This window comes from Lepidochelys kempii, chromosome 10 (assembly GCF_965140265.1).
Source record: "Lepidochelys kempii isolate rLepKem1 chromosome 10, rLepKem1.hap2, whole genome shotgun sequence".
Classification (NCBI taxonomy): Eukaryota; Metazoa; Chordata; order Testudines; family Cheloniidae; genus Lepidochelys; species Lepidochelys kempii.
Genome location: NC_133265.1, coordinates 84,340,644 through 84,400,626, shown reverse-complemented (window position 1 = coordinate 84,400,626; position 59,983 = coordinate 84,340,644). Strand labels below are relative to the sequence as shown.

The 59,983-nt window shown below is 60.3% G+C and overlaps 1 protein-coding gene across 2 annotated transcripts; it reads left to right on the top strand.

The window, feature by feature from the left end:
* Positions 1-732: 732 nt before the first annotated feature.
* On the top strand, positions 733-43,323 carry ANPEP (alanyl aminopeptidase, membrane). Of its 2 annotated transcripts, none has more exons than XM_073304570.1 (21): positions 733-814; positions 7,112-7,728; positions 8,755-8,897; positions 9,685-9,821; positions 9,906-10,032; positions 22,412-22,566; positions 23,527-23,640; positions 24,169-24,312; positions 24,446-24,511; positions 32,906-32,971; positions 33,751-33,923; positions 34,385-34,464; positions 34,824-34,960; positions 35,155-35,210; positions 36,239-36,386; positions 36,727-36,818; positions 37,447-37,557; positions 37,977-38,144; positions 38,311-38,451; positions 41,868-41,949; positions 42,695-43,323. In XM_073304570.1, exons 2-21 carry the CDS (start codon positions 7,121-7,123, stop codon positions 42,845-42,847), a joined length of 2,901 nt encoding a protein of 966 aa, XP_073160671.1. In that variant the 5' UTR covers positions 733-814; positions 7,112-7,120; the 3' UTR covers positions 42,848-43,323. The 2 variants fall into 2 exon arrangements, with proteins under 2 accessions (XP_073160671.1, XP_073160672.1); XM_073304571.1 differs by having other exon boundaries at positions 736-814; positions 7,115-7,728.
* Positions 43,324-59,983: the final 16,660 nt, after the last annotated feature.

Sequence of the window (59,983 nt, the reverse complement as noted above, 5' to 3'; positions counted from 1 at the left end):
GCCGGGGGCTTGTTGCTCCAAGGGGTTTCTCCGGCACAGGGCCGTACGTTTCCAGAAAGCACCCGGCACTGCCAGGAATGGGGTGAGGGCCGGCTGGGTCAGCAGGGACTGGGAACTCGCTGAGGCTGGATCGGTGACTGGCGCCGGGGCGGGGCCCATGGCCTGGGATGTAGCAACAGTGTGGGGAGCTGTGCCCTCTTCTCTGATGTGTCCAGCATGGCTGGCTGCTGCGGAGCCGGGGCAGGGGCTCCCTGGGCAAGGCCTAGCAGGCTGCGGCCTGGTCCCTGGCACTGTGTGTGGGGCCGGGGAGCAGCTCCTCGCTCGGCTCCGGGGGCTCCGGGGAGCAGCAGGGGGGAGGCACCGTCCGCGGGCAGGGGGACTCCAGCACCACAATGTCTGTGGGCCGAATCTGATGTCCAGCCTCCAGCTCGGGCCCCAGCTCAGCAACGTGGGCACTCCTCAGGCCCTGGAGCCGGCGCATGGCACGTCCCTCGCTGCAGGGCCTGCCAGCCGCGCCAGGCCTGCTCACGCTGTGAGGTTCCCCAGGGCAGTGCCCTGTTGGCAGCCGTGCCTGGTGGTGGCTGGCCAGCAGTGCAAGGGTTAAGGTGGTGAGTGTGGTTCAGGTCCGGTTACTTCCCCTGGAGCATCGGAAGGAAACTTTCTTTTGCTGCTGGTTTGGGGCCAGCCGAGGGGAGGCGGAGGCGGAGGCAGATTCCGCAGCCCTGTGGCTCCACATCCCTGCTCAGGGGCTGGGACTGGCGGCAGCAGCCCCTGCGGAGTCTGGAGCTCGCACCCTGGGGATGAAGCCACAAAGGTGAGTGGGAGCCTCCTGCTCTGGCTGGGTTTGCTGCATCCCCAGCACCCCACCGACACCCTGCACACCCCTGTGCACACCCCACCTACACCCTGCACCCCCCAAAATCCATCTCCCCTGCACACCCCTGTGCACACCCCACCTGCACCCCCCAAAATCCATCTCCCCTGCACACCCCCTGTGCACACCCCACCTACACCCTGCACGCCCCTATGCACACGCCACCGACACCCTGCACGCCCCCCACAATCCATCTCCCCTGCACACCCCCTGTGCACACCCCACCTACACCCTGCATGCCCCTATGCACACCCCACCGACACCCTGCACCCCCCAAAATCCATCTCCCTGCACACCCCTGTGCACACCCCACCGACACCCTGCACCCCCAAAATCCATCTCCCCTGCACACCCCTGTGCACACCCCACCGACACCCTGCACGCCCCCCACAATCCATCTCCCCTGCACACCCCACCTACACCCTGCATGCCCCTATGCACACCCCACCGACACCCTGCACCCCCCAAAATCCATCTCCCTGCACACCCCTGTGCACACCCCCCCGACACCCTGCACACCCCCCACAATCCATCTCCCCTGCACACCCCTGTGCACACCCCACCGACACCCTGCACACCCCCCACAATCCATCTCCCCTGTGCACACCCCTCTGCACACCCCACCGACACCCTGCACACCCCCCACAATCCATCTCCCCTGCACACCCCTGTGCACACCCCACCGACACCCTGCACCCCCCAAAATCCATCTCCCCTGTGCACACCCCTCTGCACACCCCACCGACACCCTGCACACTCCCCACAATCCATCTCCCTGCACACCCCACCGACACCCTGCACACCCCACAATCCATCTCCCTGCACACCCCACCGACACCCTGCACCCCCCACAATCCATCTCCCTGCACACCCTCCTACACACACACCATGCACCCTGCGCAGCCTGTAAATTCCCTACACTCTCCATACACCCTCTTACACACACATCATATCCCCTGCACAGCCCGTACACCCTCTACACACACCGTACACCCCCTTACCTGCATCTCCCATACACCCTTACACGCACCATATACCCTGTGCACACACCCTGTACATCCCCATGCACACCCCTACACACCCATAGGCTCCTTACACACACGCACACGCACACACCCGGCATATCCCCTACAGACATACATCCTGCATACCCTGTACAGACCTCCTTCACACACCATACACTTTGCACACCCCATATGCCCCCTTACATCCCTACACACATGCCCCCCACCACACATACATTCTGTTACACACAGCCACACACCATATACCCCACATATTCCATACCTTCCTCTATACCCTACCTACCCACCCCATGCCCTGCGCACCCCCCACACCATAACCCCCCACAGTCCTACACACATGCACCTTGTACAGCCCCTACAGCCTGGACACATGCTTACACCCCATCCACCCTACCCACCTCCCCCACATACGCTCTCCCTACCCAGCTCAGACTCTTCCCCTTCTAACCCCTGCACACACTTGTTTGCACCTAGCATGACCAAGTACCTTCTCGCTTTGAAAGGCTGGAGTAAATTAGGGTCAAGTGTTTGGGGCTGATGGGGGGTGGGTGTCACGGCGTCCCCGGGCGATGCTCTGGAACGGCTCCCCAGGAAGCCAGGCAGGACTCTGGGGGAGTCTCCTCTCTGGGAGCAGCCTGTCTGCAGGACACAGCTCACCCGGCTTCCACCTTCCTGGGTCTGACCCCGGAGCATTCAGCCTCCTCTGCCCCTCCGTGCGCTTCCCACAGCGAGTCCGCCCAGGCGGGGTCCTGGGGAAGCCAGAGGGTCCTGCCCCCCAACTCTGCAGTCAGACGTGACTCTCAGCCAGCCAGGAAAACAGAAGGTTTATTAGACGACAGGAACATGGTCTAACACAGAGCTTGTAGGTGCAGAGAACAGGACCCCTCAGCCGGGTCCATTTTGGGGGACAGTGAGCCAGACAACCCCGTCTGCACTTCACTCCATGTCTCCAGCCAGCCCCAAACTGAAAACTCCCTCCAGCCCCTCCTCCTCTGGGCTCTGTCCCTTTCCCGGGCCAGGAGGGCACCTGATTCCTTTGTTCTCCAACCCTTCAGCTCTCACCTCACAGGGGGGAAGGGCCCAGGCCATCAGTTGCCAGGAAACAGGGTGTCGGCCATTCTCTGTGTCCAGACCCCTGCACACACCTGCCCTCTAGGGCTCTGTGACAATCATACGTCCTTACCCCACCCCCTTGATACTTAAGAACTGCATGGGGGAAACTGAGGCACCCCCACGCTATTCAGAGGAAGCCTTAAGAACAGTCCCGCTTCGTCACAGGGGGGCAACCCCCAAACAACAAGTGATCTGTGGGTGTGGAGGTGTCCTTGCCCCTGACACAGACCACAGGGTTGGGCTTTTCCCTGCACTTTGGCAACACTTGTGGAATTCATCCTGCTGGTAAAGTTTCTTTGAATGGAACTGAACTGACTGGGTGTGCATGGGGGAAGTGGGGAGTGTGTGCATATGGCTGTGGGGTGTGTGACCTGGGTTGCTGTGCATGGGGCACATGGCAGTGAGTCCATGGCATGCATGGATTGTAGGGCAGCATGTGCACAGTGGTGAGGTGTGTGTGTCGGGTGTGTGTGTGAGGCGGGGTGGATGGGGTGTGATGGGGGAAGGGAGAGTGTGTGTGACATTGGGGGTATGGCGCAGTGGAGACATGTGCGGGGTGGGCAGCGAGGGTGTGTGTGACAGAGGGGTGGGGATTACTCTGTGTGAACAAGTTGTGGGAGGTATTTATGTGTGTTAGCTGGCTGGGAGGGCTGGGGGTGGTGTGAGCTGGGAGAGTGTGGGGGGCTGGCCTGGCTGTGCGAGCTGGGAGAGTGTGGGGGGCTGGCCTGGGTGTGCAAGCTGGGGGGTGAGCCTGTGGGTCCCCACCCTTCCCAGCCCCAGAAATCGACTCCAGAGATAGCTCCGGCCAGGGTCATTTGCAGCCTAACCTTGCTTCTGTCCCCCCAGCTAATCTCTGGCGTGAGCTCCACGCCTGCGGAAACATCTGGGGCTGGTTCCCAGGCTGGGGGGTCTGGGGCAGCGGCAGGGGGGCAGAGAGCTGCTTCCCAGCTGGGGATGGGATCATGATATTTTGCTTTTGGAAACTGTCAGTATCTTTTGCCAAAGCAAATCTTCTCCTGTCTGAACACATCCTTCCAGCCTGCGCCCAGCTCCTGGCGTGGGAACTGCTGCAGGCCCTTGAGTCCAGCCCGACTGCTAGGAACGGCCCCACTCCCCAGCTGTGCCAGGCAGGAGAGAGCCTGGCAGAGGGGAAGGCCGTGGGTGTGGCTCCACCACGCAGCAAATAACCAGGGGAAGCTGGGAAGGTTCCCCCCCCAGCGTTCACTGGCTCATTGGCAGAGCTGCCGTGTGCCCGAGCCAAGCTGCAGGCCGGGGGCGGCCCAGGAGGGCTGAGGCTGCATGGGTTTGCCATGTGCTGCAAGGTGCAGGGTTTGCTCCACACGACATCCTCTCCCAAGTCCTGCTGGCTCTGCACTGAGGTCTGGCGCCACTTGCTCCCCCCTGCTGCCCTCTGCCCCACACCAGCTGGGGCACGTGGCAGCCCCAGGACCTCAGTGCACTCCCTGGGGTGGCTCCCAGCAGGGCCCAGAATGGGGGTGTGCCTCAGGCTGCCTGGCTCGAGAGGCCATGGCCCCATGCCCTGCACTGTCGTGCTGCTGTCCTAGAGCTCGGAGAGGGTCGCTAAGCACCCCGGCTTCCCAGTGCAGAGCTGCCTCGCAGACACGCCTCACGTGACTTCCCAGCTCCTGCACCCGGGGGTCCGGCGCTGCAGGCTCACAACTCTGCAAGGACTCAGGATGTGGGGCGCCAGGAACCCAGCAGTTCCTGCTGAGGAGATGGCTGTCCCGGCGTCCCCGGGCGATGCTCTGGAACTGCTCCCTGCGAAGCCAGGCAGGACTCTGGGGAAGTCTCTCTGGGAGCAGACTGTCTGCAGGACACACAGCTCACCCGGCTTCCACCTTCCTGGGTCTGACCTCGGAGCATTCAGCCTCCTCTGCCCCTCCGAGCGCTTCCCACAGCGAGTCCGCCCAGGCGGGGTCCTGGGGAAGCCAGAGGGTCCTGCCCCCCAACTCCGCAGTCAGACGTGACTCTCAGCCAGCCAGTAAAACAGAGGTTTGTTAGACGACAGGAACATGGTCTAAAACAGAGCTTGTAGGTGTAGAGAACAGGACCCCTCAGCCGGGTCCATTTTGGGGGGTGGTGAGCCAGACAACCCCGTCTGCACTTCACTCCATGTCCCCAGCCAGCCCCAAACTGAAAACTCTCCAGCCTCTCCTCTTGCCTTTGTCTCTTTCCCTCCCGGGCCAGGAGGCCACCTGATCTCTTTGTTCTCCAACCCTTCAGCTCTCACCTTGCAGGGGGGGAAGGGCCCAGGCCATCAGTTGCCAGGAAACAGGGTGTCGGCCATTCTCTGTGTCCAGACCCCTGCACACACCTGCCCTCCAGGGCTCTGCAATGATCATACACCCTTATCCCATCTCCTAGATACTTAAGAACTGCCTAGGGGAAACTGAGGCACCCCCACGCTATTCAGAGGAACCATTAAGAACAGTCCTGCTTCGTCACAGGGCCTGCACAGCAGCAGCCACTCAAGGTCCTTCACCTACAGACCTGCCTAGGGTTGCTCTGGGCACCGCCCAGGGCCCCTGAGCCTGTGAGCATGTCCCTTGGCGTGGCTTCTCTCTGCCTAGGCCCCTGACTGGCACTGGCATGCGGGAAGTGAGAACGCACTTCCAGGAGCCCTTGTTCAGGTCCTCTGCAAGTTATTTGCTCCCCCATAAGCTGATAAATTTTATTACACGATGGAGCAGATCATGGACTTTGGAAGCCTCACAGGTGGCTGGCAGAGCCTGCAACCACCCCAGCCTGTCTTGAGCGCTCCCACACCTGTCCAGCTCCACAGCAGCCTGCAGATGCTGTACCCCCAGGACCCCCACGTCAGGGCTCCCAGAGCAGGCAAGGGCTCCTGGTGGGTGACACTGGCCCGAGCCTGCCCCTCAGTGTGGGCAGGTGCGTCACTCAAATGCACACCAGCCAGGGAGGTGCACGCACTGACAGCCTGACAATGCATCGCGCTTCCCCTGGGCCTGCCCCGGCAGCACGAGGTACTTTGCAGGCAGCCAGGTGGTGGCCGCAGCACTGTGGAACCGCAGGGCTGGAAGGCCCCCGAGAAGTCACCAAGTACATCTCCCTGGGCCGAGGCTGGACCAAGTGCACCTAGACCAGCCCTGACGGGGGTTTGTCCAACCTGTTCTTCAAACCCTCCCCTGACGGGGATTCCACCACCGCCCTTGGCAGCCTGTTCCGGAGCTGAGCTACCTCTACAATTCGGAAGTTTTTCCTAATGTCCAACCTAAATCTCCCTGGCTGCAGATTAAGCCCATCGCTTCTGACCCTACCTTAGGGAACATGGAGAGCAAACGATCCCCGGCCTCTTTAGAGCAGCCCTTCACAGCTGTACAGGCTGTTCCCAGCTCCCCTCTCAGCTTCTTTTCTCAGGACGAAACAGGCCCAGGGTTTTAATCACTCCTCACAGGGCAGATTTTCCAAACCATGTGTCGTGTTCATTGCTCTCCTCTGGACTTGCTCCACTTTCTCCACATCTTCCCGAAAGCCTGGGACACAGCAGTCCAACTGAGGCCTCACTAGTGCCGAGTAGAGTGGGCCAGTTACCTCCTGTGTCTTCTATATGACACTATGGAGGTGACTGTAAGCATGTCACATAGGGGAAACTGAGGCACAGAGAGGTTAACGGGACCCAGGGTCCCAGAACAAGCCAGACATGGGTCTAGAACCCTGGAGTTCCGATGCCCAGTCCTTCCTGCTTTATCCACTAGCACCCACTCCCCTCCCAGCATTGAGGATAGAACCCAGGAGTCCTGACTCCAGTCCCCTGCTCTAACCATTAGCACACATTTTCACATGTGGTGGGAGACCTGTGCTGGTCCTGTTGGAAGGAGACTGATCCTGCAGGTGCTGCGCACAGATGCCCTGTTTCCCATTAACTTCCTCTTGGAGCAGGTGGGGGTGGGGTTGGGGTGCTTGTCCCAGATGCTGCGAAGCTGCAGTGACCTTTGTGAGCCTCCCAGCCAATTAATACTTCATCCATTAACCCGAGGAGCGGAGAGCCCCCAGGGAGCGGGGGATAAAAGGCTGCTGTGAACCTGGCCCTGTGACTGCCCTGCCTCTCCCTCCCCAGCAGCGCACCATGGCAGCCGGCTTCTTCATCAGCAAGACCCTGGGCATCGTGAGCATCATCCTGGGCGTGGGCGCCGTGGCCACCATCATCGCCCTCTCCGTTGTGTACTCGCAGGAGAAGGAGAGAAATGCAGTGTCCCTGCCCAGCGTCACTTCCCCGCCGGCCAATGTGACCACCACCCCCCTGTCCACCACGGCCGGCCCTGCCAACCCTTGGAACAACTTCAGACTCCCCCAGTCCTTGGTCCCAGAGCAGTACACCGTGACCCTGCAGCCCTTCCTGACCCCGAGCGCCTCCAGCCTCTACATCTTCAAAGGGAACAGCACCGTGCGCTTCTCCTGCCAGAATGCCACCAACCTCATCCTGATCCACAGCAAGAAGCTCAACTACACATTGCAGGGCACCTTCCTCGTCTCGCTGCAGGGGGTGAATGGCTCCAGCCCCCCGCCCATCACAAATACCTGGCTGGAGACCGAGACCCAGTATCTGGTGGTGCAGCTCCAGGGGCAGCTGGAGAAAGGCAAGAGCTATGAGCTCGTCAGCAGCTTCATGGGGGAGCTGGCCGATGACCTGGCTGGCTTCTACCGCAGCGAGTATGTGGAGGATGGAGAGACCAGGTATGGCCCCAGGGTGCCCCCACAGTAGGAAGTGGGCAGCCGACTAGTGGGGGGCAAGGGAAGGGGCAAGACTGCAGCAGAATTTGGGGTGACCTGCAGCACCGGGGGTGTGCCAGCTGTCCAGGGTTCCCTAGGCACGGGGCTGGCTGCAGGCTCCGGGTCACTCGCTTCCCATTGTGATGATTCTGCAGGCTGCAGCTGAGGGGGTAGAATCAATGTAAATGCCTGAGGGGCAGGGTGTCCCCACGCCCCCCCAGTCCAGCTTCCCCCCATACGCTGCCACAGACCTGTGCCATGTCCAGGAGGAGAGCTGCAAGGTATTTCGGGGCTGGGCACCCCCATCCTACAGACCGAGTATGCCAGCCTGACAGCAGCTGCTGGTGCCAGCTAAAGCCTGGTGAAATTTGGAAACAAAAATCCTACAAGCTGCAGCTGGCAGCCTGGGGCCCCAGGACTCCTCCCCCCACCATCCCTAATGTCACTGGGGGGAGCTCTTTGGGGTAGGGTCGCCTCTCCTGCTGTCTGTGCCCTTCCTCTCATCCCCCCTGGGCTGGGTCCTTCCTCCCCCCATTGCTCCCCCCTGGGCCCAGCCTGCCTGGCCAGGTCCTTCCTCCCCCCATTCCCTCTCCCCAGGCCCAGCCTGCCTGGCCGGGCACCTCCCGCACATTGCTCCCCCAGCCCGGGTGCAACCTGCCTAGCCGGGCTGTCTCTCCCTAGGTGGCTAATGCCCAGCCAACTTGACCGGGACTAACAGTGCTGGCCAGGCCCAGTGCAGGGCAGGCAGGGTCTGCAGCTGCCCCCCTGGCTCCCCTCCCCAGCCCGCAGCGCTGTGTGGTTCCAGGCTGCGGCTCTCCTGTGCAGACAGACCCCGCCGGGGGCTCTGAGCTGGCCCAGGTGTGAGCAGCTCCCTTGGGGCGCCAGCGGCAGGAGGTCAGGGGAGTCCGGGGCCTGCCTGCAGGACCCCCAAGCCATGGCTGCAGAGGGTGGCAGGGCTGGCTGGGCTGAGCGGGCTGCCTTTGATTGCAGGGTCGTGGCCACCACACAGATGCAGGCGCCCGACGCGCGGAAAGCCTTCCCTTGCTTCGACGAGCCCGCCATGAAGGCCAGATTCAAGGTCACGCTGATCCACAGCCCCAACCACACGGCGCTGTCCAATATGCCTGTGGAGAGTGAGTGAGCCGGGGCTCGGCAGCTTAGGAACCGTGTGCCCTGCACCAGCAGCCTCTGCCCTGCCTCCTGCCCCTCCCCAGGGCTGCGCCCCCTGGGCTTCCTCAGCCCCCCAAGGCTCCAGCAGGGCCCTGGGCTGAGTCTGCACCCCGGGACCCATGGGGATGTTCCCTGGCTAGGCCGGGTCACTGGGCGAGATGGAGCCGCTGTGAGATCAGCCAAGCACTGAGCACACCCAGGGCCCCAGATCAGCTGGAGCCCCCGGGGGGCAGGGGGGAGCAGCCAGCAGAGAAGAGGAAGGGGCTGCTGGGGATGAACTCTCACGCAGGCTCAGCACCGGGCTGCCCACTGGCTCCCCTGAGCCTGATGCCCATATGCAGGCCCCAGTAAGAGCCCCTCCTTGCTCGTCACAGGCTTGGGGCCGTTCTGCTCCGAGCTCGGCAGTGTGGTGGGGCAGAGGGACCGGAGCACTCGTCCCCAGCAGTGGAGGGGTGAAGTGGGGTGTGGGGGGAGAAGCATGAGGGAAGCAAAGCAGGAAACCAAACTGGAGTCAGGGGGAGAGATCCCCTGGGGGTAGGGCAAGGAGAGGGCCATGCAAGGGGCCCACTCTCCAGCCATACCAGGGGACTGCAGCCCTGCTTTGGGGGCTGGAAGGGGCCTGGCCGCCGCGGAGTGAGCTACACGCCCGCTATGGGGGAGGAAGGGGCTCCCAGGAGAGACTGTGCCCTGCTCTGGGGTGGGGATGGAGGCACGTGAGCCTCGATGATGGAGCCGTGGCTCTTCTTTCAGGCTCCTGGCAGAAGACCATCGATGGCACCACCTGGAACGTCACTGAATTCCAGACCACCCCCAAGATGTCCACATATCTGCTGGCCTTCATCGTCAGCCAGTTCCAGGCAGTGGAGGACATGCAGGACAATGTGCTGGTAGGTTGCTGCATGGGGCGGGGGCGGCCTGGCTCGGCTGTGGGGTAGGGGAGCCTTGGCTGAGCCTCGAGTCTCCCCCTGCAGATCCGGATCTGGGGCCGTCCGAAGGCCATCACAGCAGGGCAAGGGGACTATGCACTCCATGTGACCGGGCCCATCCTCAAGTTCTTCGAAAGGCATTACAACACGGCGTACCCACTGCCCAAGTCTGGTGAGTGCCCGGGCAACAAGCCGGCTGCTGTGCGCTCGGTGGTGTGTGTGCCAGGTTCTGCTGGGCTCTCACGTGAGGATGGGGGGTTCTGGGCTCTCCCGTGGGGATGGGAAGGTGTCAAGCTGCCTGCAGGGACCCCAAGCGTGGGTACCAACCTCAGGGCAGGCTGGTAGGAACCAGGGCACAAACCCCAGGCTAGCGGGGAGTTCTGTACTTAGATTGCACCAGCCAGTTATCTAGTGTGAACCCCTCAGGCGCTGTGACAGCCTGAACATGGAGCCACGGATAGTCCCCTTGGGTGCGCCGATCCACCTCACCACCCAGGGGAGCTGCACTTTAGATGGCCCTTAAGCCAAGAATTACAGTAATATTACAGTAATATTCAGGACCAGTCACTTACCCCAGGGCAGCTGCACTTTAGATCTCACACCAAAGACTGCGCTTGTAGCCAATTCAATAATAAACTCCATATCGACATATTAATAGGAAAAAGAAACTGGAGAGTTCTTTTCAAGGTTAAAGCAGGTAAACATAGATACACCAATGAGTTACAATCTTAATTTTCAAAAGTTTCAGAGTAGCAGCCGTGTTAGTCTGTATTCGCAAAAAGAACAGGAGTACTTGTGGCACCTTAGAGACTAACCAATTTATTTGAGCATGCACTTCATCCGATGAAGTGAGCTGTAGCTCACGAAAGCTCATGCTCAAATAAATTGGTTAGTCTCTAAGGTGCCACAAATTTTCAAAAGGTAATAGAAGCTTCTATAATGAGCAAGCTCTAGCTGGGCTTTAGGCCTAAGCAGCTGGGGATCCCTTGCTTATCCCTTATAAACCTTGCCCCCCAGAGTCCAAGCTGCACAGAGATCCAGTTCCTTCTTGTTGGTGGTTTTTAGTTCCCTTCTGTCTTGTTGTCTGAGCTGTGAACTCAGCGGATGGGAGAATCCACTTGCACGACCCGTTTTCATGGGGGGATAAGAGGGACAGCAACCAACAGTCTTTTAGAGTAACAGCCGTGTTAGTCTGTATTCGCAAAAAGAAAAGGAGGACTTGTGGCACCTTAGAGACTAACCAATTTATTTGAGCATAAGCTTTCGTGAGCTACAGTTCACTTCCTCAGATGCATATCGTGGAAACTGCAGCAGGCTTTATATATACACAGAGAATATGAAACAATACCTATTCCCACCCCACTGTCCTGCTGGTAATAGCTTATCTAAAGTGATTTCCAGCACAAATCCAGGTTTTCTCACCCTCCACCCCCCCACACAAATTCACTCTCCTGCTGGTGATAGCCCATCCAAAGTGACAACTCTTTACACAATGTGCATGACAATCAAGCTGGGCTATTTCCTGCACAAATCCAGGTTCTCACATCCCCCCCACCCCCATACACACACAAACTCACTCTCCTGCTGGTAATAGCTCATCCAAACTGACCACTCTTCAAGTTAAAATCCAAGTTAAACCAGAACATCTGGGGGGGGGGTAGGAAAAAACAAGAGGAAACAGGCTACCTTGCATAATGACTTAGCCACTCCCAGTCTCTATTTAAGCCTAAATTAATAGTATCCAATTTGCAAATGAATTCCAATTCAGCAGTTTCTCGCTGGAGTCTGGATTTGAAGTTTTTTTGTTTTAAGATAGCGACCTTCATGTCTGTGATCGCGTGACCAGAGAGATTGAAGTGTTCTCCGACTGGTTTATGAATGTTATAATTCTTGACATCTGATTTGTGTCCATTTATTCTTTTATGTAGAGACTGTCCAGTTTGACCAATGTACATGGCAGAGGGGCATTGCTGGCACATGATGGCATAGATCACATTGGTGGATGTGCAGGTGAACGAGCCTCTGATAGTGTGGCTGATGTTATTAGGCCCTGTGATGGTGTCCCCTGAATAGATATGTGGGCACAGTTGGCAACGGGCTTTGTTGCAAGGATAAGTTCCTGGGTTAGTGGTTCTGTTGTGTGGTATGTGGTTGTTGGTGAGTATTTGCTTCAGGTTGCGGGGCTGTCTGTAGGCAAGGACTGGCCTGTCTCCCAAGATTTGTGAGAGTGTTGGGTCATCCTTTAGGATAGGTTGTAGATCCTTAATAATGCGTTGGAGGGGTTTTAGTTGGGGGCTGAAGGTGACGGCTAGTGGCGTTCTGTTATTTTCTTTGTTAGGCCTGTCCTGTAGTAGGTAACTTCTGGGAACTCTTCTGGCTCTATCAATCTGTTTCTTTACTTCTGCAGGTGGGTATTGTAGTTGTAAGAAAGCTTGACAGAGATCTTGTAGGTGTTTGTCTCTGTCTGAGGGGTTGGAGCAAATGCGGTTGTATCGCAGAGCTTGGCTGTAGACGATGGATCGTGTGGTTAGTCTCTAAGGTGCCACAAGTCCTCCTTTTCTTTTTGCAACAGTCTTTTGTCCTTTTTAATGTTCCACTCTAGTCCGTCTGGTGTCAACGGCCCGTGCCTGCTGGGGATGACGTGACACCTGCTGTGGGGGGTCAGCCCTTTGCTCTGGTTCATGTCTCTCTCCTGTCTGGTCATTCGCACAGTCACAGGTGCTCAGGTTGCAAACGCTCGGCTACCCCTGTACAGTATGGGACCATACTGCAGTAGCTCACAAGCCTACACACAACGCACATTCTGATCATTCTAGTGCCTGTTTTACAAAACACCCCGCTCAGCCCGACTGGTCCCAGCTTGGCACCTGGCAGCGTGAAGCTGAGACATGGGCACCGTGGCATGAGCTGGCACCTGGGCTGCCAGCATCACTCTCCCAATGCCCAAAGGGGCAGAAGGGGGGGTCTCCGGCACTCCCTAATAAGCCTCAGGGTCTCCCTTTTCTTTACAAGGCATCAGGATGCAGAGCTAGGCTCCGGCGTAATAGTCTGGAATTGGTCTTTTTGGCTCGCTGCACCCATATTAGCAGGGAGTGGCCCGTTAAAACCTTAAATCTTCTCTTATACAGATAAGGCTTAAGTTGTTGAATAGCCCAAACAATGGCCTAGCATTTCCTCTCACTGCCAGCACAATCCTGTTCAATGGGGTCAGTTATTTACCCAGGAAGATAATGGGGGCCCCTTGTCCCCCGCCCCAGCCTGCATTAGCATGTGCCTAGCTCAATGTTACACGCCTCAGGGCGCAGCTGAAATCAGGGCTGGCTAAAACTGGCTCTTTGGACAACGCCTCTTTTATGTCCTTTAAGCCTTTCTCCCAGGCCTGGTCCATACCAGCCAGGCTGGCTTCCCCTTTTTGGTAAGGTCTGTTATGGGGGCCACGATACCCCTTTGCAAACCTCCGGTGATAGCTGGCCAGAGCAATAAAAGATTGGACCTGCTGCTTGGTTCGTAGGGCTGGCCAGTTCTGAATGGGTTCTACTTAGAAAGAATCAGGATGAACAAACCCACTGCCCAACCTGTGTTCCCAATAAGTTACCTAAGAGGGCCCCATCTTGCATTGGGACACCTTGACAGTGAGGCTGGCTTCTCCAAGCCTCTGCAGTACAATTCCCACCTGGCTCAGGTGGTCTTAGAATCATAGAATCATAGAATATCAGGGTTGGAAGGGACCCCAGAAGGTCATCTAGTCCAACCCCCTGCTCAAAGCAGGACCAATTCCCAGTTAAATCATCCCAGCCAGGGCTTTGTCAAGCCTGACCTTAAAAACCTCTAAGGAAGGAGATTCTACCACCTCCCTAGGTAACGCATTCCAGTGTTTCACCACCCTCTTAGTGAAAAAGTTTTTCCTAATATCCAATCTAAACCTCCCCCACTGCAACTTGAGACCATTACTCCTCGTTCTGTCATCTGCTACCATTGAGAACAGTCTAGAGCCATCCTCTTTGGAACCCCCTTTCAGGTAGTTGAAAGCAGCTATCAAATCCCCCCTCATTCTTCTCTTCTGCAGGCTAAACAATCCCAGCTCCCTCAGCCTCTCCTCATAACTCATGTGTTCCAGTCCCCTAATCATTTTTGTTGCCCTTCGCTGGACTCTCTCCAATTTATCCACATCCTTCTTGAAGTGTGGGGCCCAAAACTGGACACAGTACTCCAGATGAGGCCTCACCAATGTCGAATAGAGGGGAACGATCACGTCCCTCGATCTGCTCGCTATGCCCCTACTTATACATCCCAAAATGCCATTGGCCTTCTTGGCAACAAGGGCACACTGCTGACTCATATCCAGCTTCTCGTCCACTGTCACCCCTAGGTCCTTTTCCGCAGAACTGCTGCCTAGCCATTCGGTCCCTAGTCTGTAGCTGTGCATTGGGTTCTTCCGTCCTAAGTGCAGGACCCTGCACTTATCCTTATTGAACCTCATCAGATTATTGAACCTCATCAGTCTTATTGAACCTCATCAGTCTTGCCAAGAGTCACTCAAAATAGCCAAGTGTGACGAAGTGGGACTGTTCTTAATGTTTCCTCTGAATATTGTGGGGGTGACTCAGTTTCCCCTGTGCAGTTCTTAAGTATCTAGGGGGTGGGGTAAGGGTGTATGATCACTGCAGAGCCCTGGAGGGCAGGTGTGTGCAGGGCACAGCTCACACAGCTTCCACCTTCCTGGGTCTGACCTCGGAGCATTCAGCATCCTCTGCCCCTCCGTGCGCTTCCCCCAGTGAGTCCGCTCAGGCGGGGTCCTGGGGAAGCCAGAGGGTCCTGCACCCCAACTTCGCAGTCAGATGTGACTCTCAGCCAGCCAGGAAAACAGAAGGTTTATTAGACGACAGGAACATGGTCTAAAAGAGAGATTGTAGGTGCAGAGAACAGGGCCCCTCAGCTGGGTCCATTTTGGGGGGCAGTGAGCCAGACAACCCCGTCTGCACTTCACTCCTCGTCCCCAGCCAGCCCCAACTGAAACTCCCCCCAGCCCCTCCTCCTCTGGGCTTTGTCCCTTTCCCAGGCCAGGAGGTCACTGGATTCCTTTGTTCTCCAACCCTTTAGCTCTCACCTTGCAGGGGGGAAGGGCCCAGGCCATCAGTTGCCAGGAAACAGGGTGTCGCAATTCTCTGTGTCCAGACCCCTGCACACACTTGCCCTCTAGAGCTCTGCAATGATCATACACCCTTATCCCACCTCCTAGGTACTTAAGTACTGCACAGGGGAAACTGAGGCACCCCCACAATATTCAGAGGAAACATTAAGAACAGTCCCACTTCGTCACACCAAGGCATCTCCACAGGCTTTGGTAAAGGTCTGTAAGCCCTGCAGCACCTCATTGACAGGCCTCTGAAAGGGAGCCCCAAAGGCAGAACCTTACAGAGGCCAGATTCCCCTGGGAACACTGACTTTCTCTGGGCATCAGCATCTGCAGGAATTTGCCAGTATCCTTGAGTCAAATCTAGAGCACTTATGAATTTTGCACCCACCCCTATGGATCCAGTCAGCCCCTAGCTAGGGTGTCACGGAGTCCCTGGGAGATGCTCTGGAACTGCTCCCTACGAAGCCAGTCAGGACTCTGGGGAAGTCTCCTCTCTGGGAGCAGCCTGTCTTCAGGACACACAGCTCACACAGCTTCCACCTTCCTGGGTCTGACCTCGGAGCATTCAGCATCCTCTGCCCCTCCGTGCGCTTCCCCCAGCGAGTCCGCCCAGGCAGGGTCCTGGGGGAGCCAGAGGGTCCTGCCCCCCAACTCCGCAGTCAGACGAGACTCTCAGCCAGCCAGTAAAACAGAAGGTTTATTAGACAACAGGAACATGGTCTAACACAGAGTTTGTAGGTACAGAGAACAGGACCCCTCAGCCTGGTCCATTTTGGGAGGCAGGGAGCCAGACAACCCCGTCTGCACTTCACTCCATGTCCCCAGCCAGCCCCAAACTGAAAACTCCCTCCAGTCCCTCCTCCTCTGGGCTTTGTCCCTTTCCCGGCCCAGGAGGGCACCGGATTCCTTTGTTCTCCAACCCTTTAGCTCTCACCTTGGAGGGGCGAAGGGCCCAGGCCATCAGTGGCCAGGAGACAGAGTGTCACCATTTATGTACTCTGGCCCTTTGCTCTGCAACAATTACATCCCCTTATCCCACCACCTAGAGACTTAAGAAATGCCTAGGAGAAACTGAGGCACCCCTACATTATTCAGAGGAAACATTAAGAACAGTCCGACTTCGTCACATAGGGTGTTGGGTAAGGGTCAAGTTGGGTGATGGCATTGACCCTTCTAAAGTCCAGAGTAAATCTCATGGTTTTATCCCTCTTGGCTACCATTATAACAGGAGACGCTCCTGGGCTTTTTGACTCAGTATTCACCCCATCCCTAGCACGCTCTCCCCCTCATCCTGACTGTGGCTGTATTTCTCCTGTAGCAGGACGTGCTCTGCTAGGAATGCCCATTTTTGTTCGTTGAACCTGGCAGGTTGGAAAGTACCTGCCTGTGGTCTTCCAAGGGGGCCAACATCCAAACCCTCCCAGATACCCGTGTTTTCTAGAGGCGTCTCTTCCTTCCTCTCCCTTGCCAGATCAATTAAAGGAGCAGGAAATGGTCCTTCATCAGCCCAGCAAATCATATTCACCCCCATCTCTCAGTTTTGGGAAGCTTTCAATCTATTGCTATGTGCTGTTTGCACAGCTCTCCTGCCATGGGGTGTCATTGCATCGTAAGTGACCTAATTCATTCACTCTCTCTGGTCACCTCGAAAGGGCCCCCCCAACAATCTCGCACCGTGTTCTTCTTCACTGGGATCAACGCTAGCCCCAAGTCACTATATGACAAGACCTTTCTCTACCACGCCCGTCAAACTGAGCTGTCTGGGGCACCTGACTCTTGTCAAGGCTCTGAGGCACTAAGTCCAGCATAACCTTTCAATTCTCTTTAACAGGAGTGACAGACCCCCCCAGGCTGTCCTGTCTTCCCTGTCCCGCCCTCCAAAGAGCCTCGGATCAAATCTAGGGGTCCCCTCATTTGTCTCCCATAAAGAAGATTAAAAAGGGCAAGCCCTGAGACCCTGGGGCGCACTCCTGTATGTGAATAACAAATAAGGGACCAACACATCCCTTTATTCCCCTGCTGGTAACACACATTCTCAGCATAGACGTCAATGTCCCACTGAATCTTTCTGCCAGCCCGTCGGTCTCTGGATGATGGGGAGGGGGCGGGGGGCAGCCTTTATGTGTCTCACTCCACACAGCTCCCATCACTTTCTGAAAACTACAGACATGAAATCTGAACCATGGTCTGACAAGATTTCCCTGGGAAACCCTACTCTGCTAAAATGGTGACGAGGGCAGTAGCCACGGTTTCACCTTCTGGGGTAGACGAAGCTGTGGCTTCGGGGTGCCTCGTGGCAGAACCCACCACAACCAGTAGATATGCCTTCCCATTTCTGGAAGGTCTGGGTAGGGGTCCCACAATGTCCGCAGACACTCTGGCAACACCTCATTAATGATGGGCAGAGGCTGCAAAGGTGCCCCTTTAACCTCTGATGCTTCTGACATAAGACACGACTCTTGCCATCATTTCTTACTGCCTCACACATGTGAGGCCAATAGCAATTCTGTCGGAGCCTCTCTCCGCCCCAAGTGTCCGGCAAAGGGACAGTCGTGACCCATCTGAAGCACCTCTGCCTTGTGCTTATCGGGCACAGACACCTGTTTGCCAACCTCAGCAGGGCACCTCTTTTCCCTTGTGGAAGCCTCCCTGGACAACTAACCACCTGCTAGGAAAAAGGGACCCTTTCCTTCCCTGGCTGGGGTGTGATTCCTCTCCTGGGCCAGGGAAGGATCAGCCTGTTGAGCCGCCATAATGGCCTTTGGAGGCTCCCTGAAGTTAAGAGCAAAGCAATGGTGTCTTCCAACCCCTCTGCGGCACACCCAGGCTACGGTCCAGGCTAGTGAGTAGCTGTGTTGCCCCTGCTCTTGGAACTGGGGTGCCCTGTCCACCGCTTTACTGCTGTAGCTTCCAGTCCTGGGCTGCTCACAAACAGCCTCCAGCATGTAAGTCACTCCCCACTTGGACTGTGTGCTGCAGCCAGCCACCCCTTGGCGCTTACCAGCCGGGTTTGTACTGCAGGGTGACCCCAACACATCCCCAGGCCTGGATTCCACCCAGAAATGTGTGTGCTGGACTGCCCAGCCCTCTCTTGGAAAGGACAAGCTTATACAAAGTCTCTCTTTTTATTAATAGAAATGACAATGCACAAATCCTAGGGCTGCCAAACCCCAGACTTGTCCTGGAGCCTCCAGGAATTAAAGATGAATCTTTAATTAAAGTGTAGGTCATGTGATGAAATTTCCAGGAATATGTCCAAACCAAACTGGCAACCCTACCAAATCCTGTTATCCCAAATGGACTTTGCCATACACTTCAGTTCAAACACACTGGATTAGCTAAGACAATAAAACAAGTTTATTATCTACAGAGCGGGTGATTTTAAGTGAATGAATCATACAAGTCAGAAATAGTTACAAGAAAAATAAAGATAAAGCACAGCTAAGGACTAACTCAACAAACTAGGTTAAATTCAAAGCCAAGGTTTTCTCACCACATGCTCTCAACAGTCTTGCTGGCCAAACTTTTTAGGCCAGGAGCCCTTTCCCAGCTGAATGGCTGCTTTCTTTTTCCCTTCGGGTGCAGTGAATCAGTGGGCAGAGAGAGAGCAGGGGGGTACACTACCTTGTCTGCCCCTGTTTTTATAGTCCTTTCCCCCCTCTGAGAAGCATTTCCAGCTGGGAACGAGGTAACAGGCAGGCTGTGTGGATGGGAACTCCAGACTGTATCTTTGCTAAGATGTAGATTTTTCGCCCCTGCCCCCTTTCCTGCCAAAGAATGGCCAGGTAGCAGGTAAGGGCCCATTGGCCTTGTTTATACCTGGTTGAGGCATCACCTGGCCCTTTGTCTCTGAGGAACTGGTTTGGCTGCTTCCCAGCCTTGGAACATGTGTTAGGCCATGTCTACCCTGCACTTTCATCATTAAAACTTTTGTTGCTTATGGGTGTGAATGACAAAAGTTTTACTGATGAAAAGCACCGGTGTGGACAGCGGTGTGGACAGCGCTGTGTCGGTGGAAGCTGAGCTCCCATCGATGGAGCTACCAGCCCTCGTCGGGGGTGGTGTTATTTTGTCTCTGGGAGAGCTCTCTCCCATTGACCGCGCACCTTACAATGGAGCGGCTGCACTGGGTAAGGCGTGCAGTGTAGTAACAGCAGACAGTGGAATCTTCCCATATTTGACCAGGAAATTAGGAGTTTTCGAGTGATACCTCCCAGGGCATCCCTTGTACAAAGCTTATTACGACAGTGGACACACCCCTGTCACCAGGGCCAGCTCTAGGCACCAGCAAACCAAGCACGTGCTTGGGATGGCACTTTTCAAGGGGCGGCATTCCGGCCCTTTTTTTTTTTTTTTTTTGCTTCGGTGACACTCCGCTTGGGGCAGCAAAACACCTAGAGCTGGCCCTGCCTGTCACACCCCTTACTCCTGGCTGACAAAGGACTGAGGGCGTGTGTCCCCCCTGCAGCCCTCCCTGCAGTCCACAGACAAGCCAGGCGAGGCAGAGCTGTGCTCTTCCTGGCTGTGAGTTACAATATGTCTGCTTGGGCAGGGCTAGAACCTCCTACCCTCGTCAAGCCTCAGCGGGGAGCAGATCCGAATGCCCATAGCACAATCTCCTTTACAACTCTCACGCTGCAGGTGAAGCTTGGCCAAAGGTCCAGTTCCTGGGGACTCAGCCACAATCGGTTTACATACATTCTTACCAGGAGGCCTGTCTTCCTCCCTTACCCAGCTCTCCTTGACCACAGTGACGTGGGACATGGGGTCCCTCCAGCCTGGGCAGGGTAGGCCATTGACCGTGGTGTTCTAATAAATTCTGCACCACCCTCCACAGGCTCGGTCCTAATCCAGCTCGCCAGGGTCCCTGCTGCTCACCGCTGCTGCTGGGGCACCGGGAGTGGGGCTTGCTGTGGCAGGTGGGGTGTGGATCGTGCAGTTACCTTGTTTTGGCAGGTTGGTTTTAGATGACTGGGAGGTCCACAGGGATGTCAGGCTGCCTGCCTGCCTTCCCTTTTGCTCTGGGCTCTAAACCCTGGGCTCCCTTGCGGTTTTTATCGAAGTTGGGGATAGGTTTATTTCCAGTCCCCTCTTAAGCTGCGTGATGGGGATTTCCCTTCCCTGGGGTAACCCCTCCCCCACCTCTCATGGACCCTTGATTCAACATATTCATCCACAATTTCTGCAGCCTCTAAAATCGTGGCTGGTTTTGGTCCCAGATGGCCACCTTTACCTCATCTGTGACACCTTAACAATTGCTCTGGGGCCATCCGATCAAAGATTTTCTGTCATCACCTTCAGCCCCACTCCCATTGTCCATTTTCTCATGAAATTACACATTTTATGTGCATATTCCACGTGAGTGACATTGTCAAACAGTCTGAGGTTTCTCCACTTCAGCCGATGGGGCTCAGGGGTGATCTTACACCTTTTCAATGCGTTTGCTTTACATTTCTGGTACACGTACATCACCCTCCTCCATCTCATAAAAGATTTGTCTGGCTTCCCCAGCTCCCTGGTTCAGAGGAGAGGCGGCTGTTTATCTGCTGGGATATTGTGCATCCCACGTAGTCTCCCAAAGGCAGACAGGAACCCTTTTATGCATCTCTTTGGGTATCAGTTGGGCAGCTTGTATCCCGCCCGTGTGTCATGGTGGGGCCGCTCTCCAGGTGAGGACGAGCTTCTATCAGCTTCCTGTGCGCCGTCTGCTCAGCGTCTTCATTCGCTTTACCCGCTGCTGTTTGTTCCATCTCCTTGGTGGCTTCAGTCTCTGACCCGCAGTTCTGCCAGCAGTCACTGGGGCTCGCTTTCTCCCTGGGCTCCCAGGTGCTGCAATCGGCCTGTTCCCCTGTGGTGGTTCCTCTGTGGCATGTGGGTCTTCTCCTCCCCTGGGCACCAGATCAGGAGCGAAGCTCTCAGCTCCGGAACTGGGACTTTCTTTGGATAGGATATGCCCCTCTGCAGACTTGGCTAGCTAGGGGCTTTTCTCATAAGACCAGCAGAGCCTGTGGCTCACTCATTGTGTCTGTTCTTTAACCTCCAAAACTCTCACTGTTGAGTTTAAATTTTAACAGCGCTGGGGTTCTGGTCTATGAGCTTAATTGACCTCCAGTATGTGAATCCTGTCAAGCTGCCTGCAGGGACCCCAAGCGTGGGTACCAACCTCAGGGAAGGCTGGTAGGAACCAGGGCACAAACCCCAGACTGGTGGGGAGTTCTGTACCTAGACTGCACCAGCCCGTTATCTAGTGTGAACCCCTCAGGCGCTGTGACAGCCTGAACATGGAGCCACGGACAGTCCCCTTGGGTGCTCCGATCTGTCTCACCACCCAGGGGAGCCTGCCTGTGTGGCAGATGGGCCCTTATGCCAAGGATCACAGCAATACTCAGGCAACTCCCAGTCCCAAAGGACCAGTAATTTAGCCTAGGGCAAATGCACCTCAGATCTCTCACCAAAGACAGAGCTTGTAGTTTATTATAGGACTGGCTATCTAAAGATTTATTAATAGGAAAAGGAAATCAGAGAGTTATTTTCAAGGTTAAAGCAGGTAAACATAGATACACAAATGAGTTATAATCTTAAATTCAAAAGGTAATAGAAGCTTCTATAATCCACAAGCCGTATTTGTCCTTTAGAGCTAATCCAAGTTAAGAAGTTGGGTATCCCTTGCTTATGGCTAGAAACCTTGCCTCCCAGAGTCCAAGCAGCACAGAGATCCAGTTCCTTCTTGTTATGGTTTTTAACCCCTCCTGCCACATACCCCTCCTGACCTGGGCAATCAGCTAATGGAAGGAATCCACTTGCATGACTCGTCTTCACAGGGGGCAGGGGGAGGGCAGAACAACACATGGCTGTTGTCCTCTTTATCGTCCCACAACAGTCCATCTGGTGTCAATGGCCCGTCCCTGCTGGGCAGGATGCAACACCTGCGGTTGGGGGTCAGCCCTTCACACTGGTTAGTCTCTCCTGTCTGGTGATTTACACAGTCGCAGGGGCTCACCATGCACCCGCTCAAATATTCCCTGACGACATGGGAGCCAGCTGCTAGAAATGAGCTGCAGCCACTCACCAGCGATCCATAATCTGAACCCCAAACACATCCTTATCGCTCTCATACCTGCTTTAACCCCACTAACCCACAGCTGAGCCGGACTGATCCCAGCGATGTTATTTGTTCGTGTTCAGTGAGGCATGAGGAGCTTGGCATGAGCTGGTCCCTGGTGGGACAGTATTACAGGGGGTCCTGTGGTCTTCCAAGGGGGTGGGGGGGTGTTCCGTGCTCTCCCATGGGGTGGGGGGTTCCGTGCGCTCCCACAGGGGCAGGGGGTTCTGGGCTGTCCCACGGAGGTGGGGATTTTCATGCTTTCCCGGGGTGAGGGTGCAACCCTGCTAACGAGGCCTGTCCCTCTCCCAGACCAGGTTGGCCTTCCAGACTTCAATGCAGGTGCCATGGAGAACTGGGGACTGGTGACGTACCGGGAGAACTCGCTGCTCTATGATCCTCTCTTCTCTTCCATCGGCAACAAGGAGAGGGTGGTGACAGTGATCGCTCATGAGCTTGCCCACCAGGTACCCAGTGTATCCTGCTCTGCCTCCCTGCCAGCCCTCAGCTGGGTGTAGAGATATTGAAGGGCTGGAACTAGTCCAGGATTCCCTGGGCTCGGGGGCTCCCTGGCTGTGTGTGTGTGTGTGTATGTGGGGGGGCTCTGTCCTGGGGCTCCCTGGCTATGTGTGTGCATGTGGGGGGCTCTGTCCCTGGGCTCGGGGCTCCCTGGATGTGTGTGTTGGGGGCTCTGTCCCTGGGCTCGGGGGCTTCCTCGCTGTGTCTGTCGGGGGGCTCTGTGCTGGGGCTCCCTGGGCTCGGGGGCTCCCTGGCTGTGTGTGTCGGGGGGCTCTGTCCCTGGGCTCGGGGGCTCCCTGGCTGTGTGTGTGTGTGGGGGGGCTCTGTCCCTGGGCTCAGGGCTCCCTGGATGTGTGTGGGTTGGGGGCTCTGTCCTGGGGCTCCCTGGCTGTGTGTGGGTTGGGGGCTCTGTCCTGGGGCTCCCTGGCTGTGTGTGGGTTGGGGGGCTCTGTCCTGGGGCTCCCTGGCTGTGTGTGGGTTGGGGGGCTCTGTCCTGGGGCTCCCTGGCTGTGTGTGGGTTGGGGGGCTCTGTCCCTGGGCCTGTGGCTCCCTGGCTGTGTGTGGGTTGGGGGGCTCTGTCCCTGGGCCTGTGGCTCCCTGGCTGTGTGTGTGTTGGGGGCTCTGTCCTGGGGCTCCCTGGCTGTGTGTGGGTTGGGGGGCTCTGTCCTGGGGCTCCCTGGCTGTGTGTGGGTTGGGGGGCTCTGTCCTGGGGCTCCCTGGCTGTGTGTGGGTTGGGGGGCTCTGTCCTGGGGCTCCCTGGCTGTGTGTGGGTTGGGGGGCTCTGTCCTGGGGCTCCCTGGCTGTGTGTGGGTTGGGGGCTCTGTCCTGGGGCTCCCTGGCTGTGTGTGGGTTGGGGGCTCTGTCCTGGGGCTCCCTGGCTGACCCTCCCCTTCTCACTCTCTCCTCAGTGGTTCGGGAACCTGGTGACCCTGCGCTGGTGGAATGACCTGTGGCTGAACGAGGGCTTTGCCTCCTACGTGGAGTACCTGGGGGCGGACTCTGCTGAGCCTTCCTGGCACATTGTGAGTAGCCCCAGGAGGGGTGGTGCTACCTAGCGGGCTGCAGCGGCAGGAGCTGGCCTTCCCTTGTCACCCGCACGGCCCCTTGGGCCACTGGTGGGCTCGCTGAGGTGGCAGGCTTCGGCCCAAGCAGGATCACCTGGCCGGAAGGAGCTGTGTGCTCCAGGGAGGGGCCCTGCTCTCTGCTTGGCTGCAGCCTTTCCTGGCGCTGGGCCCCGGTGATGGAGGCCAGTGGGTCTCGGTCGTCCCTCCAGAGGGGCAGCCTGGCGCTGCCGGCAGCAGTGAGCAAGAGCTGCTTGCCGGGGCAGGGCCCACCCAGCTCCTGGTGCTGCTGGGCAGGGAGGAGGCAGCCCCCTCCGCAGGCCCATCCTGCAGGGGGTGAGAACGCGGAGCCCTAGGCTGGGCTCAGCCAGGCTGGGGGCAGGAAGGGAAGAGACGGCGCCGTGTCTGGGCTGGTAGCAGTCCCCACACGCCCGCGGAGGGGCCGCCCCGGCACCGCCCCGGGCAGGCTGTAACCTGCTGCCTTTGCAGAAAGACCTGATCGTGCAGAATGCCATGTACCGGGTGATGAAGGTCGACGCGCTGGCCTCCTCGCACCCGCTCTCCTTCCTGGAGAGCGAGATCAACACGCCAGCGCAGATCAGCGAGATCTTTGACGCCATCGCCTACAGCAAGGTGAGGGACCCGCTGGGACTGCCCAGGGCCCGGGTTGGGGGCAGCCCCTCCTGGGAAGCAAGCCGGATGGGCTGTGCTGCCCTCTCGCGGCTCCTGGACCCTCGCTCAGCGCCTCTCTCTGATCTTCTTGCAGGGGGCGTCGGTGCTGCGGATGCTCTCGGAGTTCCTCACCGAGGACAGCTTCAAGAAGGGGCTGCAGGTGAGGCCCTGGCCGGACCCGCCTCGCCAGGGGCAGGGGCTGCGTGCCCAGCAGAGGGCTCAGCCGGACGCTGCCTGCATGGCCCCTGCTCCGAGGCAGGCATCAGCCTGGGCTCCCTTGGGAGGGTGCTCTGCCGAAGGGGGAACCTGCCAAGCCCCCCCAAACTCTGGCGGTGCTCACCGGACCCGCGGGCAGTCTGTCCAGGAGGCAGAGCCATGGGGGAGGCGCTGGAGGGGCAGAGGAGCGGGCAGGGCCTGAGGGCAAAGGATGGTGCTGGGGGTGTGCCCACGCACACATGCAATGCCCTGCTCAGCGTGAGTTACATGCCTGCTCTGTGCCAGTACCGAGGCTGCAGGCTGGGGCAGCCCCTGGCTACAAAGCCTGGCAATTCACTCAAGTGGCAGGCTTTGGCTTGCAGGTCCCTGGTCCAGTCGAGCGTTGGCCAGCATGGCAGCCATCATGCCCATGGTAGCCGGGCCTGGGGGAGGGCCCAGCCTGCGCACTCGCTCCCACTGTCTCAGTACAGCCCCCGGTGGCATGGCCCTGCGGTGCCCACTCCTGCCCAGACACCCTGCAGGGGAAGAGTGTGGGTGAGCAGTAGGGAGGGCACTGCTGCTGGGAGCCATGGGCCTCTGCCTTTGAGAGCCATGCCCAGAAAGTCTGGGACTTTGCTCAATGCAATGCCTCTGTCTTCGCCTGGCAGCAGGCACGCAGGATGTACTCTTGGGGAGGCGGCTCCCCTGCTGAGCCCCGACTCAGGGATCCCCATCTCATCCCGAGCGAATAAGAACATAAGAAGAACATAAGAGCGGCCAGACTGGGTCAGACCAAAGGTCCAGTCAGCCCAGTGTCCTGTCTGCCGAGAGTGGCCAATGGCAGGTGCCCCAGAGGGAGTGAACAGAACAGGGAATCATCAAGTGATCCTTTCCCTGTCGCCCATTCCCAGCTTCTGGCAAACAGAGGCTAGGGACACCTCCCCTGCCCGTCCCGGCTAATAGTCATTGATGGACCTTTCCTCCAGGAACTTATCTAGCTCTTTTTTGAACCCTGTTATAGTCTTGGCCTTCACAGCATCCTCTGGCAAGGAGTTCCTCAGGTTGACTGTGCACTGTGTGAAGAAATACTTCCTTTGGTTTGTTTTAAACCTGCTGCCTGTTAATTTCATTTGGTGATCCCCAGTTCTTGTGTTATGAGAAGGAGTAAATAACACTTCCTTGTTTACTTTCTCCACATCAGTCATGATTTTATAGACCTCTGTCATATGCCCCCTTAATCGTCTCTTTTCCAAGCTGAAAAGTTCCCATCTTATTAATCTCTCCTCATACGGCAGCTGTTCCACACTCCTAATAATTTTTGTTGCCCTTTTCTGAACCTTTTCCAATTCCAATATAGGTTTTTGAGATGGGGCGACCAGATCTGCATGCAAGATGTGGGCGTACCACGGATTTATGTAGAAGCAACATGATATTTTCTCTCTCATTATCTATCCCTTTCTTAATGATTCCCAACATTCTGTTTGCTTTTTTGATGGCCGCTGCACATCTAGTGGATGTTTTCAGAGAACTATCCACACTGACTCCAAGGTCTCTTTCTTGAGTGGTCACAGCTAATTCAGACCCCATCATTTTATATGTATAGTCGGGATGATGTTTTCCAGTGTGCATTGCTTTGCATTTATCAGCATTGAATTTCATCTGCCATTTTGTTGCCCAATCACTCAATTTTGGCAGTTTTTGTAGCTCTTCACAGGCTGCCTGGGACATAACTATCTTGAGTAGTTTTGTATCATCTGCAAATTTTGCTACCTCGCTGTTTACCCCTTTTTCCAGATCATTTATGAACATGTTGAATAGGACTGGTCCCAGAACAGACCCCTGGGGGACACCAGTATTTACTTCTCTCCACTCTGAAAACTGACCATTTATACCTACCCTTTGTTTCCTATCTTTTAACCAGTTACCAATCCATGAGAGGACCTTCCCTCTTATCCCATGACTGCCTGCTTTGCTTAAGAGCCTTTGTTCAGGGACCTTGTCAAAGGCTTTCTGAAAATCTAAGTACACTGTATCCACTGGATCCCCCTGGTCCATGTGCTTGTTGACCCCCCTCAAAGAATTCCAGTAGATCGGTGAGGCAGGATTTCCCTTTACAAAAACCATGTTGACTCTTCCCCAACAAGTTACTGTGACAATGTGACTCAGCAAGGAGGGGGAGTGTTGACCTGGGAATGTGCCCTGGGGATGGGAGACCTGAGAGCCTGTCACCTGAGCCAGGAAGGGGGGGGGTCAGTAACACCTCTGCCGGGGAATCTGGACAGAGGATGCAGCAGGGAACCTGCTGGGTGGGTTTAGTTTCAGTTTGGGGCTGGGTGGAGGAACGCAGGGAACCCCAGGGCTGGGGTCTAAGCTCCCTGCGCCCCCAGAAGGACTTGACTGAGGGATCCTGGTTGTACCCACAAGCTCTGTTTTGGACTGTGTTCCTATTGTCCAATAAACCTTCTGTTTGACTGGCTGGCTGAGAGTCTCAGTGGATCCCAGGAAGAGGGGTGCAGGGCCTGGACTCCCCCACACTCCTTGACAACTGGTGGCAGCGGTGGGATGTACTGCACCCCGTGAACGGCGCTTCCTGCAGTAAGTGACTGGGGAGCAGTAAAACGAAGGGGGATTGACGGGGACCAGGCGTGCTGAAGATTCAGAGAGAGACGGTTTCAGGGGGCGGTTAACCCCTGGGAGTGTGTGACCAGAGAGAAGGACTTTCGCAGTAAAGGGTCCCCCGGGGAATTGCAGCGAGCGGTCCCAGGGGCGGAGGAGTCTGCCGCTCGACCCTGGCAAAGAGGTGGTGACCTCAAGAAGGACTGGCACACGAGGGGTTTTTCCTGGAAACCGTGGGAAGCTGCCCGGCCTGCGAGTGGCCAGCAGGGAGATGTACGCTAAACGCCTTAAGAGCGACCTGGTGGAGCTGTGCAGGCAGAGGGGGCTGCGCATCGGGAGGTCCACCAAGGAACAGCTGATTGCCCAGTTGGAGGAGAGGAATCACTTGGATGACCCAATCCCTGTCGCTGAGGGAAGCCGCCCGGCAGACGCAGCGTGGGCCCTGGGGCCTGACGGGGCTGGGAGGGGTCAGACAGCTGCCGAGGACATCCCGAGACCCTTCCTACCTAGGCATGGGGGAGGGGTTGGGGGAAGCCCAGTGAATACCGAGGGCACCCTGACCCTGGCAGCCAGCAGGGGATCCTCCCAGTGAAGCTCCCCATCCCTGGAGCAGATGCGGCTGGAATGGGAGAGGGAGATGAAAATGAGGGAGCTGGAGGATCATGAAAAACAACGTCAACATGAGCAGGAGGAGAAGGAGCGGGAACGTCAGGAGAAGGAGAGGCAACGTAGGCATGAGCAGGAGGAGAAGGAGAGGGAACGTCAGGAGAAGGAGAGGGAGCGTCAGGAGAAGGAGAAACAAAGACAGCTTGAACTGGAGCTGGCCAGGCTGAGGAGCAGTGGGGCCCCGGCTGCGGTGCGTGAGGGGGGACCCAAGACTGCAAGGAGCTTTGATAAGTGCTTCCTGGCTCAGAGGAAGGAGGGGGAGGACATGGATAGCTTCCTGACGGCCTTTGAGAATGCCTGCGAGATGCACAGGGTTGACCCTGCAGACAGGCTCCAGTTTCTCACCCCCTTACTGGACCCCAAAGCCGTGGAGGTGTACAGCCGGATGACAGGGCCGGAGGCAGGGGACTATGAACTGTTCAAACAGGCCCTGCTCCGTGAGTTTGGGCTGACCCCCGAGATGTACCGGAGAAGGATCTGGAGTCAGCGTAAAACGCCTGAGGTCACCTACCTACAACTGGTCAACCGGATGCAGGGGTATGCCCGCAAGTGGACAGCTGGGGCCCAAGCTAAAGAGGACCTGCTGGACCTAATCGTACTGGAGCAACTGTATGAACAGTGCCCGTCCGACCTGAGGCTGTGGTTGGTGGACAAAAAGCTAGAGAACCCCCAGCACGCAGGGCAGCTGGCCGACGAGTTTGTGAACAGTCGGTCAGGGGGTAGCAGGGAGGCATCCCAAAAGAACAGGCCCCCCCCGATGCAGAGAGAGAGTCACCAGGGGACCTCCCAGCGGGGAAATAGGGGGAACCCCCTCCAAAGGGGAACGCCTGGCATTGGGCCCCTCCAACCCGCTCGAGGGGTCCAACGTGACCTGAGCTGCTATCACCGTGGCCAGAGAGGCCACGTACGGTCCCAGTGCCCCGGGCTCAGGGATAAACTGAGTAGACCCAACCTACCCAGGGTTAACTGGGTAGGGACCCAGCTGGACGAGGGGCAGACGGCCCAGGCAAGGGGGGCTACCAGTTTACCACCTGCTCAGGAGGGAAGAGTACCCCTGGCCAGCTCCACCAGAGGGCTGGATGCTCTGGACTCAGGGTGCTCGGTTTACAGAGTGGGCGCGGGGCTGTCCCTCCGGAGAGAGTGCCTTGCTCCCCTGGAGGTGGATGGGAGGAAGGTCAGTGGATACTGGGATACGGGCGCGGAGGTGACGCTGGCCCGGCCCGAGGTGGTGGCCCCAGATCGGGTGGTGCCCAACACCTACCTGACCCTGACGGGGGTGGGCGGGACCCCATTTCAGGTGCCTGTGGCAAGAGTACACCTGAAATGGGGGGCCAAGGAGGGCCCCAAGGATGTGGGGGTGCACTGACCATTTGCCCACTCAGGTTTTCATGGGGGGGAGACCTAGAGGACTGGCCAAGCAAGCCCCAGACCGCCCTGGTTGTGACCCGTAGTCAGAGCCGGCGAGGGGCACTGCGCCCTGACCTCGGGGAGGGTATCACACCGGAGGCGCAGGACCCTTCCCTGGTGGGGAGGGAGCGCCGAGGGGCACGGCTCAGAGAGGCTGAGGCCTCAGACCCGGCCAGTGAGAGAGAACCGGGCCCCGTCCCTGCCCCAGCCGCTGAGTTCCAGGCCGAGTTGAGGAAAGATCCCTCCTTGCGGAAGCTCAGGGACCTGGCCGACCTCAGTGTGGGACGGACCATGAGGAGAGGCTGCCAGGAGAGGTTCCTGTGGGAGAAGGGGTTCCTGTACCGAGAATGGGCTCCCACAAGGGAAGTAGAGTCCTGTGGGATCAGGAGGCAGCTGGGGGTCCCCCAGAAGTATCGCCGCAAGCTCCTGTCCCTGGCCCATGACATCCCCCTCGCAGGGCACCAGGGAATCCGGCGCACCCGGCAGAGGTTGCTACAGAACTTTTACTGGCCCGGGGTCTTTACCACGGTCCGGCAGTATTGCCGATCCTGTGACCCCTGTCAGAGGGTGGGGAAGGCCCGGGACAAGGGGAAAGTGGCTTTGAGACCTTTGCCCATCATAGAGGAGCCTTTCCAGAAGGTGGCCATGGACATCGTGGGGCCTCTCAGCAAGACGACCCGGTCGGGGAAGAAATACATTCTGGGGGTGGTAGATTTTGCCACCCGCTACCCCGAGGCAGTGCCCTTAGCTTCCATTGAAGCCAACACCGTGGCCGATGCGCTCCTGACCATTTTCAGCCGAGTGGGGTTCCCCAAGGAAGTCTTGACAGACCAAGGCTCCAACTTCATGTCGGCCCTGCTCCGGTGCTTGTGGGAGAAATGTGGGGTCCGGCACGACTGGGCCTCCGCTTATCACCCCCAGTCCAGTGGGTTGGTGGAGAGGTTCAACGGGACGCTAAAGATGATGCTGAAAACCTTTATGAACCAGCACCCACAGGATTGGGACAAGTACTTACCTCACCTGCTGTTCGCGTACAGGGAGGTGCCCCAGGAGTCGACCGGATTTTCTCCTTTCGAACTGTTATATGGCAGGAGGGTGAGGGGCCCCCTGGACCTGATGAGAGACGAGTGGGAGGGGAAGGCCACTCCCGATGGAGAGTCAGTGGTGGAGTATGTCCTGATCTTCCGAGAGAGACTGGCTGAACTCATGGGCCTGGCCAGGGAGAATCTGGCCAGAGCCCAGAGGAAGCAGAAGGTCTGGTATGACCGCACGGCGCGGGCCCGTGCCTACGCCACCGGGGATCCGGTGATGGTTCTCATCCCAGTGAGAAAGAACAAACTACAGGCCGCCTGGGAGGGCCCTTTCAAGGTCGTCAAGCAGCTCAATGAGGTAAACTATGTGGTGGAGCTGTCGAACCGGGCGCACCACCGCCGGGTGTACCATGTGAATATGATGAAGCCATATTATGCCAGGGGGAATGTGGTGTTGGCCGTGTGTGGACAGTGGGAGGAGCAGGGAGGTGACCCTTTAGTAGATCTATTCCATGGGACCAGAGCTGGTTCCCCCCTGGAAACAATTCCCCTCTCGGATCAGCTAACACCTGCCCAGCAAGCTGAGGTCAGGGAGGTGCTGCATCCGTACCGACAGCTGTTTTCCAACCAGCCTGGACGCACTAATCTGACTGTCCACCGGGTGCAGACTGGGTCGCACCCGCCGATAAGACGCTCCCCCTTCCGAGTCACAGGGAAAACTGCTCAGGACCTGGAAAGAGAGGTCCGGGACATGCTGGCTTTGGGGGTGATCCAGCCATCTGCCAGCCCTTGGGCCTCGCCGGTGGTGCTGGTCCCCAAAAAGGACGGATCGGTCCGGTTCTGTGTGGACTATCGGAAGTTCAATGCCATCACTGTATCTGATGCCTACCCCATGCCCAGGCCGGACGAGCTCCTAGACAAGCTGGGAGGAGCTCGGTACCTCACCACCATGGACCTTACAAAGGGCTACTGGCAAGTGCCGCTGGATGCAGATGCCCGACTGAAATCGGCCTTTATCACCCCTCTGGGGCTCTATGAGTTCCTGACCCTGCCTTTCGGCCTCAAGGGAGCGCCGGGCACCTTCCAGCGCCTAGTGGACCAGCTCCTGAGGGGGATGGAGAGTTTTGCCGTGGCGTATATTGATGACATCTGTGTCTTTAGCCAGACCTTGGAGGACCACGTGTCCCAGGTTAGACAAGTGCTGGACCGACTCCAGGGGGCTGGGCTGACTGTAAAAGCAGAGAAGTGCAAGGTGGGGATGGCGGAAGTATCTTACCTGGGCCATCGGGTGGGGAGCGGCCGCCTAAAGCCGGAACCAGCCAAGGTGGAGGTGATCAGAGACTGGCCCGCTCCCCACACCAAAAAGCAGGTCCAAGCCTTTATTGGGATGGCAGGATACTACCGAAGATTTGTGCCCCACTTTAGCGCCATAGCCACCCCCATCACTGAGCTATGCAAGAAGGGGAAGCCAGACAAGGTGGTCTGGACCGAGCAGTGCCAGGTGGCTTTCCGGGCGCTGAAGAAGGCTCTGGTCAGTGGCCCAGTTCTGGCAAACCCAGACTTTGACAAGCCCTTTGTGGTGTTCACCGACGCCTCCGACACGGGACTGGGGGCAGTGTTAATGCAGGAGGATGAAAAGGGGGAGAGACACCCCATCGTGTACCTGAGCAAGAAGCTGCTATCCCGGGAGCAACACTACGCGGTCATCGAGAAGGAGTGCCTGGCCATAGTGTGGGCCCTCAAGAAACTAGAGCCCTATCTCTTTTGAAAGGAGCCAACGCCAAACTCCTGAGATGGAGCCTGCTCCTGCAGGATTACGACATGGACGTGGTCCACGTGAAGAGAAGGGCCAACCTGATAGCGGATGCGCTGTCCCGGAGAGGGGGCCCCGAACTTCCCCAGGTCACTGGTCAGCGTGACCCCGCTCAGTTCAGTCTCGAAGGGGGGAGAGATGTGATGATGTGACTCAGCAGGGAGGGGGGAGTGTTGACCTGGGAATGTGCCCTGGGGAGGGGAGACCTGAGAGCCTGTCACCTGAGCCAGGAGGGGGAGGGGGAGGTAACACCTCTGCCCAGGAATGTGGACGGAGGCTGCAGCAGGGAACCTGCTGGGTGGGTTTAGTTTTTCAGTTTGGGGCTGGGGAGAGGAACACAGGGAACCCCAGGGCTGGGGTCTAAGCTCCCTGCACCCCCAGAAGGACGTGATTGAGTGGTCCTGGGGGTACCCACAAGCTCTGTTGTGGACTGTGTTCCTGTTGTCCAATAAACCTTCTGTTTTACTGGCTGGCTGAGAGTCTCAGTGGATCCCAGGAAGAGGGGTGCAGGGCCTGGACTTCCCCACACTCCGTGACAGTTACATTCATCAATGTGTCTGACAATTTTGTTCTTTACTAGAGTTTCAACCAGTTTGCCCGGTACTGAGGTCAGGCTTACCGGCCTGTAATTGCCGGGGTCACCTCTGGAGCCCTTTTTAAAAATTGGTGTCACATGAGCTCTCCTCCAGTCATGTGGTGCAGAAGCTGATTTAAATGATGGGTTAAAGACGACAGTTAGTAGTCCTGCAATTTCACCCTTGAGTTCCTTCAGAACTCTTGGGTGAATCCCACCTGACCAACCTTCCCTTTCCCTGTGTTTTCACAGTCCTACCTCCAAGCCTTCAGCTACGGAAACACGGTCTACGACGATCTGTGGGATCATTTGCAAAAGGTGCGAAGCTCCTCCCACCAGCTGGAGGAGCATGGCCAGGGGCTGGGGCCGGGGTTCTGTTGCATGACACTTAGTGGCACTTTCCTGTAAGAAGCCCGTTACTGTCAGGGACGGGGGGCTGGGGCCCACCCAGCCGTGATGCAACTGAAATTAAGGTCCCGCAGCCACCTTCTCTCTGCCTCCATTTGCACGACACGCTCCCACACAGGGCACAGTGCTGGCTGCATGCCTGGGCCCCAGCAGGCACGTGGGCAGGCTTGGCGCACGGCTCCGCTGGGCACAGGACAGGAATCGGTGCCGCTCCCTGGCAGGGGCCTGATTGGCGCTTGTCTTGCCTCGCTCGTGCTGCACGAACACAGAGAATGGCATGGCCCCTGCCCCAGAGAGCGCCTGATCCTGCCAGCTCTTGCGCCCGGCTCATGCGAACAGCGCCAGGGAACCCTGCTGAGGCCGGCCGGGACAACCGTACGATACCGTTCTTTCCAGAGCCGGTGAACGGAGTCCTCGTCGCTGGGGGAGGCTGGCGTGATGCCGCCAGTGACTGCCAGAGCTCTAGACAGGCCGTGGCGGGGAGTGTCCCTGTCACAGCGCATGAAGCTGCTGTGGGGGTTCAACCGAACCTTCCCAAACACCCAGCTCTGGGCACTTCTCTCTTCCCCCAAAGGTGCCCTGTAGAAGGGCAGGGGGTGGGGATGGAGCCGGGAGTCCCCAGCCTAGCCTCTGCGGGAGCCGATCCACCGAGAACAGCAGCCAATAGCCCCTTCCTGCCCCCTGCACAGGTGGTGGTTGAAGACAACATTCAGCTCCCCACCACCATCAAAGGCATCATGGATCGCTGGACACTGCAGATGGGCTTCCCCATGGTGACCGTGGACACGAAAGTTGGCTCCATTAGCCAGAAACACTTCTTACTGGACACCGAATCCGTTGTCGAGCGGCCCTCGGCGTTCAAGTGAGTGATCGAGTGGCCCTTTTTGCCCCCTGAGGTCCCACACTGGAGAGGCTGGCTGTCCTAAGCACGGTGGGGCGTGAGCCCCTCCCCTGCCACCACAGAGCCCCATGGCTGTGCCTCTCGGAGGGGGCCCTCTGCGGGATCGTGGCCAGGGCTGCACTGCGGCACCCCCAGGTAGAGCTGAGAGAACTGAGACCTTGAGGTGCTGGGTCCCCTGGAGCCCCATGGGCCTTCTGCCTCCGAGAGGCTGAGGCCCGAGGCCAGCCCCGTTCCTCCGTGCTCCTTGCAGGGACCTCCCCGTGGGGCGTCACCCCTTTGAGGGGTGAGGGTGTGATTTGGGTGAGGCAGCAGTGATCACCGGGGGGGTGATCCCTTGCACTGGGGAGCTGGGACTCTGCAGGCAGAGTAAGGAAGAGCAGGAGAAGATCCCAGTGTCTGTCTGTCTGTCTGTCTGTCTGCAGCTACACCTGGATAGTCCCTGTCACTTGGATGAAGCAGCAGGATGGGACAGAACAGATGTACTGGCTCACCGAGACCTCAGGTACTTGCTGGTCCCTGGCCGTGTCCCAGGGAACCGGTGTTGCTGCAGGACCAGGATATGGTGCTAGCAGTTGCCAGGTTTGCTATGCCAGTGCCATGGTCAGTGCCCTGGGGAGATTTCAGTGCGGTTACTGGGGGTGTCACTACCCCCTCTTCAGCCCAGACAGGTCTGCAGGGGAAGAGTCTTTATCAGGGAGCAGCCCCCAGAGGGGCTCAGTGGGGGGTTCTAGGGGGCAGTCTCTGGAGGGGCTCCGGGGGGGGTTCTAGGGGGTGGCCCCTGGAGGGTTCTAGGCTCAGGCACTCTCTGCTGTAGACTTGAAGGGATGGGCCCCACTAACGTGCTTCCTTTTCCTTTCTCAGCCACCAGCTCATCGTTTGTGGTGGCTGGTGCCTCCAACTGGCTCCTGCTCAACATCAACGTGACGGGGTATTTCCGGGTGAACTATGACCAGGAGAACTGGAACAAGCTGCTGAGCCAGCTGGTCACCAATTACGAGGTACCCAAAAGCCCAGCCTCTGCCCCCGCACCAGCACTCTCAGCCCAGGGGACCAGGCCCCTGCCGTGGGGTGGTCGAGCCCCAAGCTGGGCCAGGGACCCCACAGCCAGCCCAAGCTGAGTCGCCCATTCCAAGGCTCTTCTCTCCGACCCGGTCTGCTCCTGCCCCTGGTAATCGTGTTTGCACTTTTCCAGGTCATCCCGGTGATAAACCGAGCCCAGCTCATTGACGATGCCTTTAACCTGGCCAGGTGAGTCGCCCAAGCCGCTGGGCCGCCACGGGATGACAACCAGCCTCTGGCCTCCTCCCCCAGCCCCACGGCGGCGTCCTCTGCCCACGGCGCCGGAGCGCGGCTGGCAGGCCAGGGAGGAGTCTGTCCCCGCACCCCCCTTCAGGCAGCGAGAGGGAGGCCCCCACACCCTCCGGTTCCCCCTCTCTGGGCTGGGCAGGCCGGGAATCTCCCCCCCGCCCCACCGTTGTCTGGTCCCTGCCGCAGCGGGGGACGAGGGGCCGGCAGAGGCTGGGCGCTGGCGTCCCGGCAGGCCCACGGGCAGGGGACTGGGCTGCTGAACATCTGAGGCGTAGCACCTACCCCAGGTACACAGCCAGCCTGCGCCAGGCTCTGTCCCGCCTGGCCCCCTGGGTCTCTCACTGCCGTGCCCTGGTGCAAGGGGGTGAGGGGAGCATCTGGATGGGGGCTTGTGTGGGGAGCTGGGCTGCACGTCCTCCTCGCCAGGCCAGGCTGGCCCCTGTGCATGGGGCAGCAAACATCCAGGGGGCAGGCGGGGGAGGGGGAGTAACTGAGCAGGCCCTGCAGGGGCTCTTCGGGATGGACTGGCCACTCTGCTGGCAGGCAAGCAGGGGGTCAGTCTGTGGGGTATTAGCAACAGGGGATGGGGAGGGGTCCATTGCTGGGGGGAATGGGAGGAGGCAGCCAGGTGGAGATGGGGGGGTCCATTGCTGAAGGGGATGGGAGGGGGTGGGGTCCATTGCCAGGCAGGGGGTGGGGAGAGGTTTAATTGCTGGGGGGTGGGATGGGAGGCGGTGGCCGGGCGGGAATGGGTGGGGGTCCATTGCTCTGGAGGAAGGGGAGGGGTTCTATTGCTGGGGGGGGATGCGAGGGGACAGCCAGGCGGGGACGGGGGAGTCCACTGCTGGGGGGCGGGGATGGGAGGGGGCGGGGTCCATTGCCGGGCAGGGAGGGCGCAGAGGGCACGGAAATGCCAGCACATCTGGTGCTGTGACAGGAGGACGTGAGCACTGCAATTGGCTGTTTAGGGCTAAACACATCGACATCACGCTGGCTCTGAAAACCACCACCTACCTGAAGGAGGAGCGGGAGTACCTGCCCTGGAGCGCGGCCCTCGACAACCTGGCCTACTTCCGCCTGATGTTTGACCGCAGCGAGGTGTATGGCCCCATGCAGGTGAGCCCCCACCTGCCTTGGGTGCGGTGGATTGTGGGCAGCATGGCCGGATGGTGCTCGGATGGGCGCTCTGCCATCCCCACCTGTGCTGGGATCAGTTCAGCTGTGGGCCTGGCACAAAGGCAGGGCATAGGGTGGGCTCTGCAAATCACCCCCTGCGAGCCAGAGAGATGCCGAGGCAGGCCCCAGAGGGTGGGAGCTGCTCGGGGAAGGGCATGGGGTGAGGGAATGGAGGTGGCAGGAGCCGTGGGCGCGCTGGGTGATTGGGGCGTGGTGGGGGAAGGCTCAGAGCTACTGACCCTTCTGGCAAGCAGCGCTCACCCTGCCCGTCCTCCCCCAGAAATACATCCAGCAGCAGGTGATCCCCTTGTTCCAGTACTTTGGAAACATCACCTCCAACTGGACCAGTCTCCCGGAAGGCTTGATGGCGCAGTGAGTCCCAGCGCGGCGTGTCCTCTGGCCAGCCACAGGGCTGGCCCTGCGCCCCCGGCGCCCCCACGGCCTGGAGAACTGCTCCTCCCGTGACCACTGCTACCTCTCTGGGTCCCCCCTTCCTTGCCCCACCCCTCAGCCAAGGGGGCGCTGGGCCTGGCTCCCAGAGTGCGGGCACGCTGGGGCCGGTTGGGTGGCCCTGTGTTATGGGCATATGCCACTCTTCCAGACCCCGCCTCTCCTCCCGCTCTTCCTCCCTCTGCCCCACAGGACCCGAGAGACAGGGCGTCCCCTCCCCACTGGTGGGATGGCTGAGCTGGGCAGCGGCACCCGCTGGGGAGGAAGCAGAAGCAGCTGCCACGCGGTGCCCGGTGGGAATGGCCCCGGGTTCACCCAGGCCAGCACTGTCCCCGAGAGTGCCCACTGCTCACAGCCTCCGAGCGAGGTGACCCCCACCCAGCCCGTGCTGCGCCTGGCAGATGGGGCAGCCGGAGAGACGCCTCCTGGGCCGGGCTGGTGATGGGCCGGTGGGCGCCTGCCTCTGTCACGGTCATTCTGCCTGGTCTCCCTGCCCCCTAGGGCCCCTTCGCCGGGTCCAGCCGCTGACACGGCTCCTCTCCCCACTCAGGTACAGCGAGATCAACGCCATCAGCACGGCCTGTTCCTATAAGGTCCCTGAGTGCAGCCAGCTGGCCACTGCCTTCTTCAACCAGTGGAAGCAAAACCCCAGCAACAACACGTGAGCCCTTCCCTGTGGCCTCTGGGATGGGGGGCTGGGCTGGACCGGGCCATGGAGCCCCCTGGGATGGGGGGCTGGGCTGGACTGGGCCATGGAACCCCCTGGGATGGGGGGCTGGGCTGGACCAGGCCATGGAGCCCTCTGGGATGGGGGGCTGGGGCAGGCCATTGAGGGAGCTCAGGCAGAATTTGCCTAGTTCCAGCTGGTAAATACCCAGCTCCCCGGCGCTGCCTGGGCCCTTGGTGTCCTAGTGAGATGCTAGCCCTACTCACGGGTCCGCTCTCTCCAGGTGGGGGTCGCCCCCCAGCACTCCTCCGTGGGAGCCTCTCCCCATGGTCTGCGCCAGGGCTCTGCTGAGTGGGGCCCGGTGCCTGAGTTTCCCCGGCACGGCCCCCATGACAGGCATGTTCCCCCCCCAGGATCCCCCCGAACCTGCGCTCCTCCATCTACTGCAGCGCCATACAGATGGGCAGCGAGGCAGACTGGGACTTCCTCTGGCAGATGTTTAAAAACGCCACCGTGGTGGCCGAAGCCGACAAGCTGCGCTCGGCCCTGGCCTGCAGCAAGGAGCCTTGGATCTTGAGAAGGTGGCGGGGGGGAAGGGCACACAGCTGCCCTTGGGGAATGGGGGCCTGTGGGCGTGGGGATGGGGAGGGTCCAGGCTGCCATGGGCACGGGGAAGGAGAAGGGCCTGGGGTTGCCTGCAGCGGTTGGCGGCCCTGCGTGTCCCAGCCCTGCCTGCCCCCTCCCCAGGTATCTGCAGTACGCCCTGGATCCCACCAAAATCCGGAAGCAGGATGCCACCTCCACCATCAACAGCATCGCCAGTAACGTGGTGGGGCAGAGCCTGGCCTGGGACTTCATCCGGGGCAACTGGAAGACCCTTTTCACGCAGTGAGTACCATGGAGGGGCAGCCCGGGGGAGCGGGAGGGGGGCTGGGGAATGCGGGGGAGCAAGGGGGAGTGGGGGAGCTATAGGGGATGGGGGGTAGGGGGATGGAACAAGCAAGGGGGAATGGGGGGGCAATGGGGAGTGGAGAAGCTACAGGGGATGGGGGGGTAGGGGAGCAAGGGGGATGGGACAAGTAAGGGGGGATGGGGAATGTGGGTGGGCAATGGGGAGCCTGGGGGAGGGGGAGGAGCAAGGGGGGATGGGGAATGGGGGTCAATGGGGAGCCTGGCTGGGGGAGGGGGAGGAGCAAGGGGAGAGGGGGAATGGGGGGGGCTCTCAGTCTCTCCCCGCACGTTCTGTGCCCTTCGTGCCATCCCGGGCTCCTGTGGCTCCTGGCGAAGGGCAGGGGGTGCTCCCTGCCCCCATGCCCTGAAGCTCTTCCCTCTGCTGAGCCCTGGCAGAGACACGGCCCCGGGGTGGCTGTTTCTGGGATGCTGCCCCTGTGGGAGGAAGGTGTCACGGAGTCCCTGGGCGATGCTCTGGAACTGCTCCCCATGAAGCCAGTCAGGACTCTGGGGCAGTCGCCTTTCTGTGAGCAGCCTGTCTTCAGGACACAGCTCACCCAGCTTCCACCTTCCTGGGTCTGACCTCGGAGCATTCAGCATCCTCTGCCCCTCCGTGCGCTTCCCCCCAGTGAGTCCACTCAGGCGGGGCTCCTGGGGAAGCCAGAGGGTCCTGCCCCACAACTCCGCAGTCAGACGGGACTCTCAGCCAGCCAGTAAAACAGAAGGTTTATTAGACGACAGGAACATGGTCTAAAACAGAGCTTGCAGGTGCAGAGAACGGGACCCCTCAGCTGGGTCCATTCTGGGGGGCAGTGAGCCAGACAACCACGTCTGCCCTTCACTCCATGTCCCAGCCAGCCCCAAACTGAAACTCCCGCCAGCCCCTCCTCCTCTGGGCTTTGTTCCTTTCCGGGGCCAGGTGCTCACCTGATTCCTTTGTTCTCCAACCCTTTAGCTCTCACCTTGCAGGGGGGAAGGGCCCAGGCCATCAGTTGCCAGGAAACAGGGTGTCGGCCATTCTCTGTGTCCAGACTCCTGCACACACCGGCCCTCTAGGGCTCTGCAATGATCATACACCCTTACCCCACCCCCTAGATACTTAAGAACTGCCTAGGGGAAACTGAGGCACCCCCACACTATTCAGAGGAAACATTAAGAAGAGTCCCACTTCGTCACATCTCTCACCCCTTCGAGATTGAACTGAGCGGGGTCACTTTAGCCAGTGACCTGGGGAAGTTCGAAGCCACCAACGTTCCCATGGATGCCCCAGCCTTCCTTGGTAGGAGTTACACCAGGCCCTTCCAGTTTCACGCCCTCCCTTAGGTCGGGGGTGGTCGATAGCACTCGCAGGCCGCATGTGGGAAGGTTTATGCAGCCCATGCCCTTTGGCCACCCCAAGAATGTCTCCCCATTGACCATCACCTTCTGCTCCCACTGGAGATCCGAGGGGCCTGGCCCCAGGAAACTCCACACAGACATATAGGTTGGGACCAGGAGTGGGAGCCTGTCCACATCCCCAACCATCTGGATGACGGAGTCTATGGCCTTGGGACCCAGCAAGGGAGCTAGACACCAGAGCTTTTCCGCAGGGTCCCCTTGGTTCAAATCGCCAGCCTGCTCAAAGGCAGTGAGGTGGCATCCACATCCCACCCGTCCTTAACCAGGGGCAGCAATTTACTCTCGAGGTTCCCTGCGGAACTGGCCCCCCGGGGTCTATCCCCACTCACCCCGGGGAGGTCCCCTAGGCCTCTCCACCCCACCACCGCCAGTTCATGCTGCTGCTGCTTCTGCAGCTCTTTGTCGGGCTCTCGCTGTCTCTCACAGTCCTCTTGCTCCCTCGGACTCAGCTCCAATCCCGTCCATCTCCGATCCCCCGATGGGGAACCTGATCGTGAAGACCCCCGTCTGGTCGGGGACAGGAGTCTTGGGGATGCCTGGCTACCACTCCAGCTGCTCCCAGATCCTGCTATAGCCCCATTTGGGGTCAGGAATCTGTTCCTTCGAGCGGTCATCCTCCTCCAGCTGCACGATTGAACTGTGCCTTGGTGAACTTTCCAACGCTCAACCCTCTCTTTTTGCACAGGGTTACAATGTCCTTCTTAAGGAGACGGTGACAGGCCATCACTCCGCTCCTCCCACGTTGTTGTGGACTCACAGGCCCGTGTGTTCTCAGCTCCCCACGGTTTCCAGGGAGAACCCCTAGTGTGCCAGCCCTTCTCGAGGTCACCACCTCTTTGCCAGGGTCGAGCTGCAGACTCCTCCGCCCCTTGGACTGCTCGCTGCAATCCCCCGGGGGACCCTGTTACTGCAAAAGTCCTTCTCTCTCCCCGGGCCAAGCTGCAGGCTCCTCCGCCCCTGAGACTGCTCACTGCAGTCCCTAGGGGGACCCCATTACTGCACAGTCCTTCTCGCTAGTCACACACTCCCAGGGGTTAACCGCCCCCCGAAACCGCTCCTCTCTGAGCCTTCAGCAGGCCTGGTCCTCGGCGATCCCCCTTCGTGTTACTGCTCCCCAGTCACTTACTGCAGGAAGTGCCATCCACGGGGTGCAGTACATCCCACCGCTAACACCAGTTGTCACGGAGTCCCTGGGCGATGCTCTGGAACTGCTCCCCATGAAGCCAGTCAGGACTCTGGGGTAGTCGCCTTTCTGTGAGCAGCCTGTCTTCAGGACACAGCTCACACAGCTTCCACCTTCCTGGGTCTGACCTTGGAGCATTCAGCATCCTCTGCCCCTCCGTGCGCTTCCCCCCAGTGAGTCCACTCAGGTGGGGCTCCTGGGGAAGCCAGAGGGTCCTGCCCCCCAACTCCGCAGTCAGACGGGACTCTCAGCCAGCCAGTAAAACAGAAGGTTTATTAGACGACAGGAACATGGTCTAAAACAGAGCTTGCAGGTGCAGAGAACGGGACCCCTCAGCTGGGTCCATTCTGGGGGGCAGTGAGCCAGACAACCACGTCTGCCCTTCACTCCATGTCCCAGCCAGCCCCAAACTGAAACTCCCGCCAGCCCCTCCTCCTCTGGGCTTTGTTCCTTTCTCGGGCCAGGTGCTCACCTGATTCCTTTGTTCTCCAACCCTTTAGCTCTCACCTTGCAGGGGGGAAGGGCCCAGGCCATCAGTTGCCAGGAAACAGGGTGTCGGTCATTCTCTGTGTCCAGACTCCTGCACACACCGGCCCTCTAGGGCTCTGCAATGATCATACACCCTTACCCCACCCCCTAGATACTTAAGAACTGCCTAGGGGAAACTGAGGCACCCCCACACTATTCAGAGGAAACATTAAGAAGAGTCCCACTTCATCACAGAAGGCACCTGCCCCACGCCCGCCTGCTCACCCCACCCTCCCCTCTGCAGGTACGGCGGGGGCTCCTTCTCCTTCTCGAGCCTGATCCAGGCGGTGACGCAGCGCTTTGCCTCTGACTTCGAGCTGAAGCAGGTGAGGCCCGTCCCAGGCCTGTCGGTGCGCTGGGGGGCGCGGCCCCTCGGGAAGGGAGAGCCCCGACAGGTCTGCTCTAGCCCCCCCCCCAGGGCCTGGCCCTGGCTCCCCGCAGCCTGTCCCCGGGGCCTGGCCCAGGTGGGCTGTGAGCCGCCCGAGTGCTGGGGCCGGCACCATTTTGTGTGGGGTCGTCGGAGCTTTGCAGTCCCTCTCCATTACTGTGGCTCAGCTGCCAGGCCGGAGCTCCTTGCCTGGCCACCCTGCAACAGAGGGGTCCTGCCTCCCTGCCAGGAGGGTGAGTCCATCAAGCCCCCGTCACTTGGGGGCAAGCCAGGGCAGATCTAGGGAGAGGTCCAGCTGTGATGACAGCCCCAGGGACGCCAGCGCCCCGCTACCTCCAGACGCACATGCCCCCTGCCCGTTGGCGGGGCTGCAGCCGAGGAATTGGTGCTGCAGGAAACCTCGTGTGTTACCTAAGCACCCCTAGGCCCAGCCCCATGGGCCGAATGCCTGTCCCTTGGGTTCACATCCTGGCTCCCACCCTGCGTGGCCAAGCTGCTTCCCTGCTCCTCCTGAGTCCTCCGGAGCCCCTCTGGCCCCGCGGGCGTCTGGGGCTGCGCAGCCCCCTGCCCAGGTCTGAGGTGCCCGGGTGGGTGCCAGGGCCGCCGGAGGGCACCGCGGTGCAGAGGTGGGTGCTGTCCTGCTGCCGCCCGCGCTCACTCTCGGGCCCGCTCTCTCTCGGCAGCTGGAGCAGTTCAAGGCGGACAATGCTGGCGTGGGCTTTGGGTCGGGCACACGGGCGCTGGAGCAGGCCCTGGAGAAGACCGCAGCTAATATCAAATGGGTGGCAGAGAACAAGCAGACGGTGCTGACGTGGTTTGAGACGGCAAGCAGCTGAGTGGGTGAACTCAGTAACACCGAACCCCCCCACGTCTGCCTCCTCCTGCTGCTCGGGGGGGGGCAAGGGGGCTGAGCCCCGGGCTCCCGAACCCCATGCCCTGGGCATGCAGCCTCCTGAACTCTCCTGTCACTGGGCCCAGGCTCCCTCCCCAGAGAGCCCCACACCCTCACCCCCACACCCTATTCGGCCTACACCCCCAGCGTGCTCTGCACAGCCTGGGGCTCAGCCTGGCCGGGGTCCCACAAGGATTTGCACACTGGCCCCACTGCCAGGGCCTCGCCACAGCCCTGGTTTCCGTGACTGTCCCAGGGAAGCCCAGGTGCCCGTGGGCTGGTCACGGGCAGACAGGAGGGTGAGGATAGCGGGGCTGTTGACTGGGGACCCCCCAGCCCCGCTGTGGGCCAGGACATGTGCGTGGTGTATAGTCCTTCTCAGCCCAGACATTGTAAATAAAGGCTTAATGTTAAAAGGTAGAGCTGTGGGCTTGGGCTTGGCCTGGCCACACCCACGTCTCACTCTCACGCTCAGCTTGGGCAAGTGCACGGGCTGTTTCCTTTGCCGCCGGCATGGTCAGCGGTGGGGAAGGCAGGGAGAACTGCCGGGGGGAGGACGTGAGCCGGAGGCAGGTGGACCAGGGAGCGGGGGACCTGGGAGAACAGGAAGCGAACCCGCTGAGGCTGGTAGGAGCCCGGTGCTGGGTGGTGGCGAGGCCTGGCGGTGCCCGTCTGACGGCGTGTGTCAGCGATCCCCAGGGGCCAGGCCGGCCCCAGCTCTGCTCCCAGACAGGGCCGTGCAGGCTGGTGCAAAGTGACGCGGGCGAGGGGGGATCCATGCGAGTGCCGGGGGCAGGGAGCAGGCCCCCTGAGAAGGCACAGGAGCAGCGGGCCCTGGGGGGAGGCAGGGGGAGCAGGCCCCACCACAGAAGCGAGAGGAGAGTTCCCTCCATCCAGTCCAACCCTCTCTCCGTGGTGCCCTGTGGCACAGCCAGAGCTCGGTCCAGCCTGGCTGGGAATCTCCCCCCGTGACGGGGCTCCCGCCCCGTCCCCCGGCGCTGTCTGCCGGGACGTGAGGCTCTGGCGGTGCAGCCCTGGGAGCCTGGCCCTGCAGGGACACGCTGCCCGGCCCTGGCTTTGCAGCTTGGCGATGGGGTCGGTGCCCAGGTCTGACCTGGGCGCAGCGGCCATTTGGAGAACGGGCCGGGGCTGCAGGCGTCTCTGGCTGCGTCGGGGGCAGCGCGGCAGCCCTGGGCTGAGGCCGGAGGTGTGATGTGGAACCTGGGTGAGCACCATTAGCATGTCCAAGCCTGGGGAAGGGGCAGGCAGTGGGGTGGGAAACCAAGGGGGCTCGGAGGCAGAGTCAGGCCTGTGTGACCCGTTCACGTCGTGCCATGCGTGGGTCTGGAGTCACTTGGATAGCAGCCTACTTTCCTTGCAGGAAGGTGGCATCGCCTTCTCTGTGTCCCCCCCGAGCTCCGGCCCCAGGAGTCCCCTTGACCGCCCTCTGCCTGTGACCCCCCATGACCCACTGTGATTCGCCTGGCCCCATTGCCTCATGACCCCCATCCTTGTGACCCCCATGTTTCCCCTGAGTCCCTGCCCATCTCCCTGAGCACCCAGGTCCTCTGGCTAAGTCGGGGAGCAGGGGCCGGAGCTCCCGGCTTTGGGGGACTCAGGCCGTGTCAGAGGTGTGCTGGGCTGCTATCGCTGTTTCTCCAGGCTGCCAAGGGGCCCCAGGGCTCGCGGGGTGAGATGGGTCCAGTTCCGCTCGCGGTGACTTCGGGCCCTGCCCAGTTGCCTCCAAGAAGCGCCATGGGCAGGGGCTGGCCACGTGGGGAGTGCGCTCGCCCGCGTTCTGTGCCGCACCAAGGGCCCTGCTCCAGGCCACTGCCCGGGGCTGGAGAGACCTGTCAGCCCTACACAGCCCCGCGCCGGGCCCCACACAGCCCCAGGCCCCGCCCAGCCCCGCGCTGGGCCCCCCTCAGCCCCACACAGCACCAGGCCAGTTCCCCCATGTCAGCCCCACACAGTAAGACACTGGGTCCCCTTGGCAGCCCCCTGGGGGGCAGTGTCAGGCCCTGCTCCCAGACTGGGTCATTCTCATGCAGGCAGAAAGCCCAGCGCTGCCCACACAGCCGGGTAGGGAGCTGACAGCACCCATGGGGGCGCTCCCCCTCCTGGCAGGGGGCTAATGAAATCTGGGCCTGCTGGAGAAATGTAACCGAGCATGAGCCAGATCAGAGCATGGGAGGAGCAGGGACCCTGGTCATGCGGTTCCGCATCCATCACCGTCCACCCACCCTGCCTTCAGAAACTGTGTCTGCGGGCTCCCAGAGACTCCCCGCCTCCCCCAGCACCCGCCCACTCCCAGATACACCCCACCCCAGCACCCGCCCACTCCTAGAGCCAAGTCTGCCTAGCACCCACCCGCTCCCAGAGACTCCCCGCCCCCCCCCAGCACCCGCCCGCTCCCAGAGACACCCCCCCCAGCACCCGCCCGCTCCCAGAGACTCCCCTTCTCCCACAGCACCCGTCCGCTCCCAGATACACCCCACCCCAGCACCTGCCCACTCCTAGAGCCAGGTCTGCCTAGCACCCACCTGCTCCCAGAGACACCCCGCCTCCCCCAGCACCCGCCCACTCCCAGATACACCCCACCCCAGCACTCGCCCACTCCTAGAGCCAGGTCTGCCTAGCACCCACCCGCTCCCAGAGACTCCCCGCCTCCCCCAGCACCCGCCCGCTCCCAGAGACACCCCGCCTTCCCCAGCACCCACCCGCTCCCAGATACACCACACCCCAGCACCCGCCCACTCCTAGAGCCAGGTCTGTCTAGCACCCACCCGCTCCCAGAGACTCCCCGCCTCCCCCAGCACCCGCCCACTCCCAGATACACCCCACCCCAGCACCCGCCCACTCCTAGAGCCAGGTGTGCCTAGCACCCACCCGCTCCCAGAGACTGCCCGCCTCCCCCAGCACCCGCCCGCTCCCAGAGACACCCCACCCCAGCACCCGCCCACTCCTAGAGCCAGGTCTGCCTAGTACCCGCCCGCTCCCAGAGACTCCCCGCCTTCCCCAGCACCCGCCCGCTCCCAGATACACCCCACCCCAGCACCTGCCCACTCCTAGAGCCAGGTCTGCCTAGCACCCACCCGCTCCCAGAGACTCCCTGCCTCCCCCAGCACCCGCCCGCTCCCAGAGACTCCCCGCCTCCCCCAGCACCCGCCCGCTCCCAGAGACTCCCCGCCTCCCCCAGCACCCTCCCACTCCCAGATACACCACACCCCAGCACCCGCCCACTCCTAGAGCCAGGTCTGCCTAGTACCCGCCCGCTCCCAGAGACTCCCCACCTCCCCCAGCACCCGCCCGCTCCCAGATACACCCCACCCCAGCACCCGCCCACTCCTAGAGCCAGGTCTGTCTAGCACCCACCCGCTCCCAGAGACTCCCCGCCTCCCCCAGCACCCGCCCACTCCCAGATACACCCCACCCCAGCACCCGCCCACTCCTAGAGCCAGGTCTGTCTAGCACCCACCCGCTCCCAGAGACTCCCCGCCTCCCCCAGCACCCGCCCGCTCCCAGATACACCCCACCCCAGCACCTGCCCACTCCTAGAGCCAGGTCTGCCTAGCACCCACCCGCTCCCAGAGACTCCCCGCCTCCCCCAGCACCCGCCCGCTCCCAGAGACTCCCCGCCTCCCCCAGCACCCGCCCACTCCCAGATACACCCCACCTCAGCACCTGCCCACTCCTAGAGCCAGGTCTGCCTAGCACCCGCCCGCTCCCAGAGACACCCCACCCCAGCACCTGGCCACTCCCAGAGCCAGGCCTGCCTAGCACCCGCTCACAGAGACGCCCCACCTCCCCCAGTCCTTGCCCGCTCCCAGAGATGCCGCGCCTTCCCCAGCACCTGCCCGCTCCCAGAGACACCCCACCCCAGCACCTACCCGCTCCCAGAGCCAGGCCTGCCTAGCACCCGCCCGCTCCCAGAGACACCCCACCCCAGCACCTGGCCACTCCCAGAGCCAGGCCTGCCTAGCACCCGCTCACAGAGACACCCCACCTCCACCAGCCCCCGCCCGCTCCCAGAGACACCCCACCTCCCCCAGCCCCCGCCTGCTCCCAGAGGTGCCCCGCCTCCCCCAGCCCCCTGTCCACTCCCAGAACTGGGCCTGCCTAGCACCCACCTGCTCCCAGAGCTGCCCTCCTCCCAGCACCCGCCCGCTCCCAGAGCCGGGCCTGCCTAGCACCCACCCGCTGCGAGAGCCACCCCCCTGCAGCGCCCACCTGCTCCCAGAGCTGCCCCCCCCAGCACCAAACCTGGCTGAGTGACCCTACAATAACAAACCAGCATGAGCCAGGGCAGGATGGAAAGGGTTTAATCAGAAGGCATTTCCCTGCCAGGCACGGCCAGAGTGAAGTGCGGGGCAGGGACCTGCGGAGAGCAGAGCTGCCGCCCTGAGCGCTAGTCCGTGAAGAGCCCCGTATCTCTGCACCCCAACGTTGCCAATGTCCTGCTTCTCATCACCTCTTCAGTGCCAGCGGCCCCCCATTCCTGCTGCTGGGCCGGCTCGGCCGGGATACCCCAGTGGTGGCTGCGGGCTGGCTGGGGGCTGGGGTCAATGGACCAGTCCAGGGCTGGAGACATGGGCCCTGCCTTGTGCCAAAAGAAAAGCCGTGTTTAAACAGGTGCCAGGTGGGCCGGCCAGGGCGAAGCGCACTGCACCCGTGCCAGATTCCACCAGCCCCAGTTCTCAGGCACCCCCTTGCCCAGGGCGCCGCGGGGATAGACCCTGTGCGCCTCAGCTGCATTCTGAGGGAGTATTTCCCCCTCCCCGCAAGGCTCTGCGTCAGCCCCAGCTTCTGGCTCAGGGGCCCCGTTGCACAGCCCCTCGGAGTCGTGTGCGGGTGTCACGGAGGCCCCGGGCGATGCTCTGGAACTGCTCCCCATGAAGCCAGGCAGGACGCTGGGGAAGTCTCCTCTCTGGGAGCAGCCTGTCTGCAGGACACACAGCTCACCCGGCTTCCACCTTCCCGGGTCTGACCTCGGAGCATTCAGCATCCTCTGCCCCTCTGTGCGCTTCCCACAGCGAGTCCGCCCAGGCGGGCTCCTGGGGAAGCCAGAGGGTCCTGCCCCCAAACTCCGCAGTCAGACGTGACTCTCAGCCAGCCAGTAACACAGAAGGTTTATTAGACGACAGGAACATGGTCTAACACAGAGCTTGTAGGTGCAGAGAACCGGACCCCTCAGCTGGGTCCATTTTGGGGGGCAGTGAGCCAGACAACCCCGTCTGCACTTCACTCCATGTCCCAGCCAGCCCCAAACTGAAAACTCTCCAGCCCCTCCTCCTCTGGGCTTTGTCTCTTTCCCTCCCGGGCCAGGAGGCCACCTGATCTCTTTGTTCTCCAACCCTTTAGCTGTCACCTTGCAGGGGGGGAAGGGCCCAGGCCATCAGTGGCCAGGAAACAGGGTGTCGGCCATTCTCTGTGTCCAGACCCCTGCACACACCTGCCCTCTAGGGCTCTGCAACGATCATACACCCTTACCCCACCCCCTAGATACTTAAGAACTGCCTAGGGGAAACTGAGGCACCCCCACACTATTCAGAGGAAACATTAAGAACAGTCCCATTTCGTCACAGTGGGGCACACTCGGGGCGCTGCACATTATACAAAGCGATGGGTAGTTCCCCTGGCTGGGCCTCCTGCTCTGCAGCATGGGAGGGTCCAGGTGGTGTCCCCGCAGCAGCAGCAGCCCCGGCAGTTGGCCCTGGCAGGGGGAGCGGGCCCTTGTTTCCAACCAGATGCCCCCCCGTCCAGCCGGGGAGCGGGTGTTGCAGACCCCAGCACCGTCTGCGCAGCAGCGTGCTATGCCCCCGTATTGCCCACATCCTTCCCTGGGCTCCCGGCGCAGAACCCACCTCAGGCCCGGGCAGGGCACAGCGCCAGGTGCCCCGGTAGCACCTGGCTGTCATGGCAGACCCTTGGGGCCCCATGCCCAGCGGCACGGGTGGCTCAGCCCCGGTACTGGGGGGGTGCTTTCTGCCCAGCCACCCTGCCAGGTAGCTTGGGCAGAGTGGCCCAGGGGACCCCAGGGGGCAGAGAGAGGCACATTAAAGGGAGGCTCCTGGCTTCCAAGCTGCTGCTGCTGGAGGGGTCTGAGGAGCCAGCCCAGATCTCTCCTGCATGGCATTCCAATCGGAGCTGTTGTGCCAGGGCCCAATGCCCCAGGCTTGCCCTGCGCAGAGCCCCGGGCTGCAAGCAGGTACTATGGTCCACCGGCTTGGATCCCCTCGGGGAACTTGGCCCGGTGTGGATGCTGCCGGCCTCCTGCGTACGGGGCCGGGAAGGGGCCCCCCAAGCTGCCTGCAAGACAGAGTGCAGTGTGTACCTGGTCGAAAGCAGCCAGCAGGGGGCAGTGCGTGGGCGATGTCCAGTGCCGTGCGTCCGTGGCTCCGATCCCGTTGGGCTCAGGGGGGCCAGCCGGGCCAGTGCAGGATCCCCAGGATGCTGTGCCATGGGGCTCTGGAAGGCTCCCTGCCTTGGGGCGGGAGGTGGGCGAGCCCCAGGCCATTAAGTCTGAGATCTGGGCCCCACGGAGCTCCGGGGGAGTCCCTGTTTCAGAGCAGGAGGTGGGTGTCATCCAGGACGCTGCTCCAGCACTTTGAGTCCAAACCAGCTCCGGGGACGTCCCTGCGGCAGGGCAGCAGGTGGGCGACACCCAGGACGCTGCGGCCGGGGGGGGACCCCTCCCACGGGGCTGGAGATGCTGCCTGGAGGCCAGGGGTCCTGGCCTGGCAGCAACCCAGCCCCTCGGGGCACAGCTGGCAGCGCCGGCGTGGGCCCTCTCTCCTCTGGGCCAGCGTCTCCTCGCTGAGCCCCAGCAGCTCCGACAGGTGGGAGATGTAGCGGATGGTGAGGCGCAGGGTCTCGATCTTGGTCAGGCTCTGGCCGGCCGGTGCCACCGAGGGGGGCAGGTAGCGTCGCAGGGTGTGGAGAGCCTTGGACAGGTTCCTCATGCGCAGCTTCTCCCGCTCGCTGGCGCTCTGCCTCTGCCCGCTGCCTGCCCTGCCCTGTGCCCTCTGGCTGCTGCGGCAGGGATCCGCCCGTTGCTTGGGGGGCAGAGCGGGTGCTCGCCCCGGGAGGCAGCCGTGGAGGGGCTCCTGGGAAGCCAGGAGTGCAGAAGAAGGGGACAGGCTATAGGAGTCTGAGGAGGAGGTGGGAGAGGTGGAGGCTGAGTGGGCCCAGCCCCACTCCTGCAGCAGGGCCTGGCTCGGGAGCAGCTGGAGATTCTGGGCTAGGAGCTGGGCAGGACAGCTGGCCATGGCGTCAGGGCTTGGGGCTTCTCAGGCTGCGTGTGGGGAGAGCGCAGCAGTCCCAGGCTTTATGCTGAGGCTGGAGGTGTGAAGTGGCACCTTCCCAGGTTGCATGGAGGTGTCAAAACCCACAGAGCCCTGGCTGGGGCTGAGGCAGGAGGCCCCTGGGAAAGCCAGCCCCATTTGCAGAGGTGTCAGTTCTGACTCCTCTGCCCTTTAATTGGTGCTGCCCTGAGCTGGGAAGTGTGCAGGGGCCAATTCACATGGCAGTGAGAGCTGCTAATTTTCTTACCATCCCTCCTCAAGTCAACCGGCACAATCCCATAATGCCCCGGGCTGGGCCAGCGGGAGCTCCTCAGTGTGCCGGCTATGCTGGGACCTTGACCTTACCCAGGAGAGGGACCTCAAGCGCTTTGCCATCGTTAATGATGGGCGTGCTAACCTCTTAGAGTGCAGTGCTCAGAGGGCAAGGCTGGGCCGGCGGTTAAAGCCCAGGACGCCTGGGTCCTATTCCCAGCTCCATCAGAAGCATACAGCTGGAGCAAGCAGATTGGTAGATTTAAGGCCAGAAGGGACAGGTGTGGTCACCTGTCTGTGTAACTCAGGCTAGAGACATCCCTGAGTTAATTCCTGGCTGAATGGAGCAGGTCGATTACATTAAATTCAATGGTAGGTTTCAGAGTAACAGCCGTGTTAGTCTGTATTCGCAAAAAGAAAAGGAGTACTTGTGGCACCTTAGAGACTAACCAATTTATTTGAGCATGAGCTTTCGTGAGCTACAGCTCACTTCATCGGATGCATACCGTGGAAACTGCAGAAGACATTATACACACACAGAGACCATGGAACAATACCTCCTCCCACCCCACTGTCCTGCTGGTAATAGCTTATCTAAAGTGATCATCAAGTTGGGCCATTTCCAGCACAAATCCAGGTTTTCTCACCCTCCACCCCCCCACACAAATTCACTCTCCTGCTGGTGATAGCCCATCCAAAGTGACAACTCTTTACACAATGTGCATGATAATAAAGTTGGGCCATTTCCTGCACAAATCCAGGTTCTCTCACCCCCTCACCCCCCTCCCAAAAACCACACACACAAACTCACTATCCTGCTGGTAATAGCTCATCCAAAGTGACCATTCTCCCTACAATGTGCATAATTAAGGGGGGCCATTTCCAGCACAAATCCAGGTTTTCTCACATCCTCCCCACCCCCATACACACACAAACTCACTCTCCTGCTGGTAATAGCTCATCCAAACTGACCACTCTCCAAGTTTAAATCCAAGTTAAACCAGAACATCTGGGGGGGGGGGGTAAGAAAAAACAAGAGGAAACAGGCTACCTTGCATAATGACTTAGCCACTCCCAGTCTCTATTTAAGCCTAAATTAATAGTATCCAATTTGCAAATGAATTCCAATTCAGCAGTTTCTCGCTGGAGTCTGGATTTGAAGTTTTTTTGTTTTAAGATAGCGACCTTCATGTCTGTGATTGCGTGACCAGAGAGATTGAAGTGTTCTCCGACTGGTTTATGAATGTTATAATTCTTGACATCTGATTTGTGTCCATTTATTCTTTTACGTAGAGACTGTCCAGTTTGACCAATGTACATGGCAGAGGGGCATTGCTGGCACATGATGGCATATATCACATTGGTGGATGTGCAGGTGAACGAGCCTCTGATAGTGTGGCTGATGTTATTAGGCCCTGTGATGGTGTCCCCTGAATAGATATGTGGGCACAGTTGGCAACGGGCTTTGTTGCAAGGATAAGTTCCTGGGTTAGTGGTTCTGTTGTGTGGTATGTGGTTGTTGGTGAGTATTTGCTTCAGGTTGCGGGGCTGTCTGTAGGCAAGGACTGGCCTGTCTCCCAAGACTTGTGAGAGTGTTGGGTCATCCTTTAGGATAGGTTGTAGATCCTTAATAATGCGTTGGAGGGGTTTTAGTTGGGGGCTGAAGGTGACGGCTAGTGGCGTTCTGTTATTTTCTTTGTTAGGCCTGTCCTGTAGTAGGTCACTTCTGGGTACTCTTCTGGCTCTGGAGGGTGAGAAAACCTGGATTTGTGCTGGAAATGGCCCACCTGATGATCACTTTAGATAAGCTATTACCAGCAGGACAGTGGGGTGGGAGGAGGTATTTTTTCATATTCTCTGTGTATAAATAAAGTCTGCTGCAGTTTCCACGGCATGCATCCGATGAAGTGAGCTGTAGCTCACGAAAGCTCATGCTCAAATAAATTGGTTAGTCTCTAAGGTGCCACAAGTACTCCTTTTCTTTTTATTAAATTCAATGATGGGAATCCACCAGACCCCTTGTAAGTTGTTCCAGTGCTTAGTTACCTGTCCTGGGAAGCACCCACGCTGAATTTCCAGGCTGAATTTACCAGACATTCGATCGTGTTAGACCTTCCTCTGCTAGATTAAAGTAAAACAAGCACTGGAACGTGGGGTCTGGGGGGCACCTGGCCTGGCTTTCCCAGCCCCTAACCTGGGGTCCACATGGCTCCTGGCCTGGCCTCCCCTAACTCCCAGAACCCGGGGTCTGCGGCTGGTCTCAGTGCCCACCCAGTAGCCCCGGCCCTGCTTTCCCTGTTCTCCTGGGCACTTTCCCCAGTGCGGCTCAGCGGTGGTGGATCCAGGGGGTCCTGGGCCCTGGTGTCACCAGGGTAGCTCCACGTCAGCCCCCGGCAGTGCCGGCTGGGGCCAGGGGGCCCTCGGGCCTAGCTCTCCCACTGGGGCAGCCCCTGCCTGTCTCGGGGACGGTTCCTGGGGCCCATTCTAGGGCTTGCGCTCACGCTGCCCTGGGGCGTCTCTGCTCGGTGGGGTGATTCCTGCGTGAGCCGGGACAGTGCGGCCAGGCTGCTACCCCCATGGGTGGCCTGGCTTGTGTCTCCCTGGGAGTGCAGAGCAGGGCAAGCAGGGCCTGGCCGTTCTTGTGTTGCTGCCTCGCATGCTGCTTCGCACACTGGGCTCAGCTGTTTGCACAAGTGCCACCTTGCTGGGCCTGCGGGCAGGGTTGCCAACCCTACAGGACTGGCCTGGAGTCTCCCGGAATTGGCATCAATCTCCCGGTGACTGTTGAAAGCAATCGGGAGATTTTAATATGTACAGTACAATTAATCTCCCAGAACAGCTTCAGCCAGAGTTAGCAACCCCACCCGCGGTTTCAGCTGGGCCATGGGGCAAGACACAGCCCTCCCACCACCCGCAGAGCTGGGCCACGGACCTCCTTCCGGGGCGCTCCCGACCCCCGCTGCCTCCCCCTCCACACACCCGTACCCCACTCCAGCTTGGCACAGGACGCCGTGGGGCGCTCCTGGCCCCCACTGTATCCCCCCACTTCACACAGCCAGCGTGAAGCTGTGCCCCTCACCCGCAGCGGGGCACCCAGGGGAAGGCCCTGGGCTGGAGGGGAGGTCAGGTGCCCCAGCGGTGCGTGGGGTACGAGCCCCTAGACTGAGAGGCTGGGCTGGCAGGGGCTGCGCCTCCCACTTCGCAGCTTTTCCAAACTGGATTTTAGGGATGTCTCCCCTCAACCCTTTCCCTGCCCCCGGGCTGGGAACAGGCGTCTCCCAGCCCTGGGCGGGGAACAGGCGTCTCCCACCCCCGGGTGGGGCACAAGCGTCTCCCACCCCCGGGCGGGGCACATTTCTCTGGGTGACCAGTACAATGCCTGGCTTCCAACCCTGCCTGCTGCAGGGCAGAGGCCCATCACTGCCTGCGCCCACGCGCCCTGCGACGCCCCCTGCGCCCACGCGCCCTGCGACGCCCCCTGCGCCCACACGCCCTGCGACGCCCCCTGCGCCCACACGCCCTGCGACGCCCCCTCCCCCCACGCGCCCTGCGACGCCCCCTGCACCCACACGCCCTGCGACGCCCCCTGCGTCCACACGCCCTGCGTCGCCCCCTGCGCCCACACGCCCTGCAACGCTCCTCCCCCCACCCGCCCTGCGACGCCCCCTCCCCCCATGCACCCTGCAACGCCCCCTGCGCCCACACGCCCTGCGTCGCCCCCTCCCCCCACCTGCCCTGCGACGCCCCCTGCGCCCACACGCCCTGCGACGCCCCCTGCGCCCACCCGCCCTGCGACGCCCCCTGCGCCCACGCGCCCTGCGACGCCCCCTGCGCCCACGTGCCCTGCGACGCCCCCTCCGCCCACCCGCCCTGCGATGCCCCCTCCCCCCACGCGCCCTGCGACGCCCCCTGCGCCCACGCGCCCTGCGACGCCCCCTCCCCCCACCCGCCCTGCGACGCCCCCTGCGCCCACACGCCCTGCGACGCCCCCTCCCCCCACCCGCCCTGCGACGCCCCCTGCGCCCACGCGCCCTGCGACGCCCCCTGCGCCCACACGCCCTGCGACGCCCCCTCCCCCCACCCGCCCTGCGACGCCCCCTGCGTCCACACGCCCTGCGTCGCCCCCTGCGCCCACACGCCCTGCGACGCCCCCTGCGCCCACGCGCCCCGCGACGCCCCCTGCGCCCACACGCCCTGCGACGCCCCCTGCGCCCACGCGCCCCGCGACGCCCCCTGCGCCCACACGCCCTGCGACGCCCCCTCCCCCACGCGCCCTGCGACGCCCCCTCCCCCCACGCGCCCCGCGACGCCCCCTGCGCCCACACGCCCTGCGACGCCCCCTCCCCCACGCGCCCCGCGACGCCCCCTGCGCCCACGCGCCCCGCGACGCCCCCTGCGCCCACACGCCCTGCGACGCCCCCTCCGCCCACGCGCCCCGCGATGCCCCCTGCGCCCACGCGCCCTGCGACGCCCCCTGCGCCCACCCGCCCTGCGACACCCCCTGTGCCCACACGCCCTGCGACGCCCCCTCCCCCCACGCGCCCTGCGACGCCCCCTGCGCCCACGCGCCCTGCGACGCCCCCTGCGCCCACGCGCCCTGCGACACCCCCTCCGCCCACGCGCCCTGCGACGCCCCCTGCGCCCACACGCCCTGCGACATGTTCTGCTCCTGAGCTGCCCAGAACAGTCCAGGCCCCGAGGGGCCCAAAGGAATAGGCAGGCATCAGTTCCTGATCATGCTGCTGGGAAGGGGACGCTCCCGTGTTCGAGCCAGGGGGCAGTACTAGGTGGGAGCGAAGGGGTGAAGCCCAGACATCAGCACTGCGCAGTCCCCGCACAAATCCTGGAGCAGGTCCTCAAGGAATCACTTCTGAAGCACTTGCATGAGAGGAAAGTGATCAGGAACAGTCAGCATGGATTCACCAAGGGAAGGTCATGCCTCACTAATCTAATCGCCTTCTATGACGAGATAACTGGTTCTGTGGATGAGGGGAAAGCAGTGGATGTATTGTTCCTTTACTTTAGCAAAGCTTTTGACATGGTCTCCCACAGTATTCTTGCCAGCAAGTTAAAGAGGTACGGGTTGGATGAATGCACTACAAGGTGGGTAGAAAGCTGGCTAGATTGTCGGGCTCAACGGGTAGTGATCAATGGCTCCATGTCTAGTTGGCAGCCGGTATCAAGTGGAGTGCCCCAAGGGTCAGTCCTGGGGCCGGTTTTGTTCAATATCTTCATAAATGATCTGGAGGATGGCGTGGATTGCACCCTCAGCAAGTTTGGAGATGACGCTAAACTGGGAGGAGTGGTAGATACGCTGGAGGGGAGGGATAGGATACAGAGGGACCTAGACAAATTGGAGGATTGGGCCAAAAGAAATCTGATGAGGTTCAACAAGGACAAGTGCAGAGTCCTGCACTTAGGACGGAAGAATCCCATGCACCGCTACAGACTAGGGACCGAATGGCTCGGCAGCAGTTCTGCGGAAAAGGACCTAGGGGTGACAGTGGACGAGAAGCTGGCTATGAGTCAGCAGTGTGCCCTTGTTGCCAAGAAGGCCAATGGCATTTTGGGATGTATAAGTAGGGGCATTGTCAGCAGATTGAGGGACGTGATCGTTCCCCTCTATTCGACATTGGTGAGGCCTCATCTGGAGTACTGTGTCCAGTTTTGGGCCCCACACTACAAGAAGGATGTGGATAAATTGGAGAGAGACCAGCGAAGGGCAACAAAAATGATTAGGGGACTGGAACACATGAGTTATGAGGAGAGGCTGAGGGAGCTGGGATTGTTTAGTCTGCAGAAGAGAAGAATGAGGGGGGATTTGATAGCTGCTTTCAGCTACCTGAGAGGTGGTTCCAGAGAGGATGGTTCTCGACTATTCTCAGTGGTAGAAGAGGACAGGACAAGGAGTAATGGCCTCAAGTTGCAGTGGGGGAGGTTTAGGTTGGATATTAGGAAAAACTTTTTCACGAGGAGGGTGGTGAAGCACTGGAATGGGTTCCCTAGGGAGGTGGTAGAATCTCCTTCCTTTGAGGTTTTTAAGGTTTTTGACAAAGCCCTGGCTGGGATGATTTAGTTGGGGATCGGTCCTGCTTTGAGCAGGGGGTTGGAGGAGATGACCTCCTGAGGTCCCTTCCAACCCTGATATTCGATGATTCTATGAGAACGCTCCCTCTTGCGAGGGGCGGGGGCTAGCGCCAGATGCCCATAGGACCAGACAGGGAGACAAACCTGTCCAGGAGTGCAGGGAGCGGGGGGCGAGGAATGGGGCAGGGGAGCCCACAGCGGCCCACTCGCCAGCCCCTCCTGGGCACACGCTGCGTTTGCTGGGAGGTTTTGCTGCACGCAGCCCCCTGTCCTGCTGGGCTCGGGCTGGGTGCATAGTGAGGAGCTTCCCGGGGAGCTCCCCATCTTGGGGAAGAGGGACGAATAATTGATTCCATATGGTGCTGCAGGCCTGGGGCTCGGCATGCTTCCTCCTGAGGCGGGGCAGAAGCCATGGGAGCAGGGGGTTGCAGCTGAGGCCAGGAGCTGAGCCCCAGCAGCATGCAGGATGGTGGGGGCTCAGCACTCCCTGTGACTGTGTTTGCCAGTGGGGGACGACTGAACAGAGATGACCGAGCGGCCAAACCCCAGAGACTCCGGGAGGTTCCCGGCGCTGGCGAGGGGCATCCCAGGAGTGATGGGCCAGGACCTCCATTCCCTGCCCTGCCCCGTTGAAATGGCTCCAAAGTGCAGTGGGTATGGAAGGCTCAGAGCGGGCAGGGTGCTTCCCGCACTCCCTGTCTGCTCAGCTCCCTGCTGCCCCTCTAAATACGCCCAGGGTCCCCATAGCATGGATGGGATGGATGGTGGATGCTGGAGCCAGCATCACACCCCTGCAGGGACCTCCCCTCCCATTGCAGGGGGTAGGGGGCTCTGATCTGTCACCTCCGTCTGGGACAGCTCGGGTTAACCCTGGGTTCCCAGTGCAGGTGCGGCCGGGCAGAGCCCAGCAGGGAGAAACCCCAGCACTTGTCAAAAACCCAGGTGGGAGGAGGTAAGAAAGGCCCCCCAGCTCCCTGCCCATGGAGTCAGCAGCCAGGGTGTCCGCTAATGGGAAACAGGAGGTGGGACGGGGGCGGAGAAGGGGGCAAGTGGAAATGAGAGCGGGGAACAGGCAGGAGACCCCGAGCACTGGAGCTGGTACAGGAATAAGTCAGGATTCCTGGCCTGGCCTCCCCTAAGCCCTAGAACCTGCGTGTGTGTGTGAACACACCTTTACGAGTGCAAGGAGGGGCTCTGGACATGCCTGTATTACTGCAAGGGCTATGTACACTCTTGTATTAGTGTGAGGTCCAAGTACACACCTGTATTAGTGCGAGGGGGAGCACTGTCCCTGCCTGTAGTCGTGCAGGGGCGTGCCTGTCTGTTGCAGGCCCGTATCTGTGCCTGGGGTCCATCTTCATGCCGGTATCCATGTGGGGGTTGTGCAGTCCAGTGTTAGTGGCTGGGGCCTGCGTACACACCTGTATTGTGCGGGGTTGCGTGTGTGTGTACAGCTCTGTGTCAGGGCAGCGGGTGTGTGTGTGTCTGTGTGGGGACCCTGTATTTTGGAAGCATGTCCCACGCCGCATTCCCTTGAGAGCCTCTCCCGTTTCTGTTTTCTTTTCCAGAATTGCAGCACTGGGTTTCCCTGGTAACCTTTACACCCGTCGTGTCAAGTGCCAGCTGCACTGGGCCTGGGAACGCAGCCCGGGGGTCCCTCCCAGCTCTTCACACCCTCCCTCCCTCCCCTCAGTGAGAACGCTCTGGCTCCAGGGGGACGCGTGGGGGGGCAGGGGGGCGTTCCACCCCTGACACTGCCTTGGGTCTGGACGTCTCATTATAAGAGAGGGGCCCAAGCTGGTCGGGAAAATCCTGGCGTAGCCCAGCCTCAGAACTCTCCAGCAGGGGTGCCCGGCCCCCCACTCAGGCTGGGGTTTGTCATATGGTTGCTTTGGGGGCCCCCGCCAGGGATCAGTGCCCCACAGTGCCAGGTGCTGACAGACACCCGAAGGGGGACACAGCTCCCACCCTGAGGAGCTTACAATCTAGCGCCATGTCACAGATCGGGAAACTGAGGCACAGAGCAGAGACATGCTGTGCTCAGTGAGTTAGTGGCAGAGCTAGGAGCAGAACCCAGAAGTCCTGGCTCCCAGTCCCAGGCCGAACTGCCCAGCCCGTCACATCCCTGTGCCAAGGCGGATTGCGGTGTGAGTGCCAGGGAAGAAGAGGGCTGGCCAGGCTGCTCCAAGGGAGGGCAACTGAGCAAGGGGAAATGGTGCTGACATCAGCCCCTGCCCCCCAGCTGGCACGTCAGCCTGTCGGGTGCCCATCCTTCTGGGGAGAGACACTGGCAGGGGCATTAGCCTCGGGAAGGGCTGGGAGCCCCATGGCTAGAGGCTCTTACCGCTGGAGGAGCCCTGGGGACAGACCTGGCCTGGCCCATGATGGCCTGGCTGTGACCCCAGGGCTCCACATTTGGGGGTTTATCTGGGGGCCTGTGCACCGGGTTGGGCTGCCGGGTGCACCTTGTTTCCCTCTTGTCACCCTCTCACAATGCACTGCTTTGGCCCCTTCCCTGCTGAGGCCCCTCCCGACCCCCCGGGAGTGTCCAGCGGGTATGTGTGTGTGTTGGGGGTGTGTGTTTAATATTCTTGCTTCACAAGTGCTCCAGTTCCCTGGGCACAGGGTCCCTGCAGCTGAGCTGTCTGCCTGGGATGGCCGCAGGCTCTGGGGCAGCATCTCCGAACAGCTGGGGCCAAGCCCACTGCTGCCCCCAGGGTCGGGGGCTCCTGGATACTTCCAGCCCTGCTGTGTGGTGGCTGCCCCCTGGGTGCGGAGGGCACAACGAGCCCCTCGCTGGGGCAGGTGCTTGGTGGCGAGGTGCCCTCACGTTCCCAGCCCTGGGGAGCTGGGTCTGCCCCTCCCCATGACAGCTACCACTGCAAAGGGCCTCTCACCCCATTGCCCCCCACCCCGCACGTGCTGATGGGCAGCCACAGACAGACAGACTGACAGACCCTTCTTCCTGGCCCCCTGCAGCCAGCAGGCCCGGGTGGGGGCAGAGCCCCTGAGCCTGGCCTGGATGTGATAATGCGGCTGCTGGGCTCATTAGTGGCAGGGTGTGAAATGCCATTAGCCTGGGGCCGGGAGGGGCAGGCTGCTCTGGTCCCTCGCTGTCTCCTGCCCCCTTGGCCCAGGCTGCCCGGCGCCTGCAGGGCAGCAGTGCAGTGGTGCCCCGGGAGCTGGCGCAAGGCTCCTGGCCAGGCCCGTGCAGGGGGAATCTCCCTGGGTTGCTGGGCCCCCCCCCGAATGTCGGGGGTTGGGCTCAGGAACCGGCTGGGGAATCAGGGCCTGGAGTTGGAGTTGGGCCCGATGCTCCAGCATCCCGGAGGGATGGGTTTTGGTTCAGGCCCTGCTCTAGGAGGCATCTGCCCCAGGCCCCTCTGGCCCAAGCTCTGCCCCCAGCCCACACTGAGTGAGGACGAGTCTCCTGCCCC

What these genes read in the sequence shown, in the direction of transcription:
- ANPEP (XM_073304570.1), top strand. Translation starts at nt 7,121, where the DNA reads ATGGCAGCCGGCTTCTTCATCAGCAAGACCCTGGGCATCGTGAGCATC. An exon ending in CTGGCTCACCGAGACCTCAG is followed by an intron (nt 34,465 to 34,823) that starts GTACTTGCTGGT and finishes TTCCTTTCTCAG; the next exon opens with CCACCAGCTCATCGTTTGTG. An exon ending in TGGAAGACCCTTTTCACGCA is followed by an intron (nt 38,452 to 41,867) that starts GTGAGTACCATG and finishes TCCCCTCTGCAG; the next exon opens with GTACGGCGGGGGCTCCTTCT.